Source organism: Perissodus microlepis, chromosome 2, assembly GCF_051167445.1.
Source record: "Perissodus microlepis isolate ML-2025 ecotype Zambia chromosome 2, ASM5116744v1, whole genome shotgun sequence".
NCBI lineage: Eukaryota > Metazoa > Chordata > Actinopteri > Cichliformes > Cichlidae > Perissodus > Perissodus microlepis.
In genome coordinates this window covers 7,769,042-7,837,767 of record NC_140462.1, presented here as the reverse complement: position 1 = coordinate 7,837,767, position 68,726 = coordinate 7,769,042, and the positions used below count along the sequence as shown (strand labels likewise).

The window sequence follows — 68,726 nt, the reverse complement described above, 5'->3', positions numbered from 1 at the left end:
CCTTCATATACATTTATATAGAATAAAAAAACATTTTAAAATGTGACCATTTGTCTGAAAATACAGGAAGTGCGTGCGCTTAACTATTCCAGTCCTAAATCATCTGCTTCTAAAAGTCATTGTGCGTGCTGCTTGGATGAGAAGCGTGGCAAACGTGCTTAGGCTGAGCCCTCAGTCACAGCTCCTATGAGGGTTACTTTGAAAATCTTTCTCTCTTCAATTTCACTATCGTATGCTAACAATGAGGAAATGACTTCTCAGGAGAGAAAGGGGATGATACTGAGGACACAATCTCAGAGATGCTATATGAGGCTATGTAAGATGTATTTACATGTTAATATGCAACTTGCATGGCGCTGGGTTTTTTTGTTTGTTTGTTTCTTGTTTTCTTTTTTTAGTTCAACTTTATGAGGGCACTGGAATGCAGCGTTATTGATTTATGGCTTGGCAATGCTGCCCTTCAGTGGCAGCTGACTAGAATCACTTTTTTTTCTCCTCTAGATGAGCTGGAGAAAGGAAACTAATTGTGCATGGGGGGAAAAACGTGATGATATAGTGGCAGTGGGAATTGGCTGAACCAAAAGAAATACAATAATAGATTCTTATATTTGTACAGTGGTAAACTTCACAGTAATATAGAGAGAGAGAGTACACAGTGATGAAATACCATTCACTGGAATTCCAAAAGCTACTTTTTATCATTATTTAGCCTGCAATATCGAGTGAGACCTAGTATGCGTCTCCCAGCCTGAAAACGTTTACCTCCATATAGGTCAAGTGCACACAAATGTCAGGGTTTGTCCCAGTGAAATAAAGACAGATGTTTGGCGGCAGTTGCCCGGAAAACTAATCTAACGAGGTGATCTATCAGCCCTCCGAGTCTCTGCCCTGCTTAGGTTTCATCATCCTGGGGCACGAAGACGGCCAGATTCACAGGCTACCTCTGGTTCTTGGAGATCAAAGTGTCGAGTTTGGATTTTGAAAATGAGCAAACCACAAAGTCCACATTCAGCCTAAAGCATTGTTCTCAGCGGGCATTTTTGTAACACAAATGTCAAACCGTTCCCCGGATCCAGCCGAATGACACATGTTTAGATTATTTGATGGTGTTGTACACAAAGTGACGCTGACCTCACCGTGACACCGACTCCCTCCCAGGCCCACTATCACAATGTTGAGCCTGACAGAGTTCAGATGCACTAACCTATAATCATATAATTTGTAGAATGTTTAAGAACATAATTTGTACTACTTTTCCACTCTTTGATGATTGCAGTGTAACCATCAACCGCTTGTTCTCTTTCAATAACAATACCGGGCAGTATTTTCTGAATCAGTTCTTCACACAGGACCACCACTTCATGTGCCACCCACATAACAAAACCAAGTGCCAAACAAAGCAGGCCAGTGAAAAATTGCATGTCCAAACCCCTAAAACACATTTTTTAAAAAGCACACATATAAACATATACATTACACCGGTGACAACCCCCCTTTTCCTATTCACACTCGGGTAAGATATAATAAATCACTGAAAGAAGTCCATGAAATAATCACACAACACTGAACAACAAACATAAGAAAACAGCGGGGGAAGAAATTCTCACATCTTTGTCTCAGAGGCGTTGCAGTAGCTCCTTCTCTCCATCGGGTGTCGCTCAACCACTGCACCTACTGCATCCACCCCCCCCCCCCAACCTCCGGGCTGCTAATTGCGCCGGACCAATCACAGGAGAGGTGGGCGGGTTTCCATTGTTACTACAGATACTCCGAGAAGTTTGCGCCGACCTGCTGCAGCTGCACCTATGAGTCTCCATGTAAATGAATAGCCGCGGCCCGCGCGAGACAGACGAGCCGATTATGCCGAGATAAGGAGCATATGACTCGCCCCTCCGTCCGATAATGGCACGCGATGGTTCATCCGCGGAGGATTTCCCGGACAAAGTGATGCCCATAGCGGCTCCGTGCACGTGCAGCAAGAAGTGCAGGAGTCGGAGCAGCAGCGTTGTGTTCCTGGGATTATTCCTGCTGTCGCTGACCCTTCACGCTGTCACCCTCGTCTGCTATTTGGACCTTCGGTCCCAGGTCAAAAGGGAAATTATTCACCAGAAGCGGGACTCAGTGATGACACTGGCGGGGAGTGACCTGGCTGACCCGGCGGAGGTGCTCTCGCTCGGCCACCCAGTCCGACTGGACTCCGGCAGCAGCAGCAGCCGCGGAGGAGAGAGTCGTGAGGTAAAAAAAACAAAGACTTAATGAAGAGACACCGGAGCTTCTTTAAGGCGACATTGTTGTCATTCCTCACGCGGAGGCTGTTCGTGTTCATTCACCTCCGCGCGGTCCTCCTGTTCCCGGTATCACGGTGTCAGGTTTTGTGTCTGCGCTGTTACGGCATGTTTCTGGGCAACTTCTTTTACAGTAGCCTGTCACGGCGTTTTGTCAGCTCAGTTTCCAGACAAGTATGGGGTTTTTTTGTTGTTGTTTTTGAAAGGATGGATTTGCGCCCCTGTGTGCGTCATTCCGCCTTTCTGGACTGAGACGCACTAAAAGGTGTAGGCTTTAAATCTTGTCACCTGGCCAGTGTCTCCGGTTCAGGTAAACACATCCAGGGTGGGCATAAGTTGAGCAAGCATTAGGGCAGTTGTGGTTCCGATTTTTGCCTTTGTTGAGTAAAGAAAATTCTTTCATTTATTTTTTTCTTATTTTTTTTTGGGGGGGGGGGGGGAATAACTTGCAGTAAACTCATTGACTAATATAATGGGCGCATTCTTTGTTAAGTAAAACCATATTTTAATCCAATTTGTCTCGTTCCCAGAGAAGACAGAGGTCCAGTACTCAGAACTTAGGCAACCTGCCCAGCTGGAATCGCAGTGGCAGGTCAGGCTATGTGCTGGAGCAGGTGGACAGAAAATTAACTGGATCACCAGCAGGTGCAAAGCCCAAGGGCTGATGTAAATTCATCAGGACTTTAGATGAGGGTACTTGGAGCAAAGCCAGCCCCGCTTCTTGTGTGTTTTCTTCCTTGGCAGCAGGGCTGACTGAACGGTCATTTGTGTTGTCTGTGGCTTTTGGCAACAACCCACTAACCACTAAGACCACCACAACACCACCACACACATACACACACTCCCTCCCTCCATAATTTCATCAGCACAAAAGGCCAGAGTGTACCTCTCAACTTTGCATTGCTTGCTCAATTAGCTCATATGTCAGCAGTTGTGTAACCTTTTAACAGAGAAAATGATATTCTGTGTGTGTGTGGGGGGGGCATTGGCTGGACATTTAGTTGTGCAGAGCTGTCAGCTGGATAGCCACCCAGAGGAATTCAAGTTATCCAGGATGGGCGCATTTATTCCTCTGTAGGAAAGATTAATGAGATCCATTGCTCATATTTGGATTTGCTCCGTTAACATTTTCCTTTCATGAGCTCAGCCTATTAATTTAGTCCTCTGTGTGTCCTCTTTGCTAAGCTTATTTTAGATAGTAGTGGTTTCCCCCAGTTAAAGCCGAGTGAGATGGGCCTGGTATTTGGCCCAGATGGTGACGCTTCATGAGGTGAAAGACTGTGGCCCAGCTGTAAATATTTAACAGTGCTGTGATGCTGTCCTTGCCAGATGTCTGCATTAAACAACTCTGATTACACATCCCACAGTTTACATAGTTGGAGAAACAGGAGCATGTGGCATTTAGACGCAGCAGCCACACTTGTTAGCTTTTCTGGCATTTCCTTTGAAGGATCTTTCTTCTTCTTCTTTTTTTTGGGGGGGGAGGGTTAAAATTGTTTATTGGATTTTTCACACAGCTCTTCATCAAAGGCACTTCAGGAGCATTGGGGAAATTTCACATGATGGCCAGGTATATACAGACAAGTGTAACCAAAAACATGAGATGCCTTGAGAAAACTAAAGCAAAGTACAACGTCAGGTCCATACCAACACAGGCCAGCTTTCCAACAGCATATATGATACAGCGAGGCTCTGTTGTCACGTAAGTGCAGTGCTGCAGCCTCCGTTCAGATGGACCTGTTTTGTGGTCGAATTGTGTCTTGAAAAACCCAAGCGGTGTGGTCTGTCGGCATGTAAAAGCAACCTTAACATCCGGCCATTCAGCGGGGCTGGTCAGTGTCAAACAAAACTAGAGAGCGCCAACGCATTGGCATCACACCAACCGTGACGCCCAGGTACAGAGTGGTTGCGGCGTTAGTACGTAATACTTCATACATATGAGCATAACCACACCTGTCTTTGAAGTCAGCCTTTATGTTGATGTCAGCTACACACCTGTGGAATAGCGACAGAGTCTTTCTGATAGGTCCCACTGCAGTTGTTGTGTCGGGAGCAAATTTTGCCACAATGAATTAATGAAAAGATGATTTTATTTTATTATTTTTTTGATTAGTTGAAGTCATGATATCAAGGAAGAATAAAGTTGTTTGAAGTGAAAATCAGCTGTCTTAGCACTAAACTAGTTTTAAATGATATAAATATATAGCACTTATTGTTTATTATTCTTTTCTTTTTCCTTCTACTCTTAAGTTAGTATGTAATGCTTTTTTTCTTGAATGTTTAATCTTGCCAACACTTGTCATTTTTTCCACTGAAAGGAAACACAAGTTGAGTTATTACTGAGGCTTGGCCTTCTCTTTGCGGTTTCTTTTTGCAGATGCACACCTGATCTGAAGGTCGTGATCGTGGCTAAAACTTCCAGATAAGAATCTTGGCTGTACAAGCCGTGATACTACAAGTGTGTATTCGGTTTCCAGAATCTCTCCCTGAACAGGGGAGGAAAGGCCCGTGAGGTGATGCGAGGCGAAAAAAGAAAATAACCAAAAGCTATCAAACTGAGTTCAGATTCTGTGTGGGACTATTTGTGTCTCCTTGGATGTTTTACAAAAAAAAAAAACATTTTATAATCTTCATTTTCTCAGATGTAAGCACAGTATTGGAAACAATATTGTTTTGCAGACAAAGCTGGCACTGTTTATAGGTCTTAAGAGATCTAAACTATGCAGTCAAACCACAAGTGGAAATATGAAGAGTTTTGTAACAGAAATTAATTTAGTTTCTTTGGAAACAGTTAAACTTTGAGCACTAATTTAAAAGCTCTCACTTTTTTCACATCTTTCTAGTTGCTTCTTAATGAGTCGATGATCTGTTCATATATGATCTGGGCCCACAAAGTGAACAAACAGTCGTCACCTCACCAGTCGCAGTGGGTATGCCCTTGAGCAAGGCAGTAAATCCCAGCTGTCCAGCAGACCCCGCATAGTTCCCAACAGTAAAAAATCCCCTTCCCAGGTGTGTGTGTGTGTGTGTGTGTGTGTGTGTGGGGCGCTAAAATCTGTGCCACAAATGTGATGTAAGGCGAGCGAGAGCAAGTGTCTCCCTCAGTCAGCCTGACCCTCGTTCACCTTACAGCAGCGAGTGAAATGTAATAAACGTCCACAGAAACATTTCAAAACGCAAGCTCAGAGAGCGTTTTACTCTTAACACTTTTCTTATAGCTATTATATGAAATAATTTTCCTCTCTGATGTATGCCTTTAAAGTCCCCCCGAAGAACAGATGCTAAAACATCTGGAGTCTAGTTAACGGCTATTAAAAAGTCAGTTTGATGGGACGCAAAGTCCTCAGCAGCGTACAAGCTCTGGGGCGCCCGGGTGGGCTGTCACCCACATCTACTTTAATTGTGACCGCTGCATAATTGGTTAAAACAGCAGTATCGTACATGCGCTGAGAGCAGGCCGACATATCAGGGATCAATCAGCGCAGACATAAAAGCACAAGTCGTGAGAGCAGAAACATCAGAAATGGCGAGGCTGCGAGCGTTTGCTCCGTATAAGCTTGCATCGTCTTGACAGACAGATGGCGTAGACGCCCAGTAAAGATTGAGTCCAGAGTTGCAAACATCCACCATAATAATAAATTCTCAAGGCCTTCTCAGCACTCAACAAGGAGTAGGTTTGCCAGCGAATGTTGCAACAATCTGAAAAGTGATTGGCTGCTGACAGGCTACATTTCCCTTAGGTTGAGCTCCACAGATTTTCAGATGACAATCTATGCATAGCGTTATTAAATTACCCAAGTTATGGTTAAAAACACATGGCCTTTCAAAGAGCGGGCTCTGATACGGGCTATGGGGAGGATACTTTTCCTTAAGTGATATTTAAGAAGAAAACTCAAAGTCGCTGTTGGACCCAGGAGTGCACATCACAGGAATATTAGGTGCAATCAGCTCTCAGGAGTATGCATGCCACTGAACTTGGTAATGCCCATTCAACCAGTGATGGGCATGTAAATCGCAACCACACCCAAACAGCCCTCAGTTTCACCTTCTCAAGCTTTGCAGCATCAAATTTTCAACTACAACTTAATGGTCACTAACTGTTAGTGACATTGCAAGATTTACAGACGCCACTGCAGCCAGAAAGTCTGTATTTGTGGAAAACTGTGAGTAAAAAGTGCTACTGGAGACCTGCAGCATTTTATTTCTTGTATTAAACTTGAAATGCTGCAAATGTCAAGGACCTTTTGAGGCTAACTGGTAAGAATACATGCAGTTTGTAATAGTAAGTGTTAATAAGGCAAAAAAAGGAGTCTTGTTATCCCAAAATTACACATCCCTGGGGTGATTGAATTTTAGTCATATCCTCACGAAGCAACGGGGAATCTGCGCGCAACAGCAACCCCCACTCTTTGAAGATTTGAAAGCCCTCTAATTAATAGCATTTTTTTCTCCCCGTGCGCTGAAAAAGAATGGTTTACTCAATAGTTGGCACTTGGCATACATACCAACACATTGTCATCCTGATTTACTGTAACTCTGCGTGCCTTTGAAGGGTACGAAGGCTGTAAATGTTGTAATGAAGTGAAATGAAGCAAAAAAGGGCGAAAAACCATTTCTCATAGTCATATAATGGAAGGAGGAGAAGAAAAAAAATCACTTTGTTGCCTTCATCTAAAGTATGAGGCGCACCAGTTTGGTAGTAGCCCCGCAGACTGCTTGTTTGTCTTCTGTCGTTCTGCTGGGGCTTAATCTCGGGCCAGAAATTGGCTGTTGAATCGTGTTTGGCTGTCAGAACAGAAGAAAGTGTAACGCCATATGGCTGAATATACACCACAAATCCTTTGAGAGGTAAAAGCCACCCCCCCGTATGCCAACAGCTGGAGAGGAGATGTGGAGGCACCTGCGCACCAAATGAACAGCAAACGTTGCCGTTCGCAGGAACATCTGGAGGTCTGCGCGCCGATAAACTGTTCCAACACACAGTCCTCCATCAAGCTGGAATTCCCGTGCTCGTAAGGTCAGACACAGCTGGCAGCTGGTCAGGGATGTAGACGTTAACTGCTTCAAACTTGCCTAACACAGTCGGCATCGGGTGTTTGACATGATACATCTCATCCCCCATCCAGAGGGGGGGGGGAAAAGGAGGGTTCCCACATCTGAGACGAGGTATAGAAGAAATTCGAACCATAACTTCTTTTCGTGTTTTGCAGCGGCTCTGCCTTGTAAAGGCCCACAAAAAGACCCTGGGAGTTCACGCTGCTTTCAGGAGAAGGAGCTTACTTGTCATCGGGGCTTAATAACGATGTTTACTCGAGTGTCACAGATGGAAACAGGGAATATATCATCCTGGGCACTACTGGGGTAGGCCCCCCAAGGAAGGCCAAAGTGTCTGTCGGTAAGCTTGTCTGCTTTGTTTCTAAGCAGTAAGGCGAGCCGATACGTAGTTATTTATTATCTTTTGATCCGTGCTAAGGTGCCGCATGCGTCACTGCTTTGGTAGATGTCAGTTATCCAAACACCGAGCAGATGTCCAGCTCTCTACAAGCTGTCTGGTTGTCAGCAATGGAGAGCCTTAATGTCTCGGGCTATTACCTTTTATTTATGCTGACACCCCAAAGTGTGACCAAAAAGCTGTCTCATTTACTGCGAGGCTCGATGAAAAGAGTTGGCTTTGGGTGGTCTTGTTTGTGTTTTCAGTGCCAGTTTTCGAGGTTTTTTTTTTTTTTTTTTTTTTGGTTGTTGTTTTTTGTTTTCTGGGAATCCTCCAAAGATGTGATCACAAACTGGCTGTTCAAACAGAAAGCGACTTGGAGCAATCCATATTTTAAACTCTAAATCCTTAGCACGAAACATTGCCTTGTCAGCACCAGACACGTCTCGAATGTCTTACAGTCGGGTCAGTGCGTCCTACAGAGTTCATGTGAATGTAGGTCGACCAGAACCAGAACGTGCGGTTTGTCCCGCCGCTCACTTGCCCATGGGAACAACCCGCCGCTGTAGTGCAACTTCCCCTGTTTTTAGGGATGAGCTCAGACCAGACCAGCTACATCAGATCCTTTTCCTTTGACAATTTTTTTTGTAGCTTATTCATGCCACCACTGAATGGGGCTGGGACCAGGTGCCATATGAATGGGTATTGCTCTCAGATTAACCGCAGTTCATGTCCTCCTTTTGTATAAAAAGGTGAATTTTAGAAGCAGTCGTGTCCAGGTGACTGTCTCAAACATCAGAAACTCAGACAAAAGTGACTTGGGTTACAGGATGCGTTACAGCCCAAATGGGACAGACAATGACTTGGCCGCTTGTGAATGTGCTGGCTGACAGAGTCTCGCATCTTTTCAACTGCCCCAAGTTGTGTCTGTGCAAACATTATACTCCCCAAGAATAGAAAAGGCCACTTGTAGCAAGAGTTTCGCTCTCAAAAACTTTGTAGCATTCAGCCCTTTTGTGTTGGGTTCACCAAATTCATCTAAGGTGGCAGCAGCTGGTAACAATAGGCGCAGCGTGCTCAAAAGATGTGGCACCTTTTTCCATGCGTAATTTTCCATCTTTAATGATATTTTCCTTTGTGTCCCACCAGGAGAAGTTACTGTACAGAAAAGCTGACTTCCACGGCACAGAGGATAACAGGGGCATAACTCAGCGAGCGAAAAGAAGCCCCGGCAAGGAGCCAGAAACAGGTGCAGCACTTTTTTTGCATGTGTTATGAGCATTTGACATCCTTTAATACTATTGTCTCTTTGATCCTTACGCCTTGATACACAAGACTGTTTTTTGCCTCCTAAGTTGGTCTTCTGTTTTGGTTTTTGTTTTTGTTGGGGTTTTTTTCAAGCACATCATCTATTTTCCATTAATCATAAAAAAAAGAAAAACTAACTTTAGCTCTCTGGTTGCACCTGCATCAGTTTGTTTTCTGGATATGTACTTGGCAACTAGCGAGTCAACTGTTGAGCAATGCTTTCTGTAACGTGCATTTGCTTGAACGGGACTCAATTCAGTGTAATTAACTGGCTTATGGTAGGCTTAGAGGTCTTAAATTTTGAAAACTGTTTGCTAATGGTTTCCCACTTTCTTTCTTTCTTTGTGTGTGTGTGGAATTGATGTTTTATTGCTTTGTGCTTACTTAACAAAGCAGCGCCACCGCATAATGTTGCCGTGTTTATAGAGCGAGAGATTCAATGGAATGGGATTGATTATTACTTGGATGGCAAACAAGGACAACAAGGAGTTTGGGAGGGCTGCACCAATTTGAAACAGACAACGAAGCCCGGGTCCCCCCAATCCCCCGCCCCTCCACTAAAAATAACATTAGGTCCACCAATTTTTTTTAATTTAATTTAATTTTTTTAATTTTTCTTATTGTTTGAAGCTGTCAGCAAAGCAGTTATGCACTTTGGAGTCCAGCTGTGTTATCAGTGACATTAATATCGCAGCAGATGACAAAAAGCATACCGACTTTGTGAGTCATTTTCGAGAACCCGGCAACCATGCGTGAGCATAGCTGTCATCAATTCTGCTGAATTGATTTATGCTAATCAATAGCTCCGTGGTAAACCATGTGGCCGGTATGTCTGAATTTGCTTTTGTAGTTTGTTTTTTTTTTCTTTTTGTTTAGAATCTGCACTATACAAATAAAAAGAGGGAAAAAAAAGGGAGGGAAGCCTTTGAAGTTTCACGTCTGAGTGCAACAAGTGCAGCACGATCACAAGGCATTCCAATGTCTGTCTCGTGACACTGAATACTTGGGGGCAAGTTTAGTGATTGTGTTTAAATTGGAAGAAAAAAAACTCACCTTCGAGACTTTATACATAAATCAGTAAAGTCCCGAGCCTCTAAACACTAATCATTCCCAGGTCTCTCCTCTGCTCTTAGCGCACAGACAAAGGCTTTTGTAATCTCAGCCTTAGATGTGTGTGTGTGTGTGTGTGTCCTGTGTTTGCACATGTGCGCACGTGTGTGCGTCCTCGGCACTCCTAACGGGCACCAGATTCCAGATAGGGCTGCTCGTTAAGAGAAATCTATGCGGATGCATCCAGTCATTTAGCCAGAGGAGAAACACTGGCCATATGTTTGAGGGGGGACTCAAACTGTGAGGGTTTAAGGTTAAATGGCCTTTGTAGTTATAATGACATGGTAAACACAAGAGCAACCGAGACAGCTTTTTGAAAAGGATTCTTCAGCTGTGCGCGGCACATATATACGTGTGCGCGCACACACCCTCTTGCAGATGCAAACACTGAGAGCATTTCGTCTTTCAAGCACTGACATAGATGCCCCACCAACATCCGTGCACGCACATCCATACACATGGTTGTAAAGGAGGAGACACGCACACACACACTTTCATCTGCATTCTCCATCTGGGCTTAATTCAAAGAAAAGGATTTTGGCAGGATAAAGTATCTCTCTAATGATCTTCTCCAGTTCCACTGCCTGTGAATGCTTAAGGCACTTGTTCATACAGAGGAGGTGAAACCACACTTACAAATTACTACACTACAAGATACCACAGACTGACATACCTCCACTCTAGTGTTCAGTGCACACCATCTCAATCTGTTGTTTCAGCCTATTTAGGATACCTACATGGAATGATCTGGATGCTCGATGTGTCATTTGAGATGATAATTGTTGAAGAGGGCATTTGAAGCTTAATCACGCTGCTTTGGTTTCTTTCAGAATCAACTGGAAAGGAAAAAAGGAAAGAGAAAAAAAGAGGTATGACAAAATCCGGCATACGTTTCTGTTATTATGGTCATTCATTTGACTGTTATCTGCTGCAAGTTTCTACAAATGCACTTGAGAAGTCATCCAAAATCCAAAAACCGCCTTAACTCAAAGTGGGCAACAAGCTTTCAGTATCTATGTAAATGTAATACTTGCCTCCGTAGCTTTTTTTAATATCAGCAGTTACAATCTGCACAGTTGCTGCAGGGGCAAATTAGTGATTTGTGGTGATTTATAAATAAAACTAACTTGAGTGCTAACCGTTTATTCCATCTTTCTCCACAGCGAAAAAAAGGCCTGTGCCAGGACCACCTGGCCCTCCTGGTCCCCCAGGTCCACAAGGGCCACCGGGTATCCCTGGAATCCCAGGTATTCCAGGAAGCAATGTTGTGGGGCCTGCAGGGCCTCCAGGACCTCCTGGGCCACAAGGACCGCCAGGCGCTCAAGGTCCAGCAGGTATAAAACTTGCATCGAATCCTCCTCAATAAGCAATACTCGAGCCAGAGAGCTTGAAAACGAGCAGAGAGATCCTTTTCTTAGATTACAGTTATTTCCTGCATCCAGACACTTTCCCACAGCAGAATGGGGCTCAAGTTGTCAAAATTGATTCACTCATTGCTCGCACTGTGAGAGTTTCTGGTGCAGGATGTCAAATATTGTGTGGAGCAGAAATGATCTATCCTTAAACTATGCCAGAGTTTGTTTTCTTTTAATCATCCTCTCACCTCAGCAGTGCAGAGGCCAGAATTTGAACACGTCTCCCTCTTGCTCTTGCAGGGGTTCCTGACAAGGGCAAAACAAAGGAATTCCAGGTAAGAGTATGTCACCTTTTTAAAATTTTACATACAATTTTCTCCCAGTCGCGGCTTCTGGTGAAACAGCTGTTCTCCTGTTTTACGTGAATTTGGATTAGTCACCAGAGATCTTTTGTCTTCCAGCCAGCAGTGGTTCACTTGCAGGGGCAGGAAACTACGATCCAAGTCAGAGAAGGTGGGTGCTCCGTCTACGCTCATTTATAGTCACACAGAACAAAAAAGCATGCATAATCCCTGCCATTGGTTAAACACAGAGTTCTGGATGTGTGCTAATAGACGTGCCTGCTAAACCTCAGAATTACAAGAGAAAAAATATAAACACAGTAGATTGTTGACATGCAGTGAATGTTTATACTTGAGATCCAGCCTGCCAGATTTGGTCATTTTTAAGTATTTCTGTGCTCACCAAGGATTTGCTATCCAGGGTAAATGTTACTACCAGTTTTTACCCATAGCACTGTGTAGGATTATAGACACCCTAAAGTTATCCTATAGCCGTTTTACAGTCTGGAATGGTAACTCGTACTCATGTTGCATGCTAACTGATTCTGATTATCCTTCATCACATCACAGGTAAGCATCATTAGCAGGTTTGTGTGTCAATGCTGAGCTCTGGTTGCAGTTAAGCTCTGCTGAAAGCTGTTTATGTTGACCCTCTTTGTGTGTTTGTTGTGACATGTTTAGATCTGTCTCAAGGCATCCTTAAGAATTGGAAGATGGTGTCCATCCATCACCGCGTGTTTAAAATGCACTCTCGCACTGGGCAGCTAGAGGTGCTGTTGGACGGTGTCTACTTCATATATAGTCAGGTAGAAGTGAGTACGGTCCTTGACGTAACTCTTTAAATTTACAGTTGATAGTCAAAAGAGCTGGCAGTCGTTCTAAAGCTAAGCTCAAGAATGACAGAGTTGACCTGCCTGCTTTGTTTAAGCATATAAATGTTACCTTTTTAATGTAAGATGTATTTCTTTTGGCCTTTCCCTGTGGCTAAATGTGAAGCTTCATAACTCATATTCATGCTGGCTTCTTTAATATTGCAGCTGTTTCAGCTTTAAATAACCCCTGAAATTATCATGTGGAGTCGTACACACTTTAAAGTCTTGTGATTTGTATGCCCCCCCCCTCCTCCCTCCCTGCCCCCTCCATCCCCGCCCCATTTACCAGGTGTACTACCTCAACTTCACTGACATTGCCAGCTATGATGTGATGGTGGACTCCAGCCCATTCCTCCGCTGTACTTGCAGCATTGAGACGGGCCAGCGCAAGTTCAACACCTGCTACACGGCTGGTGTGAGCCCACTCCGCGCCGGCCAAAAGATCTATATACGCATAGCTCATGAGTACACACTCATCAATATGACCAACCACACCACTTTCCTGGGAAGTGTCAGACTTGGAGAGGCTCCATCTGCTGGACAGAACGGATAACTGCACAGTCACCAGCGCCCACCCCCAACCCCCCGATGCGTAACCAAAAAGCAGCAGTCACGTTAGCCCAGAGTCACACTGCCTGTTCATCCTGCCTGACGTGGGATTGACACAGTAATTTAAAAGCCTATGTTTTGCCTCTGTTTAGAGGGCTGGTAAAAGTTGAGGACGCCCCTTTAGTGACTTTTGTTCACTTTCACAGATGTCTGTATTCAAATGAACCAAATAAGACAACTTCTGCTGCCCTTTACTTTAATTCTGCACAGAGATCGATGAACCAAATGTTCTCATCAGAGAGAAGTTTCTATTTGTAGTCGCCATTTTGTACTGGCAAAGACGGGATCTCTCTTTAAAGTGAGGAAGGACACTGTGTTGATGTACACTAAGTGCTGTTGAATGATAATCTTGTATCTCCAAAAAACAAAAAACGCTAAAAATAGCTAAAATAGCTATTTGAAATGTTTTGTTCTGGGGCTTTGTTGGCCTTTTTTAATTCATTTGAATATATTAACATTTTTAAGAAAATGAAAGATGATGCAAATGTTCAACACAAGTATAAAAGTATCTATGCAAAGTAAAGAAAATCCACTAAAACTGGAGTTATAAGGTGTTCACAGAGCAACAGCACTATATATTTTGCGCGCATTTGCACTACAACATCCCTGCAGAATATCAGTGATATGTTTTGTTACAGCGCTATTGTTTAGTTACCTTATGAATGAATCCATGATAGTTGTTAATACATGTCTGTACATACTGTATATAAAATGGGATATACTTTTGTAAATGGAGTTGATTGATGGATTAAAATGTTTCATTTTCTGTCTAAACCATTCGTCTCTTGTGTTTGTGCAGCCGGTGGTATTAATTTAAAAGGTTACAACTTCTCTTTCATATCGGACTGAGCTGGCACGAGTACTGACAAGAACAAATGATGCTCTGCGAGCGAGGCCTTTGTCTTTATTAAAATGTGGCTTTTTACTTCGACTGCGAGTTTCACAATACATCTCAGAGTTTGGCTGTAATTTTCATGCAGGCCAAATGAGTTCCATCTTGAGAGGCAGGGCAAAGATAGTTCCTCATTTAAAAACTAATTTTGAAACTGAACGTTTAGGTTTCCGGAGTGTACTGATGTGTGACTTCACTCGTTTGAGTAACTTGGGGACTGGGGGGGACAGCTTGTTAGTCTCAAAATGCTCTATAATGCGTTATTATCACTCACAGCGTTCATGTTTTGTCTCAGTCTTTTCCTGGTGCACAGAGCCAGGGTTTTAGAAAATGATTTTCGCAAACTCCAAGGAGACATAATTCTACAATTAAATCAACCATGTTCTGAGGGAGTCGATGGGAAATTGGCCAAGATGCTTAAAACAAGCGAGGTATGTCACTGATTATACAGGATGGAGTCATCTTGGGCATTGTACTACTGAGATTTATACCATTAGTGAGTTGTTCAGATAGCGCTGCAATAATAAATTTTATCGCAAGGCTTTGTTTTTCTCATAGGACATTAAGTCAAGAGTCTTCCAGGAAGCTCACAGTTCTCTGAAAATATCTTCTAGGAGAGTCAAAAGGGACCCAGGCAGTTCTAGAGGTGGGTCAGAGCTGAGAACTGAAAATGTCTTGTTAGTTCCAGTCTAATCTGGTAATGACAGCACAAACAGTATATGCTAAGTTAATAAAAAAAATGAAAGTCAAGTGTTTATTTCCTTCTCTTGCCAGCTCCAACAGCATTTCTGCAGTTAAGGGCTGACACTAACAAACGGCCAGACATAAGAGGTAAAACTAAATCCAAGTCGTTGGCTGTACCGCTGTGCCTTCTGCCATTATTTTGATGAAGCGTATCTTGCCTTTTTCTCACAGGAAATATAACTGTGATCTCTTGGATTGTTTCTGCACAGCGAGGAAATGCAATTTCACAAAAGGAAAACAGAATTGTTGTCCAAGAAGACGGTTATTACTTGGTGTTTGGACAAGTATTGTGTCACTCTAACTCGAGCAGAACTAAACTGATCATGCATATGATTTGTTCCAACCAGTTAGGTAATGTTCTGCTTAATTTGCAGGTTTTGTTTGAAAGCCCAAGCATAGTTATGGGTCATGTCGTTCGAAGTAGGGCCTCAGCTGAAGCCGAGCTGTTGCGCTGCCTGCAAGCGATGCCCGATAGATATCCTGCCAACACATGCTACACTGCAGGTCAGTGACAGACTGCTGCTGTGGAGGGTTTTTTGCTTTTGGATACAGGCGCTCTCTGTAATACATAGCGCTGTTCCTTCCTCTACTTATCGAGGTCAAATAGGCATATTTTTGAAAATGTTACACTGTTCCTTGAAAGTGGATCTCTCGTGCTGATTTCCAGTTCCACATTTTTATTCTTAGACACTATACTAAAGTAGCTTTGCAATAATTTACAGTTCAAAATAATCCCTGTTCATCTTATATCGGGGCCTTTGTGCAGCTACACAGTTTATTCCAGGTTTTAAGCCTGTGTCGGCCAATAGTTTGAAGCATTTTGAGAGCTGCTATTTTGCACTTTTGGAACCAGACATAACCATAACTGGAGCTTACTTAGCTTTCTGCAAAGGGTATCTACTTACTGGTGGTAAATAAGAGGCTAATGAATCTCAGGAACTGTAGTCATTCAAACAAGTCAGCAAGTTAAATACTTTTTCATATAATTCAGTTTACAAACGCTCCAAAAGGCCCTAACACCGCAAGTGCAGTCAACTGTAACTTCCTGTGTTGGGACACCTGTCGAGCTGGGCACGCCCTGAGTTTTAAATATCACCAGCCTCCATTTAAAAAAAAGAAAGAAAAGAAAATTCAGCTACCATGCACTAGCTTATCCATAAATTCCCAAATCTTTCTTTTGTGCCAGGCTATAAACATGCTTGTTAATGCTGTACAGGCCTTTTAACTGGGAGTCTATAGAGTATTTGACCTGGTTTTGGTGCCAGCCTCAAGCTTCCATTAGACAAACTGCAGTTTTTGGTATTTCTGCACTGGCTCCATTTTTCTGCCCTGGGCAGTGCCCCTCATCTGAAACAAACCCATCAAGCCAACTTCCTAGTGGAGGGGGGCACCCCTCATAAAAACCATGAGATGGCCATAATATCCAGGATATCCGACAACATACAAGTCCATTAGCAGAAAAAACAATCCAAAAGTAGCAACAATAGTAAAAAGGCTTTTGTGTATAGCAAATATGTACTGTATGTTTAAATACAGAGACACTTTCTGACAGCGTTTGTCCTCTGTTGCAGGCACAGTGCAGTTGCTTCAGGATGACGAGCTAGAACTGGTGATCCCAGACAGGCCCACAGCCCTGATATCTACAGATGAAGACTCAACTTTCTTTGGTGTCATACAGCTGAACTGAAACAAGACGGTGGGAGGATGATAAGGATGCAGCTGACTGTTGCTGGAAGTGGGAAACTGACATTGAGCAGCGTGAGGGCTGTGCAGATATAAAGCAGAGTGGCAGCAGCAGGAAAACTATTTTTCCTGCCAGGCAAATAAATTTTTTTCAAATATATATTAGCTTTAAAATGTAGAATTTGGGTGCATGTCCTGGGCTGACTCCCAAACATTTGTACTCATGTGCCAGCACCTCCTTTCATCAGTCTATTTTAGGCGTGTTCCTTTATACCTTGCTGGGGGCTTCCCTCCTGTTCCACCTACGCGCTGTCTGCTTATTTGTTCCTCTTGTCTATTTTAAAACGCTTTCCGTTTCCAGAGACTTTGTCAGGAACAAACAAATGTATAAATTTATCTCCCAGGAAGGTTCTTGAACACCACAATAAATAATGTATCATCATCTAATTAAAGTTGTTATAAATGGGATAATATGCGTCGGTGCAAATTATTTCTCAACATGTATTTAAAGTGCTAGCAAATTCTAAATGCATTTATCTCTAAAAGTGGCTTCACTTAGCACTAAAATCACAATATGTTTGTCTACAAAATTATTATTATTATTATTATTATTATTTTACAAATTATAAGGTTTTTGCTTACATGTGACCTAAAGCTTGACAGAAAGAGGCGGTCTACGTGGTCATGTCTTTATTGTCTAATTATAGTATCCACCTTCCCTATCTGGTGGCCACAGCTGTTTTCTCTCTCCCTGTTTTTTTGATGAAGCATGGCTATAAGAGGGTGTTGGTGTTGTGTGTGTGAGTGCATACGAGCTCTGACAACAGCAGTGGTACAGTTTAGCAGCAGCAGCAGAGGGAGAATGGTCAGACATATGTTCTCCAACTTCCTACTACTCTGGTCACTCAGCCATGACCTTTGCGTAACAGGACTGACGTATTATGCTTCGAGGGTAGGTTCAACATGATCAATATAAATGCTAAATGTTTTTAAATTTGCACTATTTATTTATTTCTTAAGCCTACAGAATTGCTGGTTTTGATATTTTTTAAAAGTGTCCCATCTCTGAGGCTCACACTGTGTTCCTTTAATTTCAAGGAGCAGTCCTGGAACAATCGGAATCTCTCTTCTGTCCCTGTGGATTTGGATGTAAGGATCAGAAGACTGGACCTGTCCAATAACTTCATCAGACAGCTGCACACACTTGAGCTGCCTTACTTGGAGCAGCTGGACTTGAGCAACAACCAGCTGGATCTCATCTCCGAGGGGCTGTTTGAAAACCTGGTTCGACTTGAGCATCTGAATTTGTCCAGAAACGAACTAAACAACAACCTTGGCAATAACAGCAAAGCCCTCCAATCCCTCAGCGGGCTGAAGGATTTGGACATATCAATGAATGGCCTGAGTGACTTTGCAGCCGAGTACTACCTTAGAAACAAATCCGCCCTCGATCAGCTCAAGATGACCGGTAATGCTTTAACAAGACTTTCACACAAATTATTCACAGAGAGTAAAAGCCTGAGGGCCATTGCTATTGACGACAATCTGATATCTGAGATCGAAGAAGGGACGTTCGAATCACTGATCCAATTAGAGGTGTTAAACTTGGCTAAAAACAATCTTGCGCACATTTGTGATTTTAAATTGCATCAAGTGAAATTTCTAAATCTGAGCAGAAACTCTGTAGAGTTTTTTGTCACACATGAGGACAGCAGGCTGTACAGGCTTGAAGTTCTTGATCTCAGCCACAACAAACTTCTTTACTTTCCAATTGTTCCGAAAATGAACCGTTTGCGTTATCTTTATTTACAGAATAACATGATTGGTTCCTATTCCGAGGCTGCTTTGGTGTCAGAGACAAATTCTCTTTATAGTGAGATTGTAGGTGAAAAAATTGCAATAAAAAACAACCTACATTCAAACTGGAGGCCCATGCCACTGATTTATATTGACCTGAGCTACAACCACTTCAGGTCTTTCCCAATCGAGACTTTAAGCCTCTTGCTGTCTTTAGAAACTCTGAATCTCAGCTATAACTGTCTACAAAGCATCATCTGGGATGTGAGAAATGACTCTGACTCAGGACCCCTTCGCCAGCTTTTCTTCCGCTCCTTAAAGCACCTTGACCTGCAAAGCAACAAGCTGGTATATATTTCCCCACCTTTTCTCAGTGCACTCACACAAATAGAAAGACTAAATCTGCAAGACAACTCAGTCCAACCTTGCACTTCTGCTGATCACTTAGGAAGCATTAACTCAACACAGCAAACAAACCTTGATGACCTTTGTGTTGAATTTGCCTACTTAGGGACTCTAAAACACCTCAATCTTAGAGGAAACAACATAAAAATGCTTCAGCCTAACACATTTCAGGGGACTTCTTTGGTTTCCCTCAGCCTTGCAAAAAATCCATCACTGGTCATGCAAGAGGGGGCGCTAGAAGGTGTGCAAACAACTCTTCAGTCCTTAATTATCAGTGAGATCAACTTAACCAGCTCTCGTCTGTTGTCTCTACCGTGCATGCCGGCATTAACCCACCTGAACGTATCGAACAACCTGCTGGATACAATTCCCAGAAGTTTAAGTTGTTCTCCCCTGAGAGAAATTGACATAAGACATAATGTTTTTATAACTTTAAACCCTTCGTTGATTCGTGCTTTATCCACAAACCTTACTGTCATGTATATAAGCGGGAATCCTTTCAACTGCTGTGACAACAGATGGTTGATGGTCTTAAATGAGACGGAGATTACAGTGCCCGATATCAGTGAGGCAGAATGCTTTACGAGAGTTAGAAACCTTACGGTGACAGAATATCTGATGAACCCTTCATTGTACTGTTCATTGCGCACAAAGGCACAGGAAGTTCATTTTGGACAAATGATGATAATCGTCTTATTTGCAATTGTTTTGTTAGCAGTTTTCATCATGTTCAGCAGGAAGCTGTGCTGCACACAGAGATCTGTTATGGTGTGAAGTCTCAAATCAGTCTTTTACAGGTTTTTTTTTTAGATAATTTTTGACATGCACATGGGCTATGTAAGGTAAGCATACCATAAACTTGGTGGAAAAGTGAAGATTTTGGTTATTGCACATTACAGTCTTGCAGGACATACCTGCAAACTTTTCGTGACCTCTGCAGCTAAAATCTTAAACTGGAAATTGGCATTACTGATTTCCAAGTGGTTTGGTTACAGTGCACGTCAAATCAAGAATCACAAGAGTTCGTATCCATTCTTCATCGTGAATGTTTGTTTGAAACTAAAAGCTTTAGCCAATGGATTACATTTTTATGACGTCTATGAAGCCTTGCAGAACATTCCAAGAGTCACGACTGGACTCCTGAATAATTCAACACAATTGCCATATAGACCCTTGTAGGAGAGCTTTTGTTTAAACATATTGATTTGTATATATTTTTAAATAAGAATGGCTTATTTTGTCTTTATACAAGAAATGTCATTATACCAGCCTGTTCTGTGATATATAATGTGTGGCTCTGACCCTGGAGACTGTGGTCAGATGTTGCAATGGTGTATGGTTTACATAATAAACATGTCGCACTGAATAACCACGATATCGTGCAGTTCTTTATTTAGGAATACCATTCCCCGCATTTCAGTATCTACAAAATAAATCAATGAGGTGGGAAGGTGAAAAATTATAGTTGAAATGCCACCAAATCATAAAATCCTAACTGTAAGGTCATGATCAGAGAAGGTCGTCCATTAAGATTGTGAAACTAAGCAACACAACATTAAACTTTGACTTGCATCCTACAATACTGATCCACTGGCAATGGCATGAAAAGATATTTGAAATTGTAAGCAAGTACCTCTGGATGTACACCAAAAGAAAAAAAAGATATGCCATTGAGCAATCTTTCTTGCTGTCTTCCTATTGGCAAATCCCTCTTCTTGAAACTGATGCAAAGTGCCGTTTTGCAACTGGAACCAGTATATGTGATGTCAGCATTATCACGGGTACAGCAAAACTGCCTATCAATCTAACTCTTGAGCAATATTAACTTTAGTAAAATGTCTTTTTTTGCCCCACCCACACGTTTCAGCTTCTAGATCAAGTAGCAGCTTGACAAGTTCAAGCAAAGAGCACTTGAAGAAAAGAACACTGTGTGGATAGCATTAGGTGTCAAACCATAGGAATGCAACAAGTAAATTGTATTCATTCTTCTTCTTGGTGTTGATAGTTACTGCATTTAGACATTAGCAACAGCTTGCATGCAAAGTTGCACGACTTTCTGTTTCTACCTCTACACCAGGGGTGCCAAACACATGGCCCCTGGGCCAGAATCAGACAGCCAAAGACTCCATTCTGTCCAACTAGACAGACTTGGAAAAAAATTGAGAAAAAGGGCATAAATTTGGGACTTTTAACTGTATTTTCTATAAGTTTGACAGCTTTTCCTACTGATAAGGACCTCCTTCGTAACCATTCATAACACACCAAAGTAACTAAATAATAGATAAACAGTTAAATTCAATATCTACAACTGAAACTTCTATCTTTTTAAAGAGGGTCCACAGTTAGAAAGTCATAGTCTGTTACATCCAGTACTTACAATATGGACAGATTTCTTCCATTTAATACAGCAGCATTTCTTTATCGTGTAGAAAAACTGAGACATACTGCTTAAAAGGTACTTCTTTTTTGTTATATGAAGATATCTGAGGAATTCAATGGATGGTTAAACTTCTTACGGACCAAAGTGGGCTGTATGCAGCCCACTGTGTCAAATGAGCTTGACATCCTTGCTCTAGACTGTCAAATGCTGTCTGATAAAAAAAAAAGTTCTAAATTCTTTTAATTGTTAATTTCATTGGAAATGAAAAAAAAAACCTCAAACATGCACTATGAAAGATGTCTGAAATCTACTTTTTTTTTTTTTTAAACAGATGTAGACGCAAAGTACTTTAGAGACAGGCACATTTAGCTCCAGGTCTAAAAGAAAAAAAACCTAAAAAAAATAAAAATTCAGGGTGGTATCATGATACTGATCCGATACCAATACTTTGTACAAAAACTTAATCTTATATATCTTGTCATTTAACATGTATATACTTGCCTGAACATTTCAACAACAACAAAAAAATCAACATTCACATTTCCCTCATTCACAGTACTGCTGTTCCACACTACAAATATTGGTATAGATCTAATACCAAGTAAATGCAGGGCCAGGATTGGTTATTATTTGTTATTCGGGTAGCTAATTGGGGGAGAGTAGTATGCCATGAATTATCGTTTTAATCACCACTATATCACTGATTACTTTCCACAATAATAAGTTAACGCAACAAAACACACCTTTCAGCTTTTCAGGTCTTTTGAAACTGGGTTTTTGGAGACCTGGAATGCAAGTTTTTCTGTCTCTAAACCACACAAAAAGGTTTGGACTTTCTTCATAGTGCATATTGGAGGTTTATTTTTCGATCCATTCCGCCCACCTCTACTGACTGGGGCCTCTTCTCAAGATGGCGGCCTGGCCTTGGTGGAAAAAGGAGTGGGATACATTTTTATGACAACCGGGTTTTTAAAGAAGAAACCGAGGTCAAAAAGTAGACTAAAAGGAATTGTTCCACTATGGTAATTTGCGGAACCCCCAAGAAAATCTATGAAAAGAAAAGGACCGTCAAAGTCAGGAATAATAACGCTAATTGGCTAGCTAACTAGCCGCTAACTAGCCACCAGTCATACTGGCAGGGGGCACGCACGCCATGGCTCCTCACCAGCTGGCTGTCACCCTCCAGTCGGCGCCCTCCATGATCTCCCAGAAAGTGCAGTTAACTTACCAGCTGTTCTTGCTGGAAAATGCCCGGAATAAACTTGAACAAGACCTTCGCAACTTCACCATCAAGGTAAAGCTAGCTGGCAAGCGAGCGACTAATTAATGCATTTAGTTACATTAGCTGATATTGCTAAGACCATTGGAAAAACGTACAGTGTGTTCGTCATTACAAAAACGTGAAATATCAGCTGACTGCCAAAATTGGTTTCCTCTGAACTAATAAACACAATGTATGTGTATTTTTAAATAAACCACACAAATTTCCCCGTTTTTTACAACCAGGCCTATAAAGATGTCCAAGGTTACCTGAATTCATCTTGTCCCAGGAGCTTGTTCAGCGATCTCTCAAAAGCTTTAGATGTGAAATGTCAAACAGTCGCAAAGCTTTCAGCTTCATTAAAGGACCTCACAGCTGGTAAGTTATAAATTAATCGTATAGCTACAGATGGATAAGTAACTGTATTAATAAACCTCTGCTGCCTGCTTTCCCTGTCAGACCCGCAGGTTTGTCTCCTTCCTAAGGTTAATAATGGAGTCAGCGGAAATCAGATACAGCAGCTTGGCGTCAAAGAGATTCAGATTACAGATGTTTTTAAGTTTGGGCCCATGTTAAAGAACTCGCTGATGGCGAGCTCAATAGCAAAAGCAATCCAGGTACTGGGAGCCACGGTGTCTCTTCAGCAGCTACAACGCTTCCTCACCTCGAAGCCTGCAGCAGGCTATCAGGACAACATGATATGCAGGCGTTCTTCAAGCCTCGCCAGCACTGTTTTGACTTCCAGTTGTGATTTTAAGGTTGAAGAAAAGCAGGTTGATTTTGAGGAGAAGAGCCAAGCGGATGCTGGGATTTTTCCACCTGTCACTGATGAGAGCCGTGACAGAAGTGCAGAGAGGCCTCAAATACTTTTACCTCCCTTAAAAGCTGTTTTCCCCGAGCTCAGTAACCCAAAACCCATGAACACCACACCACTATTACACTGGGGATGTGAAGATGATGTCAAGGTGCAACACCAAAAACAAACATCCTCCCAGCTGCTGCACTTCCTCAGAGCAAAAGTTAAAAACATGGGTTCACTGGAGGTCACGGCCATGGAGTGGGCTAAACGTGCATACAGTTCAGATTTACAGCAGCCTGTGTCACCTACCATTACAACACAAAAAGACCAGTTCAGTCACGTTGTCACCGATCTGGTAGAAGTTCTTGCTCCAAAAACTTTGAATGCAAAGTTTGAAACCCAAGCCCCAGTCTTCAGAGTGAAAAAAGCCGAGTCAAGTGGCTCTCTCATCTATAGTTGCATGATTGCAACACAAACTGAACTCTGGGATATTGGAGACATCTTCGCAGAGGTAGTGGAGAGGGTCTCTGATCCTGGCCCCTTGGGAAGTGAAGACTGCCAAAATATAACTACTCAGCCAGAGATCGTGGGTGTGAATATCCACTGGAAACCCAAAAGTCCCAAGTGCGCAGAGCCTGAACGTGATAACAGTTCTGATGGCGTGAAAATGGCAACAACCAACAGTTTAAAGATTCCCGATTTCCAAATTCGAAGATTTGAAGAGACTGAGGTTGTGGTGTCTCACATTGTGAGTCCGAGCAACTTCTACATCCAGCAGGCAGACTCCCATGAGAAGCTACAGGCCTTTGCCACAGAGTAAGTTATTCATTGCTGAGGCTAAACTTAAGTCTGCTTTTTCTCAGATTTTCCCGCTGATTCACTGATGACATTTTCAGAACTTAAAGAGCCATTTATGCCTTTTATTAATAACCGTTTTCTTTGTAGATTTTTTTTTTCTTTTTTAATAACCCACATGTTTCTGGTCATCATCATTATTATTTTCATTTGGCACAGCTGGAAAGCCAGTAGTTCATATGCTGAGCAGAACTGCATTCCAGATATTGGAACCATAGTAATGGGTTGGGTTGCCGAGCGAGAACAATGGTGCAGGAGCCAGGTGATAAAGATATGTGGCGTGAGCAGAGGTGGGTTCTGTCGTTGTATTGAAATGTTTTTGCAGATGTATGCCTCTAGATGGTAGCAGCGTCACTTTGTTTTCCTGGTAGCCACTTGGGAATATCACACTGGATTTTTAGTCTTGCTTTGTATGCTCTCTGTCTTTTGGATGTAAGATGGTGCTGGGACAGAGACATCCATCAAGGTGGAAGTGAAAAGGTTGGACTATGGTGACACTGCCTGTCTGTCACTGTCAAATATAAAGGAGCTGACCCCTGAAATGGCTACTATACCACTTCAGGCTGTGCAGGTTTCACTGGCTAATGTAAGTGGATTTACAGTCTTCCACCTGCATGGACACTTAAAAATCTTCAGAGAGAGTCATACGGACTGTCCCTGCCAGAGTTTGCATACATGGAAATGTTAAAAAGCTGTGCTGTGAGAGTGTGCGCTTAATTATTTGCATTTGGCCACTATTAGTCACAGCGTTATCTGTTACTTGGTGAGAAAAGGAAATGAATTATCTCAGTTCATGGTATTTTGTGTGTATTTCCTACCCCTTAGGTGACGCCTGTGAATGGGAGAGATTGGTCTGAGGAGGCAGTCGGCTGGTTCAAAGCGACTGTACACAACAGGACCCTCTATGCTAGGCTGTACCCGCAGGAAGGCAAAGTTACAGTCGAGCTGTTCATGGAGAAGGGAAAGCTCGGAGCCATGAGGTATCGAAACATAAAACACAGTCAATTAATTGTGGCATAAAAGGTTTTAGTGGACAGAATTTTAACAGTAAAAAAATTATGTCACCATTAAATATTTTATCGGTACAAGCAATGTAATTTGTTAAATTAAGAAGTAGCATGGTGACTGTATAGTAATGTGAAAAAGTCTTGAGCCACAACTCGTTTATTTTTCCTTTCCTTTCATGTATTTTGCTAGGAAAACGAGTGCAGCAGTTTGTTGAAACATATGCAAACATACCTGGAAATGCAGGAAATAAGGAAAAAACAGAGTTTGCACAATTCTTACAAATTTCAAAATCAATATTAGGAACAACCACTTATCATTTTGAACGCAGCCTGAACTCTTAGGCAGCTTTCTTGTCACTTATTTATTTATTTATTTATTTATTTATTTATTTATTTAGGACAGTGCATGTTAATGAACATAAATGTAAAAAAAAAAAATTACATGAATGTAAACATGCCAGATTATAGCCAAAGGCTAATTTCCATCTGTTGTCCTTAAACATAAAAAAATAGACATAATAATTCATAAAAATTCATCATTCATTCATAATAAAAACTCCATCACCAAACTTACACATACACACCATTCTGTTCTCAAATAAAACATTAAAACTATACAACTCATACATGATCACACGCTTGATTTGTCCATAACCAGTTTTTAACCTTTGCCTTAAACAAATTGAGTGTAGAGCATTCTCTAATGGGTTGAGGAAGACTGTTCCACAGATGGCCACCCTTAACAGAGAGGACGTTCTGCCCAAATGCTGTCCGTCTGTGGGGTATAAACAAGTCTCCTCGGATTGTAGCTCGAGTGGTCCTGTCTGAGCTTTCTTTATGCCTAATGAACTGCTTTAGTGGTGGTGGAGCAAGGGAGTGTAAGACTTTATATATTAAACACACTCTTTTAAGTTTCACTAAGTTATTGAAGTTCAGTAATTTATGTTTTTTTAACACATGACAGTGGTGGTGGGAAGTCGGTTTTTTGTCAAGTAGTTTTAAACTTCTTTTATAAATGTTTTAAGTGTTGTTGGACAAGCAAGTGACCAGGACGTCAAACAATAGTCCATATAAGAGATGATCATTGAGTAAAAATAAGTTTTTGCAACATTCATATTTAAATTATTACGTATATGATTAAAATTTCGATTATTAAATTTAAGTACCTGGGACACTTTATTTATGTGACTCTTGAAGGATAATGTTGGGTCTAGAATGACCCCAAGATATTTAAATTCTGGAGCTAATTCAAGCTCTACTCCATCCAGGAATATGTTTGACTGCTTCAAGTTTAAGGGGCGTTTTGAAAAATACATACAGACAGTTTTTGAGGCGTTCAACATTAGGCATGAGTCCTCCAGCCAGCTATGTTTCTTTAAATGGTCTTCAGGAATAGTTCTCCAGGCTTCTTGAAGGTCATTCAGCACTCTTCTTGGGAAGTTGGCTGTCTTTTTGTTCTGTCGAGATGATCCCACACTGCTTCAGTAATCTGCTTTGAGGCAGCCAGTTCATTACTGACTGCGGTTTTCTATCCAGGTATCCTTTTACTGTATTAGCAGTGACATTGGGATTATTGTCATGCTGATTGGCCATCTTCAGTTGGATGCCTTGCAGATGGCATTGCATGGTGGTGGATCAAAATCTTAACAGTACTCATCAGTCATGACAAGATCCCCAGTACCTCTGGCTGAAACTCCTTTTTCCGTTTCCTCTGTTAAGCTTTATTTATTTATTTATTTATTTATTTATTTATGTATTTATTTATTTATTTTTAATATAAGTTGGCTTGGCTTGAAATGGAACCTCAAACCATGACGGCACCAGAAGTTTCATCCTCATAAGACCTTGTCGCCACAGATTTTGCCTGCTACTTCTTTTGTACTCCTCTTGTCCAATTTGCCCAAAATCTTTTGAGGACACACTGCACTCCATGCTGAAATATGCTAAGTGTTAAGTTCATAGCTCTTTAGGAATCACCTTGTTGATGCAAAAATATTATTATGCCTGTTAAACTGTTATCTTTGGCCTTTTTCATAGATTCAGCAAAAGAAATGGGAAAACATAAACAGGCTGCTCATAATAGGGGATTAAAGATAAAACGTAAAACTGGTCTTTCACAAAGAAAGTAGTTTACTTTTTCTTTTTTCTTTTCTTAATGCTCGAATCATTTAAAGGCCACAGTGTTGGGTGGCTTAACAAATGTTCCTCTTAAAATGAGCAAAAAAGCAGCAAGGGTTCAAAGAAACACTTTGTTGTCCAGGCTTTCAGAAAGTTTTTCAAATTTGGGTGGCTCAAGACTTTTGCACAGCACTGTTTATCTGTTTGTGCCACAAATAGGCAAAATACAATCATCTACTCTACATTCAAAAAGGACCAATAAGTAATGATCAAATATGTGGTCCTCTGGCTAAGTTGCACAAGTCGCCTGGGAATAGCAACGTTTTTGTCTTTCTGGTAAATATTAGTAACTTTATGAACACACTTAACACATCATTTCAGGAGGGGTGCTTCATTGTCTTTGAGACTGGCCCAGAATGGACACGCCATCCACAGCAAACTTAAGAAGACCAGTCTCATCAAAAGAAGTAAGTTACATTATATTTTAAAAATGCATTTTCTCTAAGAGTCCACACTACACTAATATACTTCAATGCGATGTGTTTATTCCTCGTTGTCACCACTCTATGTTGATATTCACAATTTTCCGTGTTGTTTTGTAGACAGTGTTCAGCTTAAAGCCCAGAAACAGGACTCTGACTGGGAGAAGTATCTCATATCATGCTACACTCAAAGGAAGTAGTTCAGGTGTGTGTGTGTGTGTGATTATGTTGGCGTCCTTTTATCCTAATTGAATGATTGCACAACCAGTGCTAAAGTTAAAATGCAAGCTTACTGTACCATGCAGCTCGAACATATAGTGTATACCAACATTGTTTATAGTGTAAAACCTAAACGAGTAAAATGTTTGAATGAGGAACAAAAATATTCCTTTTAGACTGACCATCTGTGTGCAACATACAGTGGACTGAGTTGTTGCCAACTTGAAAGGCTATACAAAGTTGAAAGGTATTTGGGGAAAAAAATTAAATGTAGATTTATAAAGGATTGACTGGACTAGTACACATTAAGTCGTGTGTGTATATATAAGCTATCTTGTGTATTTTTAGTTCCTACAGTTAGAGCTGGAAAACTGGTTCAACTAAGCATACATTTATGTTCTCTCTAAGACGACTAAACGGGAAATTTCTTTCTTCTTTTGTATCTCGAGCTTTTCTTCTTTATGTACAGGGAAAGCATACAAAACTAGTTTTGCTTGTTTTATTTTGACTATGTAATTTCAAGATATTGGTTAACCTGTTCCCTTTTCCTGTGTTTAAGAACAGAACTGTATTTCAAGTCCTGATTATTTTTAGTCACTAGACGGTGCCTGCTCATTCTGATTACCCGCTCTCTATTAAGTTGTATTCATATCTATATTATTACCTTATCTGCATGCTACAACAGGTCTTTTTTGGTTTTGGTTTTTAAATGTATAATTTTTCTTTGATCACAGAAAAGCTTTGCAGACTTGATAATATTGTTCTTATGCAATGGCAAACATCTTTATTTTTGTATATTTGCCTTTGAAATAAAGATGTGTTCTCTACAATTGTACATTTGTGTCTCTTCCTTGTGTAGAGAGAATGTAAATGAGGTGCAGTTCATTCAGATTATTAGCAGGCCACCCAAACCCTCAAACTACACTGTCAGAAGTGACGGTACGGCCTGCGAGTGACGCAGAAAAACTCATGGCACAGTGAGCCACTGTGTGTCATCTGATTGTACATGACAAACGACCACGTTGTGTTGCCGTAAATCATGGTTTCTACTGTTACGTGGAAGGGGGTGTGACCACAACTAACCTGTTGACAGTACATAAATTACTATTATTACTATTATTAATATTAAATAACTTTTAATATGAACCATTTCAGATTGTTTCAGGGCATGCACATTTGGTAACATGTTATATTGGACTTAACTGAACTAACCTGTGTGACTGGGTTAATATATTCTTGTGCCAGTATTGTCGGAATTAAAAAGGCTAGATAACATCAAAAATTAGAGCTGTATTTTATTTTTAAAGTGCAAATGACAATTTAATCAAATCATCAATCTTTTAAAGTGCTGTAGCATTCAAATTAGCCACTCCATTAGACTGTGCAGTAGTTCCCTAGTTCATATATAATCTGGATGAATTCGTAAACCTGTTAATGTTGCAGCAGCAGTGACTCGGGTCAAAAGCGTCCTTCACTTCCCTGCCCTGCCAAGCACAATAAATAATGTGGCAGGCTGAGGCCTTTTGTGTCCACACAGATTCTTTCTTTTGCCCCGGGGTAGGCGGAAATCGAGGCGTTTGATCTGAATTCTGAAAGAGTCTTGTTGCAGCCCCATAAAGGGTGCCATTGTATGTAAATAGTTTATATAAGAGCATATGACCGCTACGGTGCAGGGCAGTGGCTAGTGGCGGAGGAATGATTAGCATTTTCCAAACGCATGGTGTTCTCAATCCAGCCTTTTGGCTCGCTAAAAAACACAAAATTTGAATTTATTTCTTCCCATTTTGTACACATTTTTGTGTACCACCAGCAGCTGAAGGTAAAAATCCATGTTATCTCCTTTCTAATTGTTTTATACTAACATTCAGTGAGAGGTTGGATTTGGGGTGAGTGATGTTTGACATGCCCCAGTGACTTGACTTGGCAAATACTTGGCATGCTTACGGTCTCATCATAATTCCCTTTATGGTAGCAATGTTTTACTGAATATGCTTTAAAAGTCACATAATTTTAAGATCTGTTTAAGGCAAATCTCAAAGAACATAGCTATTCTCAAACAATAGAGATCTCTCAAGGAAAAAAAAAAAGGAAAGCCTCAATGAGATGCATGTCTTGCTGCTCCCTTGGAAAAATTTGCTGGCAGTCTGTCAGTCTGTCTGCATTTGGGCTGTAAGCCAGCCTGGGAGTAGAGTATTAATACAGGGGAAGCATATCACGTGGTTCTGCAAATGTTTTGCAATTGGTTTCAACCTGTTGCGTCTTCTGACGGTGCATGATGGCAGGCCATCGCCCCTGTTTTTATACAGCCGGCAGGCTACTTGGCAATTCTTGTCTGTTGTTCCTGACTGCTAAATCCGGCTTGATGCTCAGGTCATACTTCAAGATGGTCATCTTTGGACCTGGTGCTGCTTACGCCGCTTGCACCGCCGGCTGAGCCTGGTAAACCTCTAACTACTCATGTTACACCGGTTAGATTTTTTTCTGAAATGCTAAGTTTTGTGTGCAGTTACAGTCTAAAGACCTTATTTAACTGGCAAGCCATTGTGACTTCATGCCAGTAATAAAAAAAAAGGGGGAGTAAATTTTCTTAGTAATTAGAATTTTGGGTGATTTTTAGATGCAAAGCATCCCACACATGTAACTGCCTACACCTGTAAAAAACTATATTAATCCCTTTTTTCCCCAGACCTGGAGTCGAAAATGAACTGGGGGTCCTTTTATGCCGTGATCAGCGGTGTAAACAGGCACTCTACTGGCATCGGACGCGTCTGGCTGTCTGTCATCTTCATCTTCCGCATCCTGGTCCTGGTGGTTGCTGCGGAGAGCGTCTGGGGCGATGAAAAGTCTGGCTTCACCTGCAACACCCAGCAGCCCGGCTGCAATAGCGTCTGCTACGACCAGTTCTTCCCAATTTCACACATCCGTCTGTGGGCGCTCCAGCTCATCCTGGTCTCCACCCCTGCACTCTTAGTGGCCATGCACGTAGCCCACCGAAGGCACATCGACAAGAAGATCCTGAAGAGGGCGGGCCGCAGTAGTCCTAAAGAGCTGGAACACATCAAGAACCAGAAGTTTCAGATCACGGGCGCTCTGTGGTGGACATACATGATCAGTATCATCTTTAGAATCATTTTCGAAGTGGCTTTTCTCTACATCTTTTACTTGATCTATCCTGACTTTAAGATGGTGCGTTTGGTGAAATGTGACTCATTCCCTTGCCCCAATACGGTGGACTGCTTTGTCTCCAGACCAACAGAAAAGACCATATTTACTGTGTTCATGCTGGCAGTGTCTGCGGTGTGTGTGCTGCTCAACCTGGCAGAGGTGGTGTACCTCATAGGCAGGGCCTGCAAACGGTCCTTCCGCAGCTCTGAAGACGAGTCAAAGTTACCGTGGATAAGCCAAAGATTGTCCACTTACAAGCAAAATGAAATCAATCAGCTGATAGCAGATCATTCTCTCAAGTCTAAGTTCACTGTGACCAAAAAGAGCCCAGCCGAGAGGGGTGAGAGGTGTTCTGCTTTCTGAGACTCTCTTGAACTAATAAGCAGTAACCTCACCTGACCACGTAGTATCTCATGCATTAAAGTCACATATATACTGTGTATTAGGTCAATTTCAGCTTTTTGGCTATTTATTTATACATAATTCAGTCAGTGGATCTTAGATTCTTGTTTTTATCTGTTCATTTTTACTCACAAATATTGGCTGCTGTTCTCGCCTAAACTATTTAGAGTCTGTAGTGAAGGTTTAAAGACCAAACTGGTGATTAAGAACATTTTAACTCATGTACTGCAAATCCAAGGTGGCTGTTGTTACAGTAAAACCAAGCTTACCTTGATTAGATCTTTAGGTTTTTTTTTTCTTTGTTTTTCTTTTTTCTGGTTTCCACAATGCTTCTGAAGGCTTCCATTATATTATTTTTTAGTATAAATAGCAGTTTGTCAAGTTGTTGACAAGCTTAGGCTGACTATGCGTGTGATGCCTTGTTTTTGTAACAGCTGTATTGTTGTTGCAGCTCAGTATTCTTAGAAGAATCAAAACAGGTGTACTGATTGTTGTTGAATATGAGCAATTTAAAACATACCAGTTATAATTGGTGCAAAAAGTCTGCAATATAAAGATTGCTGCTTGGAAAAGGGTTTGTAATCTGCACATAAGTCCACACCATAGCAGATCTTTTGATACTGAAATTTAAGGAAATTGTGGACGCCACAATTCCAAACTAAACAAACGAAAACACGTAATGGTAAAAGTAATTCGAAATGCTCTGAAACATCACTTTGGTCCTTTAAAAATCAGAGGTTATTGAAGGAGTTGAAATGCTGGATGAGAAATTCAAAAAATGAAACCATTAGAAGCTAGTGGATTTATAGGAAAGCACATATAAATGGGTAAAATGACTTGAACAGCTGTTAACAGTATGGTGGTTAGATTTTATTGGGTGGTCACTGATTTTTTTCTAATGTAGACTGCTTGTTGCTACAGTTGGTGCTAGAAAATAAATTTTCAATTCAAAACAAAACAAAACAATGAAATACTGTCCAAACATGATGCCATGTCATCACCGGTGCCTGTAAGCCACAGTGTTGAAACCAGCTGCCTAATATCATGCCATCAAAAGAGCTCAAATGCACCGAAGCATGAAACTTCGACTTTTTGAAGTTGTGTATCTGGAGAGTTTGGAGGCCAGGTTACTACCTTGATCTGTTGTATTCAGATGGTAGCACTCTCACGCATGCAAAGAAGTTTCCACAGAGAACACTGTTTTGTAAGGCTGTTCAACCATCAGCGGTTTTAATATTGTGGTTTCTACATGTGTGTTAACTTTGACTTGTCGGTAAACCTTCATCAATTTTCAGCTCATAATCCCCAAAAAGTTAAAAATGTCAGTGTTATTCCTTTCCGCTTGTCTGCAGAGGTACCTCAGCTTAAAATTTGTCCAGTCTCATTACTGCAGATATATCCTTGAGTTAGAATACCTTTCCTTACTTTTCATCTTTGTAAAATTTTCTTCCAGTGGGCTTAAATAAATGTTTGCAGCTGACGTACTGTTTAACAGACCCTAGTATTAACCATCATGATATATTAGTGAACATCTCACTTGTCCTGTAAATGTAAATAAAATGTAAAGTAGCTGTTTATACAAATCGTTTGCCATGTGTGCATGTAACATACAAAAACAACTTTCTAAATGCACATGTAGCAGTTTACATCCAGGTAATCAATCCAGATAAACTATACAATGGGTTGAAACAGTGTACATTGTGGATTATGAAGAAATAAACTGGCAGATAATATGAGATTATTTAGCAAACATGCAGTGTGTTGTTTCTTTGAGTACCTGATGAAATAATGAAATATGTCTGAAGTGAGTTGTTGTGTTTAGTAGCTAGGATTTTAACTCATTGAAACTCAGCTTTTTTAATAAATAAATACATTTACCCCTTTCCTGTCACTGTGATTTGGAACTTCAGGATGCCAGTAGTTGTTCATCTCCAAATCATTCCTGCACCACCACCATCCCATCTCCACCCCCATGATAGGAAAAGAGACCCTTGTGATATATATAGATCTCGGGAACACTTGTGGCCAGACAGACTTAGCAGACAAGATCATTGGCCAGCTGCCCTGTCACTCGCCGTAGCATGCGAGCAGGGGTTTGTTTAATAGTTTACACTGGACAGTGCACACCGTGCCAAATTTAACCGAGGGGGGAGGGAGGGTCAAGGGAGGGCAGGTTTGTTGGTTGGTTCTTTGGTTGAGTGTGTGTGCATATGTGTGCTGTGGCCGGCTAAAGACCCCTGGGCCTGCATTCTGATTTCTGCGAGAGTTGTATTTGAAGACAGAAGACTGAGTCACTGAGCTTGTCGGCGTGGAACTAAGTTTGTGGCTTGCAAGAGTCTGCTTTTCCTGTCCATTCAAGGGCATTGTTGGGGGTCCTAAGATCAGTGTTGCACTGAGGCCAGTCGGTAAAGCAGTGAGGCCTCATGGACCCTGCCAGACGTGGGAAGCTTTGCCACAGAGGATGTATGAGCTGACACGGTGACTTTCTCCAGTAAATGTGAGTTTTCTGTGATTTTTTTTTTAACTTTGTGCTTTATAGACTGAAATATTTGTTTCTTCAGGAGTTTAAATTATAGTCCTAAACCTAAAGTTAACTTATTAATGGTGCATGCTGTGGCCAAATGCTGTAAGTGCAGGTTAACAGCTGTCTTATGTGAGAACAGAAGTTGAAGTTGTTTCACTTCTTTTTCCTCGAATGATGGCATTATTCTTCATTGTAATGTGGGATCTCACGCTGTGGAGTGGGGGTCTCATATTTAAATACTGTCCAATCTGCGATTGTTGGTGCTGGCTCCCTCAGCGTCAACCCACCTGCCACATTTCAACACTTGAATTCATCCTCCAGAGCAGCATACCTTCTACTTCCACTCTTACTACTGTATAGACTACTCATCAGAAGCAGAATCTATTTAAAACCTAATGTGTCACAGGAGCTGACAGCTCCAACATTACTCAACTGTTTCTAATTCGCACTCCCACCACATCTGCCCAGTGTTTGATTTCACTTCCTGTGGCTCGTGTTGCCATGGCGTGGGTCATGAAGGCCAGGAGCCGCAGAATCATGTCTGAAACCTGCCTTCCTCCTGTCCACACTTGCCAAATATATACCCTCCCAAAGTAAATATAATCCTGTTTGCACCCACGCGGATAAGACCACTACCTGCTCAGTGGCGGTCGCCCAGTTGGACGCTCAGTTAGCAGCTTGGCTCCCGAAAGACTTGGTTGTTCTGATCTCTGCTGAACTTGGTAAGAGAATTTTTAGTCGTCAGGAAGGATGAGACGTACGCTCAGGATTAGTTTTACTGTAGTCATTTAATCTCTGTTGCTGTGTACAACAGTCTATAGATGAAATAACTGATTTCTGTTTTCAAATCCTCTGTAGTCCTAGATCTGACCTCTCACAGCCATGGGGGATTGGAACCTGCTGGGAAAGCTCCTGGAAAAAGCCCAGGAGCACTCCACCGTCGTGGGGAAGGTGTGGCTCACTGTCCTGTTCATCTTCCGCATCCTGATCCTGAGTGCTGCGACAGAGAAGGTGTGGGGCGACGAGCAGTCGGGCTTCACCTGCGACACCAAGCAGCCCGGTTGCGAGAACGTATGCTATGACATCACTTTCCCCATATCTCACGTCCGGTTCTGGGTGCTGCAGATAATCTTTGTATCCACACCGACTCTGATATACCTGGGGCACATTCTCCATCTAGTCCGGATGGAGGAAAAGCAGAAGGAGAAAGAAAAGGAGAGAGAAAAGGAGCACAGTCATCAATCAGACAAACAGACTCTCATTGTGGATGTGAAGCACAAGAAGGCTCTGATAAGAGACAATAAGGGACGAGTCCGCCTGCAGGGGGAGCTTTTGCGGACATATGTCTTCAATGTGATCTTCAAGACGCTGTTTGAGGTGGGCTTCATCGTGGCCCAGTACTTTTTGTACGGCTTTGAGCTCAAACCCATGTACACATGTGACAGACCCCCCTGCCCCAATGTGGTTAACTGCTACATATCCCGCCCTACAGAGAAAACCATCTTCATCATCTTTATGCTTGGAGTGGCCTCTGTGTCTCTGTTCCTCAACCTCATAGAGATCTACCATCTGGGTTTCACCAAGTGCAGCCAGGGCATCACCTTCAGGAGGCGCAACCAGTCCCATGAGAGTATCTCCAAGGAGCCTGGCGAGACTGCAGTGCCGTTTGCCCCAAGTTACGATGACTACTTCCACGAGCACCGCCAAGTCCAGCCCGCTTACCCACCAGTGCCGTGCTACACCGCGGCCACAGACTCGTCCTTCCACCCCTACCACAGCAAGGCAGCCTACAAACAGAACAAGGACAACTTGGCGGTGGAGAGGAGCAGCAGCAGCAAGCCAGAGGAATGTGACCTGAAAGGAAAGAAGGGAGCAGGATCTGCCCCTGGGTCACCTACGCAGGCCAGGCCTGGCCACAGTGCCAAACACAGCAACAACAAGACTAGAATAGACGATCTGAAGATATGAGGAGGTTTATGTTTCTCTGAGGGGTCTTAAAATGTGCGAGGGGATCATATGTTGCTTGGAAGTGTTCATACATGCCAAACTGACTCCCCTCTTCAAGATGGCACTGCTTTGACTCATTCCAGCTTAGAGGGGAGTAGTATTTACAGGGCACAGAGAGAAGCCTGAAATGGAACCACAAAAAAACAGCAACAACATTTCTGATAAACTTTCACAATAAAGGAAATTCTGCTTCTTTATATGTGGAGAAACAAAGTTGGATCTCACTTCGGACTGTAGCATTAAATGTTAGATACTAGTCTGTCGCTGCGGCAACAGACTAGTTTTTGTATCTGTGTTTTCTAAGTTGTGTTAACTGGTATGAATCTTTCCACCATTCAGAGAGGGTCTGCTCAGGTTTACAGTGAGCTCGTCTTTATTTTTCTCAACCTGTGAAACATCTAGAATTCAGGGCTGGAACTTGCTCAGCACTGACCTGACCTCATTCGTGGAAATCAGATAGGGAGAAAAGTTAAATTTAACTCCCTTTAAATGTTTTGAGGTCATCATCTAGCATAGTTCACTTGCTTAGACTTGAAGTAAGGAGTTGTGCAATACCTGACAATTTATTGGAGGCTTGAACTGCTGTTACTAATTCCAGAGTGCGCCTCAAAAACAGATATTGCACGGGTCTCAGGAGTTCCCACATTTTTACTGTCTCTTTCCTTTTTTTTTTTTAATTGAGGCAGCCAGAAAGTAGGTAATGAAAAGCATGTCAATTGGTTTATTCTTGTTCATGTCTGGATTTGTGGTGTTTGTTTGCTTTGAAGCACTTGATGACAACCTTGTTTGCAAACCTGCTTGAAATAAATTGTCTTAAATTTGCACTTCAATTTGTGATTTTGAGTCTTTATCACACTGCAACTATTCATATGTCATAACCCTGGTGATAATACATGAAAACCAGCTGTAATATTGGCCCACACAGAAGCTGAAATGCAGCGCAGCTCTGAAGGCTTCTCTCTGAAAACGATCACACTGTTAACGAACACGGGGTCTCTGAAATTAGGACATGCCACGTGTTGTTTGACTCATCATTTCAACGTGTTTAAAACGGACATGTTGAAGCGAGAATAAACACGTGGAAAGTCTTTGCTGTCTGCGTGTCCCTCGCATATCTTATACTCATCTGTGCCAAGAAGGCACACATCGCTGGCATGGAAACCTTGAAACTCATAGCATGTACATCATGAGGAAGCACCCTTGTGACTCAATGCTTGATGCCTCAAGGAGTTCATCCATCCATTTTCTTAGCTTATCCATCCGGGTGTCATTGTAGTGTTTTCTAGGTTCATCTAAATATCGATAGTACTGATACCAATACTGATATCGGTATGAGATCAATACGAGCATGATAGGATCTTTACTGTGTTTCTATCCTCAAAGTTCAGTATGTAGCCCACTAAAGTGTGTTGAATAATTATCTTTTTTTATACCTCAAACATGCGCTATAAAAAATGTCTGAACCTTTTTTGTCTTGACTGTCACATCTGTTTTATTTATAGCCTACACCGCGTTTAAACAAAAGTCAACCCAAAGGGCACATTTACATTTTAGGTGTCCATAAAAATTTTTTTAAAATCTTTTCAAAATAAAAGAAAAGTTGAAAGGTGTGATTTGTTGTGTCAAATAGCTTTTGTGGAAATTAAAAAATTCAGTGATCATTAAAATATGTTCCGAATTTGCAAAGTAATGATGATTCATGATGAAGTCATGACATATTATTCTCCTCTACATAACCTGCCATTATATCATATATATATCATATATATATATATATATGTGTGTGTGTGTGTGTGTCAGAGGGCTACAGTTTCTATCTGCAATAAGCAAAAACTGGACGTACTAGACTATACTTGCGTCTGTTGTGGTGCCAAGCACAATATGCTTTACATCCCTCATGTGTTATTTGTGAAAACACATAATAGCGCAACAGACTAAGGAGTCAGCTTCATCAATCAATAAGTCAGTCTTTAAAAAACATTCCACCCATCTTTGGAAATGAAGATAAAAAATGGAGGTGATATTGAAATAAAAATGTGGCCATATTTGAGAGAGTAGAAAAAAGATGACAGATGAAGATAAATGAGTGTGCTTTGAAATGAAATCCTTCTGCAGGGCTTCACTTTCACCATCAGACTGTTGGACTGTGATAGAAGATGTCCAGCGTAGCACATTTTTGGACATATTCAGCACATTCTGATAAATTATCTACAGCCATAAAAGTTCAGTCTGTTACATAAAGCATAAATAACCTAAGAGTGGCGCTTTAATCTGTTTTCTGCTTCACAAAAATAAAAGCATCCATGAAACACATTTCTTGGACAAAACTGCGTTTTTTTTCTAATATCCCGGGAGGTTTTGACCAACAAGGACGACAAAAAATATTGTTATTTTAATTGGGGTGATGGGCCAAAAATATTATGCTACTGATGCAAAGCACTCATGTCTGTCATTATATGTGTGTTATTAATACTTTCTTTGCTTCACATGATCTCTGTTTAATATAACAAAAGAAATGAATGACTAAAAGTAAACAGAGGTGTGCTGTGATTGTAAATTGAAAGAATTGCTATATATGACAGCTGGGATAGGCTCCAGCTCAACTCCTTTCCCTGAATTAGAGATGGATGGATGGATGGATGGACAACTGACTGACTGACTGACTTATTTCACTTGAGGTTTAGCCATTTTCAAATCCCCCAAACACCACAGCAGGATCTTGTTTTTGACTCAGTTACAGGTTTCAGAGACATCCATTGATAGATTTCCTTGTGCACTTAGCATTATCATCCTTTTTAAAGGTCCACTTCCTGTTAAGCTTTGGCTCATGGACAAATGGCTTTGCATTATATTCAAGCACTCTTTAATGTGATTCAGAATGTACACAGGTGAATCAGTAAATGCTCTATGTCCTGTCCCTGAGTCAGCAAAGCCACCTTGAATCACATTTTCACAGCTGATTTGCAGTTCTGCTACTGAAAAGACAACTTTGGCCTTTGTCAAGGATACTGTTGCAGTTAGAGAGCATAATAGTTATTATACCTCTATGTTAGCTGTAAAAGTGTCTCTTTTTGAGTTTTCCTGAAAGACTTCATATTCTGGTCATCTATTTCTGATTGTAGCTACATGCACTATGACACTACAGCTTGCAAGAGTTACCTACATGAATTTTATGGCTTCATGGAGTCTTCTTGGGGTGTATTTAGTGGAAAAATCAATTGTTGTTATTTTCCTTACTATGCAATATTTTATTTGAAGATCTTTGTGGTTTCTCTCTGACCTTAAAGGCATCTAAAATAATAATGATAATGATAAATAATAGAAACTCGTTCTGAAGGACTTTAGGCAGGTCTTTGGATCTTACCCTGATGTCACAACACGTGTCACATCAGAGAGGACACCAGAGCCTAAACAGGATAGGTTTTTCACTCCTTGATGAGCGTCTGGTCATTAGCACCTAATCTAAAAGCGCCTGATGATGAAACTTTAGTCAGTGATTTGAAGGTAAGACAGATGTAGAAATCTATGTGACATATCAGTTGTTTCTGGTAAACCTCCACCTGTAGCTCTATGTACTGAGAATTAAATTGTCTTGAATTCAAAGTTTTAAACACCTACACAGATGAAACTGTGAAATAAAACCTTCTAAAGTGTTGAAACATATCCTGCGTCTTCTCAAAAGCGCCTGAGCTGAATTTCATGGGAAATAACAACGCAGACTAACACAATAAAGTGCCTCCTTCGTTGTGTTTAATGGTGGATATGATCTCAAGTGTCCAGATGAGTTATTCTCCTGTCTTACTCTGTTTGCTCCCCGAGGTTTCAGTGTGGTGGACTTTATTTTCCACCAGCTGTAGCGTGGTACTCTACTGCCCTCTTTCTTTACTTTCACTTAAACACCAACACAGCTGCTTGTTTGAGCTTTGCATCTGTTGGGCACGCCATCTGCTGGGCAAGGAAATCTAAGTGAGGGAGGCATCTGATACACTCAGCAGCCACTTCATTAGGTACATGTTCCTGGTATTGGGTTGAACTCCCCTTTTTGCCTTCAGAGCTGCCTTAATTCTTTGTGACAGAGATTCAACAAGGTGCTGGAAACAGCCCTCAGAGATTGTGGTCCATATTGACACAACAGCATCAGACAAGCTGCTGCATATTTGCCGGCTGCGCGTCCATGATGTGAATCTCCCGCTCCACCACATCACAAAGGCGCTTTACAGTGGGGCCATTCTCCTCTGACCTCCGGCCACAACAGAGCTGCCGCTCACTGGGCATTTTCTCTTTTTCAGACTGTTGTCCGTAAACCCTAGAGATGGTTGTGTGGAAAATATTCAGATCAGCCCATCTGATGCCAACAACTGTGCAAGGGTCAAATGAGCTAAATCGCTTTCTTTCCCCATCCTGATGCTCGGTTTGAACCTATGCTTGGCTAACATTTGTGTTAATGAGCAGCTGAACAGGCGTGCTTAATGAAGGCTGGTAAGTGTATGTTCTACTATATGCAGTATGAGCCGATGTAAAGTGCACCAAGAACATTTGTGCTATACATGAGTTATCTGAACTCTGTTACAGGACAGAGTATACAAAAGAAAATCATCAAGGAGTGCTGACGTGTATCGCTTGTAACCCTTCGTTTAGGTAGATGCTCAGCTCTCTCTGGCCTGCTTTTCATGTCACTGACACTATGCATTCAACCTGCTAATGTGTGCTAAATGACAAAGAGCCAAAAGCAAAGCCTGCCCTTGCCCCATCTTTCTGTTGTTGCAAGGGTAAGCGTATGAAATATCAGCCAAAGGAGGGGGGAAGGGGCATCTGATGTTTGCTGACTGAATCAGTCTGATTGCTCGCAGGCCTGTCACCTCATCACCAACACCAGCCTGTTAAACTCACTGCAGGCAGGCTGCACAGCTCCAACTCTGGAGTACAGTGTGGGAGCTACACACACATAAAGCAGTGCTGGTGAGAAGAGGCTCTCATAGTGTGAAGGGGAAAAACGAAGAGAAATCAGCTGCTGACATAGTTTCCGAGGCAGAAAACGTTGTTACAGCCAGGCAGCCGCCGGGTCTTATCCCTGCTTCTTTTACTGCGCTGTCTGTGGGAACTGGCTGACCATTTACTGCCACCATGTGACAATTCAGACTCCCTGCAGAGGTCAATAAGGTATCTTCCCAGACATGTGAGACAAAGCTTGTTTTATTTTGGCAACCAAATTCTAATGGTTTTCACTACAGTCTTTATCAGGCCTGGGAAAATCTGGGTCATGTTAATGAGGTTTGCAAATATTTTCTTTATTTCATTAAGATATTTTTATGAATTAAATAATCAGTTTTGACAGTTTTCCGCACTGAATGTTAGGATTGGAACTGTTGTGACAATGTGTAAATGTGCTTCTGGGGTGGACTATTAAAAGTAAGTTTGTTTATGAGGATGTTTGATCTCTGTGCGCACATTTTTTGGTTAGTTGTGGCAACAAATAGTAGGGTAAGTCATGACCTCTTGTGTGATAAGGCTCACTCATCACACGCAGGCCTTATTCATAAAAATACAACAACAAAAAACAAACAGTTCATCCAAGATTTAATCAGAGGATTGCAAAAGATAATACTTTAAATTTGATTTTTAATATCACATTTATAGTAGTCCGTTTGTTCTGGTATTAGACCATGTAAAAAAACAGGACGCACACTAGAAACCTGAAAACAAAACTGCGCACTTTATTAAAAATAAAAGACGATTTTGTAGAGAATCAGATTAATTCTTTAACCAAGCACAAATCGTTTCCTTGCATCTTTGTATTTTAAGAAAATACCACTAAAAACAACAAAAATGTACACTTTCCAGTTTATTTGAACAAGTCGGCACTCACATCGGCATGACGACCAACGTCACTGGCTACATCATCGACACAAAACACACAAATTTAAATACAGTGTGAATTAGGAACTGACTGCAACACCAAAGTTTCATAATGTCGCCACGCTACGGCACACAAACGCACATCAACTGAAAGAAAACCAAATTTAAACATTCTATTTAAAAGGGTTAACAGATGACTCGATGATATGGTTTGCGTGAGAGTTAAGCACATTATGGGTTTATAATGACGCTGAGAGACATCCTCAAATGTACAACAACTAAAATGTGATTAAAATAACATGACTTCGAGCTAATTGAAGCATTTTGGAAGCAAATCTTTCATATGCATTAAACATGAGGCAAAGTGTGTGTGCGTGCACACCTGCACAAATCAGTCAAAACCCAAGATGCTTTCCTACAAGACAAACTCTTTGCTGAGAAGGGACTTAGAGCACTTAGCCAAATGGCAGCTTATGACAAAGCCTCTTAAAAACCACAGCTGTCCTCTGTTGACAAAAGTAATATTTTCAGAGAAAAAAAGAAAGTCAAGAAGGCGGGCCCACTGAGGCTGGTGAGCAAGCACACTCGGCAAGCTCCACTCCCCCCCGCCATTGCCGGGGAACGCAGAGTAGTTTCAGGCTTTAACCTCGGAGCTCTAATGCAGCTCATTGTAGATGGTCTTACAATGCCCATGACCTGGGAGGGGGTGTGAGGGGAGGGGGGTGGGCTTGGATCCCTCCCCACGTCGGTCGGTCTGTCTCCTCTGGTCTTCTAAGCTGATAAGGATATGCCTTAATCATGTTTGCCCTTGCCTTTAGGCGCGCCTTCGTTCCAGGCCACATAAACAAACAAAGCCAGAACCACATGCACAGCGAGCACCGCAACAATGGCTGCGTAGAAATAACTGTCAGAGCTTGACATCTTCATCGAACCTACGAAACAGAAGCAGAGCGTTAATGGCGACGACCAGAAGCTGCATCACAGAGTTTAAAGTGTCACAAGTCAGGATTATATTGAGGTGCTAAACAAAACTTTCTCTGTCACAGAATTAAACCCAGAAAAATAAAAGCTGCAGTGGCTTGTTAGTTGTTATGTCTTGCCATATAAACCTACAGCATCTCTGGTTGTATTCGATTATTGTGGGTAGGGCTGTTCGATATAACGATATATATCGGATGACGATATAAAAACGTCTATCATTTCATTTTACGCTATCGTTTGTTTCATGGTGTCGCAAAATAAGCTGTTTACGGCAATATTTTTTCATCGTTTTGATGGTCACTGTAGTGGCTATATTAATTTCTTAAAGTTCTCTATTTCTCTTATATTTAATATAACCACACTACCAATGGACAAGCGCCTGTTTTTATGTGTTGTTGCTAGCAACAACGATGGTAACACCATCGCGTGTCCGCTTGTTTATGTTCCACATAAACTTTTCACAATAAAGCTCAAGATCCTGTTGAGACTTTTCAAAATAAACTGAATCACGTGAAAGAGCAGATTATTTACGGATGAGAAGTTAAAAAAAGCCGCCAGGTGCTAAAAAATAGACCTTAGACTGAAACGTTAGAACAGGCTTTTCCCTGCAGCACGTTGTGTACTCACAAAGAAAACAGCGGCTGTTACAACTTATGTGTAAAAATGTATCGTTTCATGCATCGGTTAAAACACTCGACTCCAGCTACATGACGCGCAGCTGGAAACACTTCACGCAAATCGAGCTGCCCGAGATTCACAGAATTTACAGAAAATGTTACATTTTTGTGATTTGTATTGTTATCGGGACGATAGAATTCTTATATCGGGATATGAGATTTTGGTCATATAGCAGAGCCCTAATTGTGGGTGATATTAACCAGTATATTTGTCATTGTGGGTACTGGGGAAGTCGTCAAATGTGATAATTATGGGGGAAAGAGTTCCGATAAATCCCTAGATCCAGAATAAATGCACATTCTCATCTGGATTATCTTTATTATATCATATGAAATGGAAATCTTGGTATGGAATGACAAATACTATGCTAAAAGACTCTTACTATTAGAGCTTAAAGATATACTGACTGCTCTATTAACCTGTCAGCAGTAGGGCTGCCACAAACGATTATTTTGATAGTCGACTAGTCACCGATTCTTTTTGCGATTAGTCGACTAATTAGATCATCATCCACTGGACGTAAAACGTACAGCGGCATCTGCTCTTATGTAACTATCATTAGATTACAGCTGTAAGTGTTTAAGGTATGTGCTAACTAAAAATAAAGACAAGATGATAGTTTATTAAATTTTAATGACATTTGCAGATTGTTTCGGTGAAGTTTAATAAACTCCTTGCTATCTAAAATATAACAGGACACCGGAGTAAATTCTCGAGTGTCTCACACTTCTGATAATCAGCTGTCTGCTTGACGTTTATTCAGCTGTGTAAAAACTATAACTTTAATCTCATCCAAACCGATTTACCCAGGAACAAATAAAATACTAAAAAAAGCCAAACAATAACATTTTAAGTTATCTAAGTGACTTATATATATATTTAACCTGAGTAGCGAAAGACGGCAGTGGGTTTGAAAACGATTTGCCGGGAGTCCGGTGCTCTCACGGGCTCTAGTGAGCCTTGCCCCCGGCTAGCTATCGAGCTAGTGGGTAACAGACGTCTCCGAAAACGTCGGAGCGCTTTTGAAAATATGTGGTGTCTTGATAAACTGAGCAGATATTTGGGGTTTACACAGCTACATTCTCGCCTGAAAATATGTTAAACGTTTATTTTGTGACCCAGAAAGAATAATAAGAGTAATATTAAAACTAACTAGTTGCCGCCATTGTTGGAAACTGAGCTGGGCCGCGCTATGAATTCTGGGACACAGCTTCTTCTTCTTCTTTGGGGTTTAACGGCAGCTGGCATCCTTGTACATGCAGTGCTGCCATCTTCTGTTTCAGTCCGTTATTACACTCTTAAATCCTACTACTTATTCCTGCGTCTTTTGTGATCTTACAAAGCTTCAAACGACGCGTCGACTATTAAATCAGTCGTCGACGATTTTGATAGTCGACGTAATCGTGACTAGTCCACTAATCGTGGCAGCCCTAGTCAGCAGATGACCACTGATCAATAGATTTTAAAATCTGGATGATGTGCTACGTTTACAAAATAAAGTAAAAACCCCAAGAAAATGTGAAAGCAGGAACAGAGTGGAGGTAAGTCCACAATGGATCTTTCGGACACACTTCACCTTCAAAGATGTACGCCTTTGATGCGAAATACAGTCCAATGGGCACCGTGACCATGAGGATGGTGAAGAACAGCAGAGTCTTGAGGGCTGAAACCAGGGAGCTTTCATTTCTGCAAAGGAGCACAAGTTCATGAGTCAGCCGGGATCAAACCACACAGCGACGGGGGCTCTGACACGCTGGCTACGGATGTGGATATGTACCCTGGTGAAAATTACATCTATGTTCCCGGATTGTGCCACATAAAAGAAAAGTCTCTATGGCAATGAACGGCACCGCAGAGCTCGGGTTTTCAGGTCACTAGGTATACAAGCTAGCCGTTAGCTTAGCTAGTTCGTTATACTATTTTCTCACCCTCTGAAATACTGCGGCGGTGGGGCGGAGGCGTCCAGAGATGCTTTCATAGATCCGTCCATTGCTGTACTGTAAATGAAGCGACACAACGACGAAACTTGTGCGCGAATATTCTCGCGTTTATTCTCTGTAAGCGTTGTGTTGACAGCGCTAAAATCGCTTCTTCCGGGATGGTCACGAGACTGGTCACATGATGAGATTAGACGCCAGATAGTCTCGCGATGACAGAATGTATTTGCCCGAGTAATCTGAGGATATAAAGGCTGGCTTTATCTTTCAGCAACATAAAGCATCGGACTGTTGACTGTTGTAGAATCATGAGGGTAATTTGCAGCCCAGATGTTGGTAAAAGTAGAATATTCACCACTTTCTGTTTGGGAAAGCCTTAAAAGATTCAAGTTCATGACAGTACAAGTATGACTTGTTTTTCCCAGAACTATTGGTGGTAGTGGAAGGTGATGATTTGAGCTTGTTTTGCATCCACAGGACCTGGGCACCAGTCAAGAACTCCTCTGTATACCAAAGTATTCTACAGTTAAATGTGAGGACAGCTAAAGCTTGGTCAAAATTGGAATATACAGCAGAACAATGAGCCAAAACACAGCATCGAATCTACAGCTGCATGGCTTGAAAAGAATCAAGGTGTTGCAATGGACCACTCAAAGTCCAGACCCAACTATAATGCTGTGGCAGCATCTTTTTTTTTTTTTTTTTTTTCACATTAAATACATTTTTCAATTTATTGAAAAGGGTAAAAAAAAAGTTACAGTGAAAACAAATTATTTTTTCTTGCTAGTGATTTAAAGAAGACCCAAAAAGAAAATCCTTAACTCTTATCTTTTGCAGTTTCGGAACTAAATGATTTCTCTCTCAGTCCTTTGGGGCTACGTACAGCTTCTTCAAACTACAGCTGAAAGCATCACTGAGCACAGAGCTGCGTGTTCGGTTTACAGAACAACTCCTGCTTTAACTGAGGCGGGACAAAGATCGGGGGTGTTATTGCCAAGAAGGATGACACTGAGAAGTCCAAGTGGAAGAGATTTGAAAAAGAGTGCGTTATAAACTTGCTGTGTGGTTAACGTGAAGTACTGTTGTAAGGTGTTACCGAGTGTGGACATCTGTGGAGCAGCAGCAGCATAGAGGAGGCAAAGCTGTGGAGTCCGACCATACAGACAGGAAGTTAAAGGAAACGTTTAGTCGTCTTAAGGAGCCAATTTTGGGATTTTTTGGGGAGAGAAAGAAAAATCAGAGCTGAAGAGTTGACCCGACAGCAGAGCCACGTCCATGTGGGAGTGAAGTGAATGTGCCGTCGCCTCATTGGACGACACTGCTTCAATAGAACCGGCTGTCAGGTAGACACACATTCAGAAATTTTATTTTACATCCTATTGAAGCTTTTCCAGATCCCCATCATTAGTCACAATTTTGATTCAGTGTAAGCAGACAGATAATCTTGCTGGTTCTGCTTCCCCCCCTTCCCAACCTGGAATAACAAGGTAGTTGTACACAATAAATATAAAATTGGGCTGCTGGTGTACACCTGCCCCATCATTACTGTTTTCTCTTACACAAACACGTACGTACACAGCACATACACACATCCGCCCCGTCCCGCCTTCCCAACCCGATGTCCGTGAATTCTGAGAGGTCCCAGCGTTCGTCGCCAACGTCCTTCAGGTGCCGCGAGTCGATGTTTAATCCGTAGTCATTGTGTATCCAGATTCAGGTTCAGGTCCAGTCAGCAGTCCTTTATGCCTGAACATCCGCAAGCTCGGGAGGCATGGGGGACTTGGGATGTTTGCTCTCAAAGTGCTGCTTGAAGGTTTTGGGGTCGGGCATCTGTGTCCGGCAGACAGGGCAGGTGTGGACCAGAGCGGCCTTGGCTGCAGTCTTCTTGTCAGCACCCTGAGATTTCTTCTTCTCTGCTGCCTTCTTGGCGTTCTTCTGCTGGGACTGAATCTTCTGCTGCCCACGAGCCATGGCCCTCAGCTTCAACCTTCGAGATGCGGCTCTGCCTTCGCTTATTTGTCGTTATCTCTTTTTTTAATGTGGCAGCATCTTAAGAGAGCTGTGCATATGCCCACAAACTTTTATGAGCTGACACAATGCTGTATAGAAGAGTGGGCCAAAATTCCTCCACAATAATGTGAGAGACTTATATAGTCGTACAGAAAATGATTCCTTCAGGTTATTGCCAATAAAAGTGGTTCTGCAAGCTGTTATGTGAAATCTTAAAATTGCTCATTAAAATGGGTATTGCAATTGGATTCGTTTTAAAAAATAGATGTTTTCCTAGCAGGGAGATAGATAAATACAGTCATATAAACAGCACTTCACTGCCCTTCCATTCCCAAAGATATTCTCTGAAAATAAAAGTGGGTGGATTTTAATATGTCAACTATCATTACTTCATTCTTAAATGGAAAAAAATAACATGACATAACATAGCCTCAGTGTCCTCAGTGGCTGTGCATGCACAGTTCACATGGTCGGCATGTGTTTGTACACACACTCCTGAATAACACTGCTACACTGTTATCTCCTGTTTAATTGCTGATGTAACAGAAAGCCATTTAGTCCATTATGAGCAATTTGTGTGGGTTTAGTATTGGTGCATTACCTACGTTTCTGGTCAAAGCATTCCTCTCTGAGTCTCAGGGAGTGGCACTTTCTGCTCCAGTTGGCTTTTGTTGTTACCAGTTTCACGCTCAGCAGGCTCCCGAAAAACACATTCAGTTTGAAAAGACTCAAAAGAGATGAAAGAGAAGCTCTAAGAAGAATCTAGGGACCCATGTTCTAAATAATCATTTCGCTTTTAGTGGCAATTTCACTCTCAAGTAGTTATCCGAGGGGAGGAAAAAGAAAAGAAAAAAAAATCGCTAAAGACGTTTGTGAGTGTGAAGATGCAGCCGATTGTCATGGTGATTCATATTAATTTAAATCTTCTTGCAGATGAACCAACATGAGCAATTTTAAAAACTGTTTTCTGCCTCTTTTGTTTTGTTAGGTTTTGCCCTTTGGGAGACAGAGAGGAAGCACAGGAGAGCGGTTCCTGAATCGATCATGCGTTCTTGTGTGTAAACTTGTGAAACCAAGTGTATTTCTCGTCAGGTGAACGGGTAAGCCTTGACCTTTATATGTGGAGGAAGGAGGGCGGAGGAATTAGCAGTTTGATGAGATGGCACTGAGGTGTGGCCCCTTTTCCCTGTGTGGCATGAATATTACTGCTCACCTGTGTGGGATGATGATCTCCTGCTGTCTCTCTGTTAATGTCCTGTGTAGTTTATACATCGCTTGCTTATATATAGCGCTTCACCAATTCACCTTTATTCCTTCAGTATCTTATATGATGAGCTTAATTATGATTCTGGTGATTGTAGCGATGACTCACATGGATCAGGTGGCTCGGTTTCGTTCTCATTTTAAAAGCTGTCAATCAACAGCCATCATCCCCAACGTTGTAGTTCATTCACCTCCTGTGCCTTTATTGTGTGTATGTGCGTGTTTCTGTGTGTCTAACCATACATCCGGTTTTTATCTTCACCTAAAAAACTACTACAAATCAGCCACTTAATATTTTTTCATTCAGTTTTTCATGTCATTCAGCCTGAAACGTAATTTCACCTCACAAATAATAAACTCTTGCCAAAGATTCTGCTTTTCTTTTCTTCCTTTCTTCCTTTTTCAGCGAAATGGATTCAGTCTGTTGCTTATTTTCAAGAGACTTCACATTTTCTGCAATCTTTTAAGAGTGCTTTTTTTATGTTTAAATTTCTTCACTTTTCACTTCCATAATGTGTGTTTTGCCCTCGTCTCTCTGTATTTTCTTGGTTCCTCTTCTACTTCCCTTCAACCATTTGAGGTAGAAGGCTGCCCCTCCCTGAGCTTGGTTTTCCCAGAGATTTCTTCCTGTTAAAAGGGAGTTCTTCCTTCCCACTGTTGCCAAGTGTCTGTTTGCTCTGTAATATTTTAGGATATTTATCTTATGATAGAAAAGTGCCAGTTTAAAGCAGTTGCTGTTGCAAATTTGCACTGTATAAATAAAATAGAATGATTGCATTAAAAATGCAGTATCAGTATTTGTACACGTTATTGATGTAGGGGTTTGAATGAAAGCATTTTAGTACTTTATAACTTAGCAGCATACCTTCAGAGAGTTAAACTGTCAACAAAATATATTTAAAGGGTTCTACTGCTCTGGAAAAGGGGCCGCTCTGGTGTTTTAATCACATGTCATTCAAATATTTATTCTATTAATTTTTAGCTTACAGCTTTTCATTATTTGGGTTTTTTATTTTAAATGTGAAAAACTGGCGACATGTCTGCTCTATCGTGGCTGGGATAAAGTCCAGCTGTGATGACCCTGAGTGGTGGATGGATGGATGGATTTTTTACCCACAGTCTGAGCCCACTCCAAAGGGTGAGAAGATAAATCTGAAGGGTTATGAGGCAACTGATTAAAAGAGAATAGAATAAAAGTCCTTAGTTTTTTTTCTCTATTCTTTCCATTGTAATTTTATACCTTTGTGCTTTTTATGATGACACATTCTGAGAAGCTGAGATGATACATCCCGTATTGATGGAACAGCAGGACATCTCATGCTAATCATTACAGTTAGGACCAACTATAAAATAAACAGTGACCTCTTCTGATAAACTATAATCCACATCAAAATTCCTTCATCTAAACATGTTGGACTTATATTTTCCCTGGAAGCACATGAAAAACTGGAAATTAATTAGATGGTTTATTGCAGTGAGCTTTGGGAATAGACCATAAACCACACAAGATGGAGTCAGTACAGTCACTAGACGCACATGTTCACCCCGCCATGGTGGGATTACGAATTTTAATAAAACAACCAGCTCTAAAATAGAAGCCTGACAAAACTCGTGTTCTCAGTGGAATACGAGCCTGTGGATTTGGTCCGTAGGCGTCAGGTCAGTTATCTTGAACTGTAACTGTATAATTCACCTAGTTTATCTTCATTTGAAGGTTGCCCTTCAAATGAATCTTGACCTCCGACCTTCTGGAAGTATTTCTCATGGCCCCCTGTGTCTGGACTCCCCAGGCTATTTGGACTTCACGTCTCACCGACAGTCAATGCCAAACATGAGGCCCCCTACATTCCACACCTGTTGTTTAGACCAAGCTACTCAGTCTCCTTAACAACAAGTAAGAATGAAACAGCTTTTCTGTTTGTGCAGCTCCTGATGTGGTTTGGGATTGTTGTTGGAACACAGTCATGTCAGCAAGCACCAGGAATTTGTGGTGCCAAGCAGGCTAGGACCGCCACTGACTGTCATTGAATTCAGTCATTAAAAGGTGTTTTTACCATGTAGGGTACTTCCCAAACACGACATTTATGATTGACATAAATGTCAATCAAGTTGTAATCTTCTACTTTAAAAATGTATTAAATTTTGGTAATTTAATTAAATATGAAGTATGAAGAGCTACATATATTTTCGGCACAATGGTCCACGAGACCTGCTGTCAATAGTGAGCATGGGAACATTTTCTCAACCAGAAATAACTGAGTTAAATTAAGTTAAGTCCAATCCCCTGTGTAGACTATGATACAAATAAAGTCACATCAAATCATTGTCATCTTCCCCATTTCTTGCTCTCGTTGGCCTCTTTGGATGTACAACACCTAAAACCTCCTGGTACTACTGTGACCCACAGCCCATCGGGATATGTAGGAACACATCATATGCATGATAAGGCAGGCAGCGCTAAACCCGATGGACAAATGCATTAGGAGAATTGCCATTGTAGCAGCAGGCCTACAGTGAGACTCCCCCGCTGTAAAAGGCAATGGTAAGCAAGCGCTGTAGAAATTCCTCTGTGCAGAGAGCGACGTTACGTGCGGCTTCATCCAGCGGGCCAAAAAACCATCCTGTCACGCAAAAGCTGTGCCATATAATGCCTCATTGCTCATCCATTTTGTGTCAGCCGTGTTTGCGACAGAGTTCTGCTGCCGTAGAAATAATCGCCCACAAACAATTTGTTTCTTTAACACTTCTCATGTGCACGTTAAACTGAAGAGGGAAGAAAATAGGCAAGTAAATGAACAGCTGTTTCATGTCAGCAGATGAATTTGAGTTTATGCCTTGCTGCACTTGGTGCAGTTGCACAGAGCTCTGAGAGATCCTCTAAAAACAAGGCAAGAAAACCGGTAAAAAAAACAACAACAGTTATTTACATTTACACTGGACTTATCTCAATATTTTAGGCTGTGACTTAGCTCTAAGCTTACCAGACCGCTGATATCGAGCTGAGACTGAGAGCTGCTCAGAAAGCCCACGTGACTCAAGCGGGACAGAATCACATACGTATGTGAAATTGACAAAATAGAGTCATGAGTTTTGATGGATCGTGTAGCATAAAGCGGGGTGGGTAGACCATGCTGTCCTTGAACATAACAGAAAGAAAAATGTCTTCAAGCTTTTGCCCTTCATATTAAATCACAAAGTGACAGGCACAGCGGGGGGGATCACTTCAGCCATTCATCCCAGATTCTGGATTCTATTACGGACGTTTCTGCTGAGTAACATGAGTTATGACACAGTCTTTTCAATCAGTCCACTTAGTTTAAGCACAATTATTATTTTACAAAGACGCTCTATTTTAAAATGATCTAAGATGGTTAGACATATTAAAGTAGTAAATCAAATATCAAAGAGACTGTGTAAGTGATTGATATGATATGATTATCATCAGCAGTGACGTACAGAACTGATATCTGCATGGTGTATATAGATGAATAAATGCATATGTATTTATAAATGACTTACTAAGGAGGATTAATGATATATAAAGGATTATTTAAGCACTCGCTACCTTACTAATGCTTAATAGTGTTACATTATTATAAAGTCATACCATTATTTTTATTATTAGCGGAAGCTCGACCTGCATGCAGTTTTTGCCAGATTTGCATCAGACTCGTTACAGTTGAGAATTCGAACCATAATTTGGAACCATTCAAAATGCAGAATTTTTAACTTGTAAAGTGTAAAATGTAACAGCAACAGTCCATCAGCCGTGGTACAGCTATTTACCTTGACCATTGTAGACATCCTTTCTGTTATTTATAACTTAATTTAGCTGTAAATCATAAGCCTACATCGCTAAATTACTGCTAAATTTGATTTTGAGAACTGTTTAAAGCTGCGCATTTTGTATGTGCAGTGGGGCTGCCATGATTAGTCGACTAGTCACGATTACGTCGACTATCAAAATCGTCCACGACTGATTTAATAGTCGATGCATCGTTTGAAGCTTTGTAAGATCACAAAAGACGCGGGAATAAGTAGTAGAATTTAAGAGTGTAATAACGGACTGAAACAGAAGATGGCAGCACTGCATGTACAAGGATGCCAGCTGCCGTTAAACCCAGAAGAAGAAGAAGAAGAAGCTGTGTCCCAGAATTCATAGCGCAGCCCAGCTCAGTTTCCAACAATGGCGGCAGCTAGTTAGTTTTAATATTACTCTTATTATTCTTTCTGGGTCACAAAATAAACGTTTAACATATTTTCAGGCGAGAATGTAGCTGTGTAAACCTCAAATATCTGCTCAGTTTATCAAGACACCACATATTTTCAAAAGCGCTTTTCGGAGACGTCTGTTACCCACTAGCTCGATAGCTAGCCAGGGGCAAGGCTCACTAGAGCCCGTGAGAACACCGGACTCCCGACAAATCGTTTTCAAACCCACTGCCGTCTTTCGCTACTCAGGTTAAATATATATAAGTCACTTAGATAAACTCAAAATGTTATTGTTCGGCTTTTTTTTTTAGTATTTTATTTGTTCCTGAGTCGATCGGTTTGGCTGAGATTAAAGTTATAGTTTTTACACAGCTGAATAAACGTCAAGAAGACAACTGATTATCAGAAGTGTGAGATATACTCGAGAATATACTCCGGTGTCCCGTTATATTTTAGATAGCAAGGAGTTTATTAAACTTCACCGAAACAATCTACAAATTTCATTAAAATTTAATAAACTATCATCTTGTCTTTATTTTTAGTTAGCACATACTGTAAACACTTAAAGCTGTAAGCTAATGATAATTATATAAGAGCAGATGCATGCTGGTGCAATAAGCTGTACGTTTTACGTCCAATGGATGCATGATCTGATTAGTCGACTAATCGCAAACATAATCGGTGACTAGTCGACTATCAAAATAATTGTTTGTGGCAGCCCTAATGTGCAGCTATACATATTTAAATAAACTAATTAAATAATACAATATATTACAGTGCATCCAAATCACATCACTGACAAGCGTGTTGAAAGCGTAGGCTTCAAACTATATATCAATGTCTATGCATATTGATATAAGCATAGACATTGATATATGTATATTTTGTGTGACGGTGGTACTGTTAAACTATAAAATAATCCATACAAAAGCAAAAATATTCAGAATCACATTCTGTGTGTGTACATATTAAAGAACATGCCACTAGATATTTAGGATTGAGGTATTCATTTTTGTTTGATATTGCAAAGCCCCATTTGCTGACAACGGTTGGTGTAGGTCTCCCACAGTGCGGGGTAGGATTAGGATTAATCATCAGAATCAGAAACAGAATACTTTCATAATCCCTAAGGAAATTATGTGGGTTACAGTTGCTCCAAAACAGTAACGGTAACAGACTAAACTAATTAAATAATACAATATATTACAAAGTTTACAAATGTAAGAAATAGCAGTAATGTATACAAATTGCTCAATTATAAATATCAAGAATATTACAGAGGAGAAATATATATATATGCCATTTAACTCTAACCTGTGAAACATTTGTTATTTTACTGTTGGGCGAGTGCAAAAGGGTGTAACTATTGCAGTGGATTAGCATGTGGACCTCAGAGGGTTAAAACAAAACCAAATTAGAATAGATGTAACTCACCAGATGAGTGATTTTGCACAGCTTTTCAAAATAATTTCCATGCATACTTGCACAACTGTAAACAGATCACATTGTTTGGTTAAAAGGAAACCACAGGTTTGGTTGCTTATGGAAACCGTTAGGTTTTTCTTTCTTTGTTTAGAAAACTGCTAAGCTGGGTTATGTCAGAGCAGTACCTGCAGCATTGTTCCTCATGTAAAGAAGAAGCTATATTACCCATAAAAGAAGGACAACAGGTAAATAGAATCTATAGCTTAAATGTTTTGGCTAATCTCTTTTAGACTGATAAGAGCTAATCAGCAAGCAAACATGTTTCCAGAGTGTCAGCAGCATTTTGCGTCATATTTGTGGATGTACCCAGTGTACTCTCTGCTCCACTCAGTATGTGTCACAATAAAACAGATGCAGACACGTGAACTGTAGGAGAAAATAGACAGGTAAAATGAATATAACTCGACTTGACAATCAATCGTGACATTGCTGTAAGTGTAATAAAAACTTACTGAAAGAGTGTTAGTGTGCGTTGATGCTTGGCTTATAAAGACAGGTTTCTTTTTAAGTTTTTTTTACAACTATCATCTTGCTGGCCAGTGCACACCAGGCACTGAGGTTTTAATGTCCACTGCCTTTTTTTTCTCTTGTGATCTGCTGCAATAGGACTCTCTCTGTTTGAGACCTGCATTATAGTTTAAGTACTTTCCTCAGCACTGTGGATGAGTGCTGTGTCACTACATGTAACAATAAAACTTAAAGGGGAACAGTAGGGTGGGCTGAGAAAGAATTGGTAAAGCAGGGGAAGCTTGGCATAATTATGCATATATAATCATAAAGTGAGGTAAATGTGCGATGGGAGTGCAAACTTTTAGCTTTATTTCAAGGCGTTTAACAAAGCTTTGCCTAAATGGTTAGAAGTTACACCCATTTTCATGTTTAGTCCTCAAAGACTCAAAAGTAACTGGACAACTGACTGACAAGCATTTCCCTGGCTGGCCAAAGCTTGTTACCTCATTATTCCAGAATAAATTGAGTAGATAAAAGATCTGGAGGAGATTCCAAGTGGTGAACTTACCTTTAGTAGCCGTTCCTGGAGCTCTCAATGCTATCAATGCCAAGTCCAGAGGGATGTCAAAACAACTAGTGCATGATAATAGAATTATTTCTCTTGTTAAGAAAAACAACTTCACTGCATCTAGCCAAGTGAAGAACACACTCTAGGAAATTCGCATATCGTTATCAAAGTCTACAGTGCAGAGATGCCTTCATGAAACCTTCATGAAAGGTAAGAAGAGAAAAGTGTGGGGAAAAAGAAACACAGCTCATACTTATATGCCAAGCATGGTGGAGTCAGTTTTATGGCATGGACATGTATGGCTTCCTGTGGAAGTTGGCCACTGGTGTTTATCGATGCTGTGATTGCTGATAGAAGCATCAGGATGAATTGTGAAGTGTACAGAGCTGTACTCTCTGCTCAGATTCAGCCAAATGCTCCAAATCAAATCAGACAGCACTTCACAGTGAAACCCAAGGGTTTCTTAAGGCAAAGAAATGGGAATTTTTTTTAATAGGCCAGCCAGTCACCTGATCTCAACCCAACAGAGCATGTTTTCAGTTATTGAAAACACAAATGACATCATAGTGACTCACAAGCAGCCGCAACTGACGGCAGCTCCATAAAGGTCTGGCAGACTCCAGACAGTCATTGACTGGAAAAGACTTTTTCAAGTATCCAAGTATCAAAAAACATCCTTAGATTTTAAATTATGTTAGTTTGTCAAATCAGTTTTGAGTCTCTGAAAATCAAATCTTGATAGATTGGAAATCCACCGTGGTTGTGTACCAGTGTTGTGTCCGCACACAACAGACAACTTAGAGAAGAGCAAAATTCATTTTGTATAATAAATTAAATTTTGTATCTTTGTTACTAGCAGCCTGTTGGAAGAATGCATCATTTGTCCCAATTTCTTTACTTGAATCTATGAAAAGTCTCAAAGATAACCCAGCTTGACAGTAACAAAACAGTGTTTTTGCACCAACAAGGTGATTCCCAAAGAGCTATTAGCCAAAAACTGTGGCATATCTTAGCATGTGTGAAGTGTGTGCTTAAAAGATTTGAGGAAACTAGACAAGTGGAGGATGAAAGAAGTGTCAGGAAAAAAACCTACATCCAGCAGATGAGCAGTATCTGAAAGTCATGTCCTTCACAAATACGAAAAATCCTGCAAAGGACCCTTCTGCTGATCCACCTACTGTTCACTGAAGCCTCATCAGAAATGGTCTCAAGGGAAAGGCGTCTGTCAAGAAGCCAGTCTTCAGTAAGAGGGGCAGGGAGAAAAGGCTGAGGCATGCCAAATTACACAAGAACTGGACTGAAAATCAGTGACAAGAGGCCATGGATTGGCCTCCCCAGAGCCTGGACCTCAACATTAATGAAGCAGTGTAGGATCATCCTGACAGAGAACAGAACAAAGGTCAGCCAACACCCAAAGAAGAGCTTTGAATGTCCTTCAAGAAGCCTGGAGAACTATTCCTGGAGACTACTTCAACAAATTACAAGAGAGATTGCCTAAGAGAGTTCAGGCGGTGTTGAAGAATAAAGGTGGTCATACCAGATACTGACTTTCAAGTTTGTTAAATTGTATAAACGCTGTTTTTGCCTTATGTACTGTATTTCCATGTACCTCTTTCACATGTTTCTCATAAAATGAAAACAAATGACTCAAGACTTTTTCACACTCCGGTAACTGTGTCTCATTTTGATGGACAGAGATTGCCTGGTGATGCACTTTGTTTATGTCACAGTGAGCAAAATCTGCAAATTGATTTAAAAAAAAAAAAAATCTTGGATATTTGCCTTGCTCTTTAACAGTGATATGATGCATAATTGGCTAATCAGTGTGACGCAGTGATCAACTTTTCTTCTTTAAGCTCTCTCTCTTTATTAACCTTTTGTTTCAAACAAAATGTGACACTATTATAAGACGCCTTAGGGGACAAGAAGAGAAAATAAACAGCACAGGTTCAAAAGAGCAGAAAAAGCAGAGAATGAAAAGTAGAAGGTGAAAGCAGAGGGAAGAAGGGTGACCAAGCCATCCGTCTGTGACTCTTTGGTGCCGTAGTGAATGCTGTCATTTTCCCTCAAGCCCCTTTAGTCACTCATCTGTGGCCGACCTTGTGCTGCCATGTGGGCTGCTTCTTTTCTTCCACATCACACACACTGATTTGTTAGAAGCAGAATTGAACAGTTTTGTGTCATTTTGCTGCTCCTGAGCGAGATGACGCCGCCTGGCTCTGTAAGACAGCTTGAGTGCTGAGCCAACATCCCTCGTGAATTCAGATTCCTATTTCTGCATCTGTAATCCTCCACTGACGATTTAAATTAGTCAGACATCAGGAAAACTATTCAAGGTTAGCTGCCTCAAAGCACAGCAGAATGCAAAAGCTGGACAGTCGACCTGTAGATAAATGTGAAACATGCCGGTGATATTTACAAATACCGAGCTACACATGTGTAATTTCTTTAATATTCCAGTAACAGTGCATCATATCAAAAATGTGTCACATTGACATCTCGGAGCCTCCCTGTGAGGTGAACTGCTCAGAGTTTGTTTGCTGGGTGGAAGTTGTGCTGGGAGGCTGTCAGAGCTCATCTTGGCTGGGGTGACATGTGCTCAGGCACCCTTGCACTATCACGCACTACATCTCCTCTTTCCTGATGCTTATCAGGTCCCCCAGGCGTTTTATAAAGAAGAAGCCTAGCTTTGTTTACCATTTGTTCTTCCTCATTGCACAGTCTCCCCAATCTTTAAATCATTTAGGGTCTAAAGGGTGATGCCCAGAGCTTTAAATGTCCTAGTCTGATAGGCATATGAATGCAATGGTTAGAAATAGTTAATAAACAGTCGTGTTTGACAAAGATCTGCCAAAAAGCTATGAGAGAATGTTTTTCAAACAACAAGACATGCTTTGTTGCATTAACAAATAAAAACCCATTGTGATATACTTGCTTTCCCCTCTCGTTTCTTCAATTATAACCGGAAGAAAAGCTTCCAAAATTTGTTCCGCCGCGTCATTGCTCAGAAGATGAACCCAAGGGTGAAACAGCATCACGGTGAATTAATAAGCCAGTGAAACTGAGGCTGAGATGCTCACTCAGGCTGAAGAAGAAATATGAGGTTTGAGTTAGACTGAAACTGAAATGTGTTTTCGAATTGGCACCTGCCCCAGTTTTAATACTCTTGAGTCACTACCATCCAAATAAGAGCATTAAGTCTTTGGTAATTGATCCATAAAACAGCTTCTGTTTAAACCTAAAATTAGATTAAGGATTCTATTGAACGAAAATAAAACCTTGAGGCTTTTCTATCATTATTACTGTATTTAAGACCCCAAAGACACTGTGGCCATAGAAAATACATTTATTTCATTATCACCATGGTGCTGACATACTCGTAATTGTTCTGTGCAAATAGGCAGTGAGTCATTCTCGTACATGTGATATACACATGCTGGAACTTGGCTTTAAAAGTAGGTCCCTCACCCAAAGAGTATCGGACCTTAAGTGTGCGTGAAAGATTTTGAGAATTTAAGAAAATAATTTTCACAGCTGGCCACTATATACAATCTGAATGTTCCCAGTAATTTGTTCTTTCTGCACTTTTTTCCCCCCAGTTTGTTAATCTGTCTTGAAACTCACTATTGAACACAAAATACTTATAATTATACAATCGATGTTTGTTCTCAACAGGAGTGCAAAGTGTCCAGCAAGCTGGAAGGAATATGATGGCAGCGGTGTCCTCACCAAACACAAATGCATCTTTACAACATGAAAAAGAAACAGATCCTGAAAAGGCACTCGGTGAATCACAGGACACATCCACGTTCCCGGTAAAAGCTCATACATCTATCTCCGCCACATTATTGTTTGTTATGGCTGGTGAAGGCTTGCTCTTCAGTCCTTCTGTGGCACATCTTGAAGTTTCCGTGAGGAGCAAACGCGGAACGCAAAGAGCGAGGAGAATGGTCTTGTACTCTTTGCGGAAATTTTGGTTGAGCAGTCCATATATGATGGCATTGAGGCAGCTGTTGAAGTACGCCATAAAGTAGCTTGTGACAAAAAGCCACTCGGGTATGTTGGGTGCAACCTTCGGAGGATTTATGGCTACAGCCAGGCCTATGAGGTTCAGGGGGGCCCAGCACACGGCAAACAAGACAAACACCATAAACATAGTCAGGAAGTTCCTCACATCACTAGGTTTCAGTTTGGTCCTTTGCTCCGGTTTAACTCGGTGTTTCACCTGAATGACGAGCACCCATATCCTCATGTAGCAGTAGGACACCACCAGCAGAGGGATCAGAAAATGAATAATCACCACGGAGATAGTATAGTACGAGCTAACGGTCTGAGCAAAGGTGCAGGAGTAGATGCGAGGGTCGTACTGCAGTGAGCCGACGAAGAAGTTGGGAATAGTGGCGATGGCGGTGAGTAGCCAAGTAAGACCCAGGTAGCAGAGCGTGTTCCTCAGGCTGTACAGACGATCATAGTGGAGACTGTGGCAGATGTAGCAGTAGCGATTGATGGCGATAGCCGTGATGTTGAAAATGGAGCCGATAACACTGAGGCCCATGATGAAGCCGCTGACCTGGCAGTGCAGGTCACCCATAGTCCAGTCATTGTGAAAGATGGCTGTCAGGACCAGCGGGTAGGGGTACAGCGCCACCACCAGGTCTGCCACAGACAAACTCACCACAAAGATGTTGCCTAAAGAAAAAGAAAAAAAGGAGGTTATGAAAACTGACAAAATGTGACCAAAAGAGAAGGTAAAATATGCAGGATCATGTTTGTAACTTTGCTTATTGGGACAGTGGAGGCTTGACTGTGACTTTCCCTTGATTAATAATGTGTTTCATCAGTAAACAGGGTTTTTCTCCTTAATCTAACCATGTAGTTTTAGCATTTTAGCCAAACAAAGAGTGATAGAAAAGGTCAAATCCACAACCAAAGTCAAATAAAAGTGCATAAAAGCAGCGATACATGCATCTGGTTTTTGCACATTCCCCATGTTAGGAAACCTAGCTAGAGAGGTATCCAGGTGCACTGGGAGTTAATGCTTAAGGGGTATAACCCTTCATGCATGAAAACATGATCCTGATGTTAGTATTTCATGAGCTGGGAACAAGAATCTCTACATCCTTTTCATACTACATTATTTTTTACTGCCCCAATCTGGATCCAGGCCCATACTGAATTCTCTGTGTATGCTAATGCTGCTAGGTGTAGATGAGCGGTCTAAATGGGTCCAGCTGGAAATATTTTAACTACTAGGAAGCTGATTGCTGTGAAATTTGTCACACTGCAATATTTCCTTATTGGCACAAAGACGTTCGCAAGCATTTTCAGTCATTATATTAGGTACACTTGCTCAAATGCTGCTGATCTACTGGGATTTTACATAACAATTTCTGTAGTTTACAGAATGGTGACAAAAAAGAGAAAATATCCATTGAGTGACAGAACTGCCTTGTTGATGAGGTCAGAGGAGTATAGCCAGGCTGCTTTCAATTCAGGCTGATGGTGTTGGTGTAGTGGCGTGGGGAATTATTTCTTGACACACTTAGTGCCCTTTAGTGCCAACTGAAAATCATCAAAATACCACAGCCTACCTGATTATTGTTGCTAACCATGTCTTTCTCGTTATGAGCACAGTGTGCCATCTTCCGAAGGCTGCTCCCAGCCATAACGTTCCATGTCACAAAGTTCAAGTCATCTCAACTGGTCACTAGAGCTTAATCCGGCAAAGCACCTTTGTGGAACAGGGGATTTCTATCCTGAATCTGTGGCGCTATCATGTCAATATGAATTAAAATCTGTAAAACTAAAATGTTTCCAGAACCTTGTTGAATCTATGACACAAAGTATTAAAGCAATTCTTAAGACAAAATAGGGTCCAAAGCTGTACTAGCAAGGCATTCCCGAGTGTATATAGTTTTTATTTTAACAAATATTCGGTGAATTCTCTGGATACTCATGTCCCTTGCAAAGACAAATTATAACTGACTTTTCATGGAGCCCCATCATCAGCTCAACCTATTTTGTCCTGTACTTTGATTAAGCCCAGATTTAGTCAATTTAGCTAGTGTGAGCAAAAGGTTATCTCCCTATGGGCAGGTCCATCCCAATAATGTGCTCTTCGCACTATAATAATGCTTCCTCACTCCTGGGAAAATGCAGTCAGATACTTAGAACGCAGTTAAAGTACATATCAACAAGGACGCGGGTGGTTTCGGGGTCCGATTACATCCAAACAAGCCCCCATCCTCCCAAGGTCAGAGCTGATTCTGGTGTGACACTGGATCTCCTCAGATGACATGAGTTATAGAAAATGACATGTGATGTTGTTACAGTGCAGCTGTTCTGGGTGGGGAAGAATAAAATAATAAATCAAATTGTAAAGTCAGATAAGAAGACAGATAAGCCATAACTTAATTGTGTTGGTTTTGCAAAACAGGGATTAACCTCGTGTGAGGTTAGAGTAAATGTGCAATATGTTAAGGACAACATAAAGCTGTTGTTTTATAGCCAATAGATCGAGTTGGTCCATCTTTTTAGAGATTAAGCGCTTTAGGGTATGTTAAAATGCTGAGTGACAACTTATGAAGCCAGAATGTAAAAGGAGCAAAGCTCTTGCTTGCTCAGGCAACAGCTGAAACAACAGCGTTGGAAGTGGATTTGAAACACATGTGGCCATCAATCCGCATTCAGGTCCTGTTGTAATCTCTGCACGCCAACACGGCCGCGTTATGTTGTTTAGCAACCGGTCTAATTTCATTTCACTCCTGGAACTTTATTCAAACGGTGTGCTAACGAAGCAGACAAAACAAACAGGGGCACAGAACATTTAAAGTTTCATGAAGAAGAAAATCAGATGGTTGATTTCACCATTTCCCGCCGACCTGGAGTTTTTACAGACAAGTCAATTTTCCAAGTCACTAAAACGGCACCAGCCGTCGCTCAAGCCTGCTGGGACAAAAATAAAACGCATTTGTTCTTCATCCTTGAGTCAGCTCAGTGGGCAAATCTGTCAGATTGCATTTGTGATGCTCCCAGTGCTCGCTCTATGTGCTCTTGTCATTGTGCAGAGTTTTGATTCCTCGTTGACATCACACACGGTGTGTGTGTGTGTGTGTGTGTGTGCGCGCGCGCGCGCGCGCGTGTGTTGGCTGGACGGGGCACGGTCCGGCCAGCTCACTCTGGCTGAACCCTCTTACTCGCTTATCATCAGGAGGATGAGGTAAGTGCTAAAACACCGCTGAGAGGATCACTGTGGAGCGGCCAGATGACTGTCTCTGTTTTGTTGGCATCGATTATTCAAACCCTGGACGAACCATTACCTCTCTACCTCGGTTTAATTAACCGACTTGGCCGGCAATGATGCTCATGACACCCAAACTCACAGCACTCAAGACCGCTCTGTCAAACAGAGATGTTCACACACGGATACGAGAAAGGAGTCGACGTCTTTGGGAGCTATAATTACCAAGTGTTGAATAGACCTTAACCCGAATGCTGATTGGTTACAGGCCATTAGGGACAGCTGACACGCAGCCTTCGACTTGTCCTACACCGCTCGCTCTGCAGTGATCTGATTTTGCAGTATGCGCGCACAAAAAACTTGTGAAACAAGCGAAATGTTGCATCAGATTAACTGAGACTTCTGTCCCGAGAGAGCCGCGCAACCGCCCAGTGAATTTCCCCAGTGTGAGACTCTGTCATATTTTTCTGGTGAATGAAACATAAATTGAAACAGCGCATCACAGAGCACAGTGTCAGAGAGAAACTGGATATTTGTCATCGCTTCGTTCCAACCTGGCGGTTCAGAGTAGTAAAACAACGTGGGAAATAAAACAAAAATATTTTATTTTTATTTTTTTTTAAAAAGAGAGTGTGTGTATGTGTCTGGGGGGGGGGGGGGGGTGAAGCTGGAGCAATACAGAGTTACATTATGAAGACGCGGGCAAACGCGATTTTGGTGATTTGGTTTTCAATCTCACTGCTACGCATGTGAATCTCTGGGGTGCGTGTTCCTATTTCAAATCCACCATCTGTACCCCATCACTCTCACTGCTCATACTGGAAACTTGATTTACTAAGCTTTAATTCACCCGACTATATTTATACACCTTCTGAGGAATTCACCAAGACATGCAGAAGGGTTTGGCAGTGCCTGAATCCATCTGAATGTCAGCAACGCAAGGTTTATTACTGCCAGAGCATACCCCGAATATAATTGCATTCAACTTAGTAAGTCGTAATCATAAATAAGCAAGAATAACCTTTTGGCAAGGACACGGGCGCTGATGAATTAGTAGTGGCGACTTCGTGACCTCGTTTTCGTGGGGCTTTTCTGGCCAGAGAGGCCCCAGAATGAAACTTAACATTAAACTGACATGAGCTGCCTTTTGGTGATACAGCCCGCTATGAGCCTGGTCAAAACCATCATCATCATCATCGCCAGAGCCCATCTACCAATCACAGCCCGAATGTCTGAGATAGGAAAAAACGCAGCAGCCTGGAGTTGAAAAGGGCATAAAAGAGGATCACTGGTACACAAACATCGTCCAGTGCAACAGGATTTCAAGGAAGGGTGAAAAGTGGTCATTTTAAAGAAGCCTCTTCCTGTCCGAGATGGATGAGCTACAAATATGAGATTACATTTCCAGGTGTGGCTTAGCAAGATAATAATAATAATCTAACAATGCCCCACGACCATGCTGGAAAACTTAATATCATCTGCTCGGGGGGCATGTTTAATGGAGCGTGCTAAGTGATATTCTCCGTGGATCTGTGCTGTCAATTTGAATTGGGTTCTGGTTTGACTCACTCAAGTCCACTGACTCAATTAAACCCACCCACCCCTACTCCTGTGGACGCTGAAGTGTCTAGGTTTTATTCATGACTGTGGAGCAGCTGAGGGGGGTGCAATGCATGATTTAACAAAAACTCAAGTCCATCTTCAACTCTCACTACCCCCCCCACGACCTAGAGTAGAGTTTGCACGGCACGGCAGGGCGCAAACTATACGCGCATGCGCAGCGTGGGATCTCTTCCTCCATCTACTTCCCTCTCATCCTTTTCTTTTTCCAACCCTCTTTCTCGCTCGCTCTCGCTCTCTCTCTTTCTGTCTGTGCCGCACTACTCTTTCTCTCTCCCGAAAGCATTTTGTGAGTGTATTTTTAGTATGGTTAACCCCCAGTGGAGAAGCGTAGTGTTAACACCCCATTGGCAGACCTATAAGTGCCATGCTGTACACTTTGAGGATCTGGTGGATACGCCCTGTTACATTTGCGCACTTTGAAAGACCCCCTGGAAACCTGATACAAATGAAACATGAGGTACCAGATCTCGCCCCCAAGATGTTTCAGCACTTAGAATGTGAACCTCGTGTTTCCATGTACATGACTGTTTGTTTTTGGGTGTGTGTTGAGGGGCTAAATGGTGGAGAGGGGGGGGGGGGGGGTATATCGAGGAAGCGTGCAAAGCGAGTGTGTTGAAATGAAACAGAGCGGAAAGGTCCTGCTGCTGCTGTGTGAGGAAGAAAATCAGCTGTCTGAATAATGTGTAATGGGGAGATGAGATAGGATGTTTTCAGCACCCCACCTGACACATCTATATCTGAGTGCGTGCTTTTATATATGTATGTAAACCTTAAACTTACACTCCTTGCGAGGCCTAAAGAGTGACGCTGCACGAAATCGTATATGCAGGCCCTGCGCAAACAAGCAAACAAGAAGGGGCCCGTGTATAAAGCTACAGCTGTTCTTTAGCTGTACCCATGCTTCCCTTTTGGAAACTGTACAATTAAACATTCATACAAAGCGAGCCAAACCTATAAATAGCTTGTTAAGAACAGAGAGGAGATTGTTGATAGGCTAACGGCAGCAACAATTTCAGTCACGTGGAAAAAAATAAGCAAAGCGATAGCAGGATGGGCTCTGAGCTTCCACTGGAGTTTCAGGTTTCTATTCATACATGCGAACAAACCGAGCAGCACAACTGTGGGGAGGACTCGCGTGTGACTAGATATGTCAGCAAGCCCAATTAGAGCAGGGGAACACCGACACGAGGTCTGTAATCAGTGCAATGCGCACGGTCCACCAGCCTAAGGTGGACTCTTGATCAGGCCATTTAGTCCTGGCCTGTTGTTTGAGATCAGTGGACTGTGCCATTATTTATTTATTTGTCTTTGCCAAGCAGATAATCAAATTATTCTCCGGGATCCTCAACTTCTTGCCAAAATGGCTTTGGGCTGCTGTAAAACGGGTATGTTATGTAATGTATTTGAAATTGTAATTAAAGCCTTGTTATCCCCAACACTGACCTAATCCCGCTGCCTCATTAGCATGCTCCCATTAGCATTTTGTTGTGATCGCAAGGTTTACTGTGTTTTCTCGCTCGGGCTCAGAGGGCGTCCTTCGCTTTACTTTGAGCCGCGGAGCTGCTGGGTATAATTGCCTGGGTGCACGCTGCTTTCTCCTCCAGACCTTTAAGTTCAAAAGCAGCAGAGTATCAAATGCACCGCGTGCTCGTTGCTCTCTGATATGTAGTCAGCCTCTGCAGGATATCTCGATGTTCTATTCTGCACTTTTTATTTTTAGTAGGGGAAAAATCACGAGATCCGGTCAATTAAAGCAAAATACGCTCCTGTGTCCACGCATCTGTTGCACAGCTGCCTCTCATGCCATAAACTCTGTAGGGTTTCAGGATCTTTACTGCTCAGTCTGTCCTGTGGCTGAGGAGGTGGGTCGATTACTGCTCATGTGTTTCTATGCCACACAATATTGGCTACTATACAGCTTTTACAAGTTTATTTACAGAGAGACACGACAAACTAGTAATGACTGCCAACATTTACTAACAAGAGACTATTATTTGTCATCCAAGAAAAAAGTGGGAGCAAATCATGAGAATATCTTTGCATATTATCTTTTCATTTCCAAGAAGAAGGATGTACTAGTTCTTTGAAAAGTTTCTTATTCTGGTTGATTAATGACGGGGGAACTAAACCCTGCTCCTCCAGTGCTTAGATGAAAAGGCACCTTGAAGAATATTGGTGCGCAAAACATAAAATGCAACTCATTTAGTCCCCTGGGTTATGAAAACAGATAGTAGGAGACAAACAGCGCCAATCACTGGAAATGACAGTGGCTTCTCAGTGGCCATTAGAAACTGCAGGCTACAAGATAAAAGGGGCAGCTGAAAGATAATGCTACTATTGCCAATGAGGAGAAGGGACACAAAGGTAGCCATGATAAATGTCAGCTTTACCTTCTCTCTGCTGTCTGAACATTTCAAATGTAGCCCACAAAGGACGAGGAGGAGGGTCGTGTGTGGCATGAAATGTGTGCAAAGCAACAAAGAAACCATACAACAGTGTCTCTCACCTTGGCTGCTCATCGACACCTGATATAAGGAGGGATGTGATTTATCAGAGATGGAGAAACCAGCAAGGTTACAGCCAAATGGAGGGGAGAGTGCGTGCCATTATTTATGAAGAGATATGAAGGCAGGCAGGCATGCATGCAAGGCTGTGGAAACTCTGTCACAGTGAGGCTGGAGGTCCACTTCAGATACCAGTTTGATTGTCATGCAAGAGGGAGGGGGTGTCACAGGCCACACAGTGCATTACATAATTTTAGTTATGAGTGAAGGCAGGAAAGAAAGCTCACTGAGAGAGAAGTTGTTTTGCTTAAATTCAGCTGGTAAAGTATTCACATGGGTTCTTTTATTTTGAATAGTTAGCATCAATATAAGGAATAACTTCCTGCAATCCTCTGTGCGTCTCACCTGGGTTTCGTAGCTTTTTGTTCCTGTACACGGACAGGATGACGAGGACGTTTCCCAGGATGTCTACCACGATGGTGAAGATCAGCACGCTGGCCAGCGCAGTGGACACTCCAGCCGAGGTAGCGCTCAGCCCGCAGTCGCTCTCATTCCGCAAACAGCTCGAACCGTTCACATCCTTCTCCTCTACATCCATCTCCTCCACCACCTCCTCAGGATGCAGCTGCCATGGTGGGCTTACAAGTGTTCAGATGAAAATTTAAAATAAAGAAGAAGAAGAAGCACAAACCAAAAAGGCAAAATGACTTCACGGGAGGGAGTCTTGAACTTATTTGCGCATGAAACCACACTCCCCTGACTGTGGAGTACTAGGAGGCTGAGAGGACGCGAGTCCTGACATGATCTTTAGAATAGTCACACGCTTTGCGCACCCGGGGGGACGTAAGGAGGTGAGAAAGGTTGGGAAAGCTCGAGTTTCACGGCGGCTCTGAGTGCGGTCAGTCACAGAGGCTCCTGCTGCGCGCCGCTCCATTCTGACAGAGTAGCTCTTCCAGGAGGCATGTGAGCGCTGTCCTGTGCGTAATGGAAATCCGAGGATGCAAAAGCGTGCGCGCACAGAGCAACACGGAGTCTGATGGCTCTGAGAGCACTGTGAGCAACACAACCTCCGTTCAACTTAAATACTGAAGCTCATCACTTAAAAAATAATAATAAAAAATCTGCCAGAATAAAGACTGGGGTCTGTTTCAAAATCTATAAATATACTCTGCCTCCTGAACCGCTGTGGTGTGCCATTCTTGCTGAATAACAACTCGTGTGATCCAAATGGACACGCGGGCTGTGGAGAATCGTGGCCAGGGCAGTGCTGCTTATTTTCTAATCTGAAAAAATGAGGGACTGTGACTAGCATATTCATCGTGGAGCCAATGTGACACATGATTTGTAAGAGCCTTTATTGTGAGAGCATCCAGCGGATCGAGAGAACCTCCATGTGCATGGAAATGGCGCCTTCATGTGTCCAGAAGACATTCTTACAGTCAGATGCATACAGAGAAACAGAAGCTAATGATTTCATTATATATATATAAAATGTTGCATGCAGCCCTTAGTTGCTCAAATCCATTTGTGACATCCATTTGTGCATTGACTTAGCCTACCTATGTTATAGTCTAAGAGTCTGTAGAATTACTACATAAATGTTCTGAAGAGTATCATAAAAGTGGCATGAATATATATAATGTATATAAAGTCTCACATTTGGTCACATTTCCTCTGCAGTGCACTTGAATTTGTGTCCCTTTAGATGTGGAGAGAACGGGTGCAGTTTGCGATCAGTGTGTCTGTACGCATGAGGTGATCACAGGATGCCAGAGGGTGCAGAGTGGAGGTTTGAGCAGCTGAGGCTGAGCTCTGTCCTGACCATACGCTGACCACACAAAGGCAACTCTTCTTGTTTTTTCCAGCTA

The 68,726-nt window shown here is 41.7% G+C and overlaps 8 protein-coding genes, 1 long non-coding RNA gene and 1 pseudogene across 12 annotated transcripts; 7 read left to right on the top strand and 3 right to left on the bottom strand.

Annotated features, from left to right (window-relative positions):
- The first annotated feature begins 1,751 nt into the window (after positions 1-1,751).
- Positions 1,752-14,085, top strand: eda (ectodysplasin A). 2 transcript variants are annotated; one of them, XM_084943146.1, is made up of 8 exons: positions 1,752-2,235; positions 8,866-8,965; positions 10,965-11,003; positions 11,298-11,468; positions 11,790-11,824; positions 11,951-12,002; positions 12,512-12,636; positions 12,992-14,085. In XM_084943146.1, the coding sequence occupies exons 1-8, from the start codon at positions 1,903-1,905 to the stop codon at positions 13,253-13,255; spliced, it is 1,119 nt and encodes a 372-aa protein (XP_084799272.1). In that variant the 5' UTR covers positions 1,752-1,902; the 3' UTR covers positions 13,256-14,085. The 2 variants fall into 2 exon arrangements, with proteins under 2 accessions (XP_084799272.1, XP_084799264.1); XM_084943138.1 differs by having other exon boundaries at positions 1,753-2,235; positions 12,512-12,642.
- Positions 14,086-14,168: 83 nt separating this feature from the next.
- On the top strand, positions 14,169-17,202 carry LOC146392190 (tumor necrosis factor ligand superfamily member 13B-like). 2 transcript variants are annotated; one of them, XM_084943167.1, is made up of 6 exons: positions 14,169-14,634; positions 14,762-14,849; positions 14,978-15,034; positions 15,119-15,231; positions 15,322-15,451; positions 16,519-17,202. In XM_084943167.1, exons 1-6 carry the CDS (start codon positions 14,449-14,451, stop codon positions 16,632-16,634), a joined length of 690 nt encoding a protein of 229 aa, XP_084799293.1. In that variant the 5' UTR covers positions 14,169-14,448; the 3' UTR covers positions 16,635-17,202. The 2 variants fall into 2 exon arrangements, with proteins under 2 accessions (XP_084799293.1, XP_084799285.1); XM_084943159.1 differs by having other exon boundaries at positions 15,119-15,451.
- Positions 17,203-17,216: 14 nt separating this feature from the next.
- On the top strand, positions 17,217-20,204 carry LOC146392189 (transforming growth factor beta activator LRRC32-like). Its single transcript, XM_084943126.1, has 2 exons — positions 17,217-17,582; positions 17,729-20,204. The coding sequence occupies exons 1-2, from the start codon at positions 17,400-17,402 to the stop codon at positions 19,604-19,606; spliced, it is 2,061 nt and encodes a 686-aa protein (XP_084799252.1). The 5' UTR covers positions 17,217-17,399; the 3' UTR covers positions 19,607-20,204.
- A 1,729-nt stretch (positions 20,205-21,933) lies between these two features.
- LOC146392188 (uncharacterized) lies at positions 21,934-28,789 on the top strand. Its single transcript, XM_084943098.1, has 8 exons — positions 21,934-22,506; positions 22,719-22,851; positions 22,933-24,088; positions 24,287-24,417; positions 24,565-24,713; positions 24,953-25,107; positions 27,634-27,719; positions 27,855-28,789. The coding sequence occupies exons 1-8, from the start codon at positions 22,366-22,368 to the stop codon at positions 27,932-27,934; spliced, it is 2,031 nt and encodes a 676-aa protein (XP_084799224.1). The 5' UTR covers positions 21,934-22,365; the 3' UTR covers positions 27,935-28,789.
- An 830-nt stretch (positions 28,790-29,619) lies between these two features.
- LOC146392187 (gap junction beta-1 protein-like) lies at positions 29,620-33,261 on the top strand. 2 transcript variants are annotated; one of them, XM_084943104.1, is made up of 3 exons: positions 29,620-29,772; positions 30,324-30,392; positions 30,640-33,261. In XM_084943104.1, the coding sequence occupies exon 3, from the start codon at positions 30,654-30,656 to the stop codon at positions 31,479-31,481; it is 828 nt and encodes a 275-aa protein (XP_084799230.1). In that variant the 5' UTR covers positions 29,620-29,772; positions 30,324-30,392; positions 30,640-30,653; the 3' UTR covers positions 31,482-33,261. The 2 variants fall into 2 exon arrangements, with proteins under 2 accessions (XP_084799230.1, XP_084799239.1); XM_084943113.1 differs by lacking the exon at positions 30,324-30,392.
- Positions 33,262-34,852: 1,591 nt separating this feature from the next.
- On the top strand, positions 34,853-36,960 carry LOC146392186 (gap junction alpha-3 protein-like). Its single transcript, XM_084943087.1, has one exon. The coding sequence runs from the start codon at positions 34,927-34,929 to the stop codon at positions 36,010-36,012; it is 1,086 nt and encodes a 361-aa protein (XP_084799213.1). The 5' UTR covers positions 34,853-34,926; the 3' UTR covers positions 36,013-36,960.
- Positions 36,961-41,745: 4,785 nt separating this feature from the next.
- vma21 (vacuolar ATPase assembly factor VMA21) lies at positions 41,746-45,673 on the bottom strand. The gene is made up of 3 exons (XM_084943052.1): positions 45,495-45,673; positions 45,143-45,252; positions 41,746-42,839 (listed from the first exon to the last, which is right to left on the bottom strand). The coding sequence occupies exons 1-3, from the start codon at positions 45,554-45,556 to the stop codon at positions 42,700-42,702; spliced, it is 312 nt and encodes a 103-aa protein (XP_084799178.1). The 5' UTR covers positions 45,557-45,673; the 3' UTR covers positions 41,746-42,699.
- Positions 45,674-45,784: 111 nt separating this feature from the next.
- On the top strand, positions 45,785-59,274 carry LOC146392183 (uncharacterized). The gene is made up of 3 exons (XR_014801603.1): positions 45,785-46,846; positions 48,502-48,613; positions 59,167-59,274. It is a non-coding gene; the product is annotated as an uncharacterized LOC146392183 (long non-coding RNA).
- On the bottom strand, positions 47,046-47,532 carry LOC146392184 (zinc finger protein 706 pseudogene; annotated as a pseudogene).
- A 40-nt stretch (positions 59,275-59,314) lies between the features above and the next one.
- mtnr1c (melatonin receptor 1C) lies at positions 59,315-68,172 on the bottom strand. Its single transcript, XM_084943040.1, has 2 exons — positions 67,264-68,172; positions 59,315-60,180 (listed from the first exon to the last, which is right to left on the bottom strand). The coding sequence occupies exons 1-2, from the start codon at positions 67,454-67,456 to the stop codon at positions 59,315-59,317; spliced, it is 1,059 nt and encodes a 352-aa protein (XP_084799166.1). The 5' UTR covers positions 67,457-68,172.
- Positions 68,173-68,726: the final 554 nt, after the last annotated feature.

Bases quoted from the DNA above. Each gene is read 5' to 3' on its own strand.
- eda (XM_084943138.1), top strand. From the start codon at position 1,903: ATGGCACGCGATGGTTCATCCGCGGAGGATTTCCCGGACAAAGTGATG. The intron at 11,004-11,297 runs GTATGACAAAAT...CTTTCTCCACAG, and splicing joins AAGGAAAGAGAAAAAAAGAG to CGAAAAAAAGGCCTGTGCCA. The intron at 11,825-11,950 runs GTAAGAGTATGT...TTTGTCTTCCAG, and splicing joins GCAAAACAAAGGAATTCCAG to CCAGCAGTGGTTCACTTGCA.
- LOC146392189 (XM_084943126.1), top strand. From the start codon at position 17,400: ATGGCTATAAGAGGGTGTTGGTGTTGTGTGTGTGAGTGCATACGAGCT. The intron at 17,583-17,728 runs GTAGGTTCAACA...TTTAATTTCAAG, and splicing joins TGACGTATTATGCTTCGAGG to GAGCAGTCCTGGAACAATCG.
- mtnr1c (XM_084943040.1), bottom strand. From the start codon at position 67,456: ATGGATGTAGAGGAGAAGGATGTGAACGGTTCGAGCTGTTTGCGGAAT. The intron at 60,181-67,263 runs GTGAGACGCACA...CTTTTTCTTTAG, and splicing joins CAAAAAGCTACGAAACCCAG to GCAACATCTTTGTGGTGAGT.
- LOC146392190 (XM_084943159.1), top strand. From the start codon at position 14,449: ATGCTCTATAATGCGTTATTATCACTCACAGCGTTCATGTTTTGTCTC. The intron at 14,850-14,977 runs GTGGGTCAGAGC...TTCTCTTGCCAG, and splicing joins GGACCCAGGCAGTTCTAGAG to CTCCAACAGCATTTCTGCAG. The intron at 15,035-15,118 runs GTAAAACTAAAT...TTTTTCTCACAG, and splicing joins CAAACGGCCAGACATAAGAG to GAAATATAACTGTGATCTCT.
- vma21 (XM_084943052.1), bottom strand. From the start codon at position 45,556: ATGGACGGATCTATGAAAGCATCTCTGGACGCCTCCGCCCCACCGCCG. The intron at 45,253-45,494 runs GTGAGAAAATAG...GCTCCTTTGCAG, and splicing joins CCGCCGCAGTATTTCAGAGG to AAATGAAAGCTCCCTGGTTT. The intron at 42,840-45,142 runs GTGAAGTGTGTC...TCTGTTTCGTAG, and splicing joins AAAGGCGTACATCTTTGAAG to GTTCGATGAAGATGTCAAGC.
- LOC146392188 (XM_084943098.1), top strand. From the start codon at position 22,366: ATGGCTCCTCACCAGCTGGCTGTCACCCTCCAGTCGGCGCCCTCCATG. The intron at 22,507-22,718 runs GTAAAGCTAGCT...TTTTACAACCAG, and splicing joins TTCGCAACTTCACCATCAAG to GCCTATAAAGATGTCCAAGG. The intron at 25,108-27,633 runs GTATCGAAACAT...ACATCATTTCAG, and splicing joins GGAAAGCTCGGAGCCATGAG to GAGGGGTGCTTCATTGTCTT.
- LOC146392187 (XM_084943113.1), top strand. From the start codon at position 30,654: ATGAACTGGGGGTCCTTTTATGCCGTGATCAGCGGTGTAAACAGGCAC.
- LOC146392186 (XM_084943087.1), top strand. From the start codon at position 34,927: ATGGGGGATTGGAACCTGCTGGGAAAGCTCCTGGAAAAAGCCCAGGAG.